Source organism: Solanum pennellii, chromosome 7, assembly GCF_001406875.1.
Source record: "Solanum pennellii chromosome 7, SPENNV200".
Classification (NCBI taxonomy): domain Eukaryota; kingdom Viridiplantae; phylum Streptophyta; class Magnoliopsida; order Solanales; family Solanaceae; genus Solanum; species Solanum pennellii.
The window spans coordinates 18,704,541-18,776,629 of NC_028643.1; the positions used below are offsets into that span (position 1 = coordinate 18,704,541).

The 72,089-nt window shown below is 37.0% G+C and overlaps 2 long non-coding RNA genes and 1 pseudogene across 8 annotated transcripts in view; all 3 read right to left on the reverse strand.

Annotated features, from left to right (window-relative positions):
* Nucleotides 1-30,189: 30,189 nt before the first annotated feature.
* On the reverse strand, nt 30,190-58,662 carry LOC107024675. 6 transcript variants are annotated; one of them, XR_003579305.1, is made up of 14 exons: nt 58,574-58,662; nt 58,228-58,272; nt 57,969-58,148; nt 57,731-57,870; nt 57,427-57,549; nt 51,216-51,441; nt 51,020-51,116; nt 50,708-50,855; nt 49,556-49,642; nt 49,379-49,454; nt 49,078-49,142; nt 46,976-47,035; nt 31,342-31,408; nt 30,190-30,300 (listed from the first exon to the last, which is right to left on the reverse strand). It is a non-coding gene; the product is annotated as an uncharacterized LOC107024675 (long non-coding RNA). The 6 variants fall into 6 exon arrangements; XR_003579303.1 differs by having other exon boundaries at nt 46,976-47,040; XR_003579302.1 differs by lacking the exons at nt 30,190-30,300; nt 31,342-31,408 and adding an exon at nt 42,034-42,084 and having other exon boundaries at nt 46,976-47,040.
* A 4,570-nt stretch (nt 58,663-63,232) lies between these two features.
* LOC107024894 lies at nt 63,233-66,508 on the reverse strand (annotated as a pseudogene).
* Nucleotides 66,509-68,904: 2,396 nt separating this feature from the next.
* Nucleotides 68,905-72,089, reverse strand: part of LOC107024230 — a 3,600-nt gene continuing 415 nt past the window's right edge. The window contains exons 2-9 of one of the 2 annotated variants that reach the window (XR_003579582.1): nt 71,008-71,102; nt 70,830-70,905; nt 70,682-70,743; nt 70,483-70,577; nt 69,992-70,396; nt 69,340-69,620; nt 69,188-69,236; nt 68,905-69,039 (exon numbers count right to left, since the gene is read on the reverse strand). This is a non-coding gene — a long non-coding RNA (uncharacterized LOC107024230). Of the gene's footprint in view, nt 69,040-69,187; nt 69,237-69,339; nt 69,621-69,983; nt 70,397-70,482; nt 70,578-70,681; nt 70,744-70,829; nt 70,906-71,007; nt 71,103-72,089 lie in introns of both variants that reach the window. The other variant, XR_001457323.2, reaches the window with a different exon arrangement.

Here is a 72,089-nt window from a genome sequence, read left to right on the forward strand (position 1 = left end):
TTATCATAATCACCTAAATAAATCATAAACAAAGCAAATTAGAAGATCAAATTCGTATTGGAAAGAAGCCCATATGAAACCATCTGTTTGAGAACCAATTTCGGAAGAACCCTTTGGGGAAAAGAATCCCAAAGGTGAAAGGATCACATACCTTGTTAATTGATGAATAATGATGGAGAAAATTAGTCTTCTTGCTTTCCTATAACCCTCCTTTAATTGGTCTTCTATGGAGTTTCTTTCGGAGAGAGAAAGAAGAGCAATTGGGTTTTGGGAAATATGAGAGTTTGGTTAGTTTAATTCGGTTTAGGTCTTTATATAAGTCATTAAATAACTTAAATAGACCTACCTTAGCCACTTACTAATTTAATAACCAACTAAAATTAATTTATTGGACTAACTTAAAACTTTACAGCAACCAGTGACCCTAACCTACGAGACCCCGACCTACGAGCCGTAGGTCAGTCACGGACCTTGAGACTAATCGTCCTGCAGGTCCATCGTTTTTGTAAGCTATTTGACAAATGACCCCTTCATGAAAATGACTAAGTGACCATCAACGCCTGGTCGATCAGGCCATGCCTCGTAGCCTGCAACCGTCGATGGCTATTGTCTCAAGACAGTTTTTAGCCACAATGCAAGGGTCCTCCTCAAGTACCCTTTGATTGGTCCTTGGGGAGTCTTACCCGGACTTTTCGACCCTAAACCAACTTTAATACGTATTATACACCTTATTACGAAATTCCATTGAATTCTGACTGCTTAAACCTAGTCAATTAGGCTAAGGCACACAAGCACCTCTTGAACTAGTTTCCGTACGTCATGGATGTTTCTTGGCGCTTTGATTCTAAAACTTCCTAAATGACTTATATACATTATATATGACCTTAAAACAGTGTTACAACCCTTATACACTCATGTTAGGCTCTAGATTAGATCTTGGACTTTCGAAGTGTTACAATATCCAACTTAACTAAAGTACATTTTTGTCACGACCTGACTTCCCAAGTTACGATTACACCTACTACAACCCACTAGTAGGTAATTCAATATGTACCCAAAATGACACTTAACATGGCAGTCTACCTTGAACGCGGATGAGACATTGGTTAGAATCTTTATTGTCGATGTAACTTTGTTTTCAATGAGGTTACTAGATTCGTGATTGTCATCTAATTTCTATGGGAGAGTGGATACCACTATAACTTAAATGAGGTTATTTCTGTGATTAGACACGAACAAAGCTTGTTTGGCTAGAAAGTCCAACCAACCCTCATAAACCAATTTGTCATATTCGTGTGGGTGATTGACAGTGGCATTTGTTTAATCTGCACTTATAATTTTCAGCTTTTGTTGCTGATAGATAGTAATATATTAATCTTCAAAAGATTATGATTTTTTTTCTCCAACTGTTGTCTTTTCTGATTTATCATAGAAAATTTTCAAGATGGATCATGCAATGGGGCTCTTGTGCTGGAGTCAACATATGTCCCCAGTACTGTTCCTATCCTTTGGAGCTCAGAGAAGGTATTTTGCAAATAATTTTTGTTCCGCTAATTGGAATACTCTCCAATAAAATGCATCGAATGCTAGATTACTTGTCCATAGTTTTGTAGATATTTTGGTGAATTCAGCTACTAAGTTCATATCTGGTTATAGTGATCTCATGGCTGGTAAACTTTCTTTCAGAGTAGAAAGTTGTTTCCTCTAATTTACATATATTTCAAAATTTTAATTTTGTTATCTTATGATTGGAATTTCATTAAAGGTACACTGATTGGAAGTGCTTTTGACCAATTATATGACGTTAAAGTTCAATCATTCTTCCTTTTCCTCTTCTAGTTCTTATAAAAATCTGATTTCTTTTATATCTAAAAACCATCTATGAACCTTTCAGATATTATTCGGCATCCATCTGATCTCTCAGTCAGACCTGTAATGTCTTGCAGAAAATAAGATAAAGGTTCAGATGCAATTTCTTTAGTTTCATTTGATGCACCTCAACTATTTGATTTTGTCAAAATGTCAAAAGACAAGTTAGAATGGTAGAATCATCAGTATTGTTAGCGGAGGAATACGTTAGAGCAGCAATGCTGATCCAACAAACATCTTGACCAATGGGTCAATTGCATTGTTTCTTCTCAAAATGCTTCGTGACTCCAAGGTTTCTTTTTTGCGTGCTTAACTTTCTTCACTTATTGGCTTGTTGATTCATCACTCTACTTTTTTGAGGTTGAGCTTGCAAATTCTGGAATATTAGGTTCACTAACTGATGGTCTGAGAGACAGGCAAGAGTAAGTGAGACAGTTTTCCATGGCTTGTTTGGGCGAATTACTATATATATCTACTCATAATTAACATTCTCGGGATTATAAACCAATAGAATCTCCATCTAAGGACAGTCGTACCTCATCATGTTGGCAGATATCTTTGTTGCTGTAACTTCTAATTGGTGCAGCTTTTCAAGTTCATTACTCCCTCCACAGTCTTGTCTTGACTTGGCATGGATTTTAAGAAAGTAAAGAAAGACTTCTGAATCTTGTGAACTTACTAAAGATATGTAAAATGTACCAAATATTCTTAAATCTTGTGGTCTTAAACATGCCATGAGGAAAGATGAAATTTAAGAGTTTCCAGAAAAGAGAAGAAATATTGTTTCTGAAACAGACAAAAAAGGAAAGTAGGACAAACAAATTAAACCAAAGGGAGTGTTATATTTGTTAAAATATCTCTACAGAATAAGTTACTAAGCTATATTGCAATTAGGATTTAAGTATTCAATGTTCTATGATCAATCACTTAAAAGCATAGACAGTGTCAGAAACACAATTCATGCACAAATGCAGCTCTTATGAGAAATAATGTGTCACAACCGGAGAGCACCCCCTAGAAGTAACATGGTGTACTTGACCTCTAAGAGGTCTTATACAAGTCCGTAGACATATTTCATTGCATAATCTTAAAAATAACGGAAAATTTAAAACTTTTCATAGCACTGGATATGCTAGAAACATCACTTTATATATAAATATATAAAGTATCATAACTCGTTGCCATCTTAAGACACAACTCAATAGAATAGAATAGGGACACATCCCTTAACAACACAAAATAATATCTAAACTATTACACAATTTTAATAAGAACTTGACATAGGAAATTCTTGAATTATAAGCATCCCTTTTCTTGAACTTGGGAGATCTATCCAAGCCCTTCACTTAGGAGACATCCTCTAGCCATCACCTACACTGTGTAAAAAGATGAAGAATAATGGTATTTGTACAAGAATGCACAAGTATGAGACCATGCAAAAACATGCATTATAGAGGACATTTAGTTAGAAATCATGCATCATGTGTTTTTAGTAAACTTCATGAACATTGGCACAATGACCACAACATAGTTCACATAGATAAAGTAGGCACGGATGCTATTCATAATAACACATAAAGACACTTATCACATTTTGAGGCACATTCATTGCATATAACACATTACTTCTTCTTTCTACCTCAACATCTTTCCTTAAGCAACCCTCAAGTGTATTTAGTACAATGTATCACCTTGAAGTCACCTAAGATAGTCTTTCATAGATATACTATATCAACACAACCACATATATTCCTCAAGTCATGAGCACATCATAGAAATAAGCTTCACATAAGAACCATCACCTAAGACAACCCCCACGTCACACTAGTGCAATGTGTAGGTAACATCTACCAATACTACTTACACAGAGTGTTCCCTAAGAAGTCACCCTAGACTAGACATAACATACTCAACAAGTCATAACACCTCCATTTATCACTAGACATAAGTCCACATACTTCATAGCATCATATAAGGACTCGTCCCTTACTACAACCTTAGTCATAACTTATTTAGTTCATATCATAGATAAACCACCGTCATAACCCCTTCACAAGCTTACTTGTGCAATTTACACATGGAGTCCCATACCCCCACATATACTAAGTAAACTCACTTAGAAGACATAAGTGTAACTCACAAGCATAATCATATTTCATGTCTTGACATAGCAAAGTCACTTTAACATGAATTCATACAAAACATAAGTCTTCATTTCATAAGAATACTAATCTTATCCTTTCTTGAAGTTCACTAGTGCAATTTATGTGTATGGTCCATAGTCCTACCTATACTAAGTAACCTCCTCAAGTAGTTATTATTAGGTCCATATTTTTATCTTAGTTCATTTCTTAACTTTCGGGAGACGTAGGAATAACCGACATAGACCATGTGAGGTGCATGGACTCCAATGTTCTACTCCCACACCGAAAAGAGAGGGTACTTCTTGCCAATGTAGGACCTTCATACATAATAGATATTCTAGTGTATCCACTAAGCTAAAACCTATGGGCACGTAGTTATGGAATATAGAGATTGATACTAGAAACATTGACTTGCTAGCATGGAGGTTTCCATCTCATGAGATAACATCTATGTTGGAAACCTGGACTTGCTAAATGTGAAAGTTTTCTTGTGGGAAGGAGACTTACTAAACGTGAAGCTCCTACTCTCATTTGTCATGTTCAAACGGTGCTAAGATCAAACTCCCCTTTTAAACATACTTAAACCTTTAGTACATTAGTTCATAAAGAAGGCTTTTGGAGCTTGCTCCTTCATATATCATATAGCTCAAAGGTTTCAAAGATGAGAATGTACTTTCATCATAGAACCTACTTCATGTGAGAATTTCCTTTCACGTAAGTCACCAATCATGCAATAATGTGTGTGTTCATACAAATGTGAGATCTACCTTCACATAAGCACCTCTAGCCACACATGTTCATAATTTCATTAATCGTAGTAATATGTAATGATGCATAGTAGAACTATCCTTAGACATCTAGAGTTACACCACTCATATTACATCATAGGACACGAGCATATCCAACATTAGAATAGAAGACTCCTAGCATACTTTGATCACACATTCATCTAGTTAGGTCATGCTATAAGAGTATTCATCATCATTAGCCACATAGACCACACCTAACCCTAACATGATCATCCACATATATACAACTTCATCTACACACCTAGATCATTAAACTAGTGTGGAAGACTATCCATATAATTTTACATAACATCAATTCACTTAGACATGATACTAGAATCAAGGGTTACACCCATCAACTTCATAGACATGAAATGATCATATCAATACACCTTGCATATAATACCTTCAAGGCCATGATCTTAATACATAAAGATGTACCATAAGGTAAACAACACCACCATAAGTGGACCATACCAATCATCACAATTCAATATAAATTCTAAGCTAATTAGAAGAAATAGGCCAACTTACCAGATCTCCAAGATATGATCATCATAGATCAATTCCCAAAAATTCAGTATCAATTAACATAGATAAAATTAGGAATAATCAATACAATATATTCAATACCATAATTGGATCATTATCTAATCAAGATCACAAGACCCATATCAAATGCTAATTTGAAAGATTAAGGAGATCATGGGTTCTTCATGGAATTTGATTGAAAATCATGTTTAAACCATAGATTAATCACATATTCACCATTAGAATGCTTTTGAAATCATATTAACAATGAACCCATGACTAGATTGAAAGATGGGAAGGTTTGATTTGGAAGAGTGAATTCTAATTAGTTTTAAGGCTTATATACTAACTTAAATTACCTATATACACCTAAATTAATCGTTCTTAGTTTAATTATGAAGCGGAGTGAATTTCCCGATTCACCCCTAACAAGGTAGCATGGAGCAGATAGAACTGCAAGTCCAATAGACGAAAGCTAGCGACGGGGTGTTGTCTGATCGACGAGCCATCCTTATGCTCCATCGTTTGTGACTGAGGCTTCATTTTGGGGGGCATAACTCCCACACTAAGTGTGTAGAAATACTCCCAATCGATGAGGCGTCGATCAAGGAACGGGACGTCGATGCTACGATGTCATTTGAACATTTCCAAGCCAGTCCTTGGCCAGCCTTTAAATCCTCCTCAAGGACCCATAGGGTGGTCCTTGGGGAGTCTTTCTCGGACATTTAGAAACTAATTACATCTATTCACAAGTTTGGATCCTTACCTATCGAGTTAGATCCGGAACAACACTTAAAAAATGCAAAGGCACACTAGAACACAGTAGTACGTCTAAAGTCCAACTATAGAACATCTTGGTCGTTCTTGAACGCTCGACCTCCAAACCACTTCAAATTAAATATACAAGCTCTAAAACACTTCATTAACATTTTAATAATATTTTTAGGCACATGTGAGACTCTAGACATCTTAGTTCATTTTGAGGGTGTTGACAATATCCCCCACTTTAGAACACTCATCCTCGAATGACACTTGGGACTTTTTAAAACAATTTCAAGGACTAATGAACCATAGAGCAACTCACAACATTCAACATGTTACCACACAAGAATCAATGCACCAAACTTAGAAGGAACACCAACTTCATACTATTATGCAACTAAAGCAACATAATCAAACATGGATTACTCTTGCATTTTCTTTCCATGCGTACATGCTTCTTCATACTCATTGCCATTTGAAGGAACTGCCTTCTCAAACATAAGGCATTCTCATTATCTCATCATAAAGTTAGACATACGATGTATTTCAGTTGCACACATAGGCATAATCCACACTTCAACTCATGAAAAATTAAGCAATTCAATTAGTTGCACAAAAATCATGAATCATGTAGTTCAACTTCAATCTTATATTCTAGACATAATACCATCAAGGTCATACATAACATTACAATGCTTAACTTTTTTTCAAGGAGGAACTACCTTCTCTTAGTCACAACATACGCACATGACATCATAAAGTTCACATAAAAGCAATGCACAAGAGTCAATTCATTTTGAGGAGGTTTTTTTTACCCCAAATCAAAATATGCTCATACTCTCTTCCTATGAAGTAAAAATGAAAATCACACCACAACAACAGGAAGTTATTTTATACAACTTCAGTTTCTAGCATGACACTAGCATTCATAAACGTACAACATTTAGGGTAGTTGTTACAATTAAAAGGCACACATTGATGACTTTGATAGACATATTATCACTTCTCAAGAGTGAGCCTACAAAATAATTTCTAAGTAATAAAAGTCATACATTTTTAAAGGGCTCATCAATTCTTATTTAAAGAAAACTTAACACCTCATTATTGGGTCAAAACACCCTCATATCAAAAGTGTTATCAAGCATGTTCATGTAGCCATCTCATGAAGTTAAATGCACATTTACCATATCAAGGGGCACACTAAAATGAGAAATATGCAATTTGATCAAAATCCTTTTTTCATGAAATAATTAGGGGTGTGCAAAAATCGAATCAACCGACAAACTGAATAGAAAAAATGTTATTAGGTTATTGGGTTTTTAATGGGTTTATAAAAAAGTTATTTGCTTATTAATTCAGTATCGGTTTTTACTATTAGGTTATTGGGTAAACCGATAATATAATCAGACGATAATAATTTATTATTTCACCCTTTCTAATTATTAAATATTAAAAATTTAATTTATAATTAGAAACTATAACTATAACAAATTATTAGTACCCTACCAACTTCAGACTAGTCCGCTTTACTAGTTTTTAATATTTACTCGAAACCTAAAAGTAAAAGAATTCATAATTATAGCTATTTGATTTTAGTTTTAGTTTTAGTTTTACTCTTGTGGGACTATTTTATTTTAGTTTTAGTTTGCAATTATAGGTTGTAGCAATTGCAAGTTTGTAAATGTCTGTAATTTAATTACCATAAAAAATTTCATACTATGTTTTGGTGGTAGCATGTAATTATAGCCTTCGTACTTTATTTTCTCTTATTGATGCAACTTCTCAATATCTTTCTTGTTTCACTATATCAAAACATTTTGAGAAGTGAGAAGGCATATAATATTTTATGGACATTTTCTTATTGAGTAAACCGAAAAACCATAAAAAATTTCATACTATGTTTTGGTGGTAACATGTAATTAAATTATAGCCTTTGTACTATATATTCTTATTGATGCAACTTCTCAATATCTTTCTTGTTTCACTATATCAAAACATTTTGAGTAGTGAGAAGACATATAATTTTTTATGGACATTTTCTTATTGAGTAAACCAAAAACCGAATCGATAATAATCAAAAATCAATAAACCAAAAATAGATAAGAATATCTTATTGGTTTGTTTTTGGTTTAGCATGTTTATAAACCAAAAATAGATAGATTGAACCGATAATGCGTAAAATCAAACCGAACCGACTAATGCACACCCTTAGCAACAATGACCTTTCATAACATGGAAAACATAGTGCAGATCAAGACATGCATAACATATGGGGAACATGCAACTCATACTCATATGCAAGACTCCCATCATAAATAAGCTACTTAGGAACTTTCTTATTTCAATCTTGAGTAGGAATAGAAGGAAAAGATAGGGATATCTACCACCTTACTACTCACATCATCATCCCCCACTTAGGGTAAATCCCTTTAAGAGAAACTTATCTCCTCCAAGAGAACTTGGACTTATCACTCTTTCCAGTCAAGCAATTCAAGGGACCACAAATGAGTAGCTAGATTACTCCCTTCCATAACCATCACTCAAAGTGATTCTTAACCTAGGGAAGTTCAAGGGAACTCAAAGTAGGATCATTAAGGCCACTCATAACCTGACAATGTAGGCACATTATCCCCCACTTGGGGTAAGCCTAATCAATTATTAATATCCTCATGCCCTTATACATCAGGTCAAGGCAAGTCAAGACCAGAACTACAATGGTCATCACCTTTGGTGGAAACTTCCAACCAACCATGCGTAGATACATCCAAGAACATCCCCAAATTGCCATCCTTAAGATCAATCTTACAATTCAACTAACCACTTAAAAGTAGGTCAACATCAATTCTCTCCTTCTCTTTGAGAATTGAGGGCTACATACTACCCTCTAAGTCACATTAGGGCAAAAACATAATCCCAACTCATAGAATCAAAACCCTTTCTCCCTTTTTCTCCACTCTTAGAATAGGTTCATATAGGGACTCATCAACCAATCATAAGGGTTCTCCCATTTACTAGCATACTCCACAATTTCCTTACTAGGTTCAACACTTATCTTCCATCCTTAGGAGCAAGTCTATACAAAAGACTCCAATCCACATAAGGGCAACTATGAGGCATTACACATATATAAGGGGACCATTCCTCTTTCACTATTTACCACTTTTCTCCAAAACTCTTCAAGCCTATTTCATAACATTTCACTACCATCATACATAACCATAATCAACTTATCATTCAAAAGGGATCTCCATCCCACTATAGCAACCATTAACAATCTATGTTCACATCATACCATACCTTCTCAACATATCACCTGAATTCTCATAAATTATCTATAGCCATAAATGGAATCATATCAATACATACCAATTTTCACCATCACACATACTCATTAAGCCACAAAATCAAAGTAAGCATTAAGACTCACCTTTTCTCCCTCAAGCTTTGAGACATAATCCTTTCCAAGCAATCACATCTAAAAGACCACCGGATAAGGAAATATAAGAGAGAAATCATATAGAGATAATTTCTATGGCATAACACAAGTGTAGTGAAGTAAGTGAAACTCTATCGTCCTATAGCCTCTCACTCATAGATGTGTCGTGACTCACCACCGATTATTGAGACTCAACTAGACGTGGCAGTATGAGACTTTTGACCCTTAACCATTTTCTATAACCTTATGATATGATACCAAGTTTGTCACGACCGGGGAACACATTAGAACTAACACGACAAACTTGACATCTCAGAGGTCATATACAAGCCCTTACACATCTTTCATTGCATAATCATAAAAATAGCAACAAAAAAATTCATAGCATAACATTGCTTCATATATATATATATATAGATAGATATATAGATATAGATATAGATTCTAAGTCTGCTTGCCCTCTGTCACATCCGGGTTTACCCCCTAGACGTAACCGGTGTCGGCGTCCTTTTTAAGGACTAAGACTAGCATCTTTTTCTCATGTCATTACATTCATAGGTTGAAAAATGCGGAAAAATTTACAACTTTCGTTATAACTACTTGGAGGTTTACATTGACCCTACATACACATAATAATATTCATATCGAGTATACATAGACCCTTCGTATAGGAAGGTTACATAGTCTTCTACTTTTATTGAACATATAAATATATAAAATATAGAAATATTCTCAATGATTGTCTCATCTCATACCATCTAAACGATTATCACAATATGGGCATAGCCATTACATCAATCCAACAAGACCACATATAGGTCATACAAAAGTATATTACTCAATTGAAAAGGAAAGAAATGAAAGAGTCATTAAGCTCATAACAAGTCCATAAGCTAGATGATGGCATTGCCCTCGAATGTTGAGGACCTACCCCACTTGGATAAAAGGAAGAATCCAAGCCTTCAACAATGTCGTCTTCCAAACTCTTCAACGACCGAAAACTAAAATGTTAGGGAAAAGGGAAAGAAAATAGGGTTAGTACTACACGTGTTAAAACATGCTAAAAAGGGACTTTTAGTTAAAACATGTCATTTTACCCTTTTAGGAACTTAATGCAAAGTCAGGCAAGTCATGTCAAGCAACCAAACATGCTTGCTATCTCACAAGTAATACTTATCCCAACACAGTTAAAACAATGATTTACTATAACCCTATCATCAAGGAATAATATCACAAGAATGAATAAGAGTCAATCATATCATAATAAGCAAGACAACTACTCATATATACTTATCAAGTCAACAAGTGCAATGACCAAGCAAAGACCCATAACCTTGCCCAACCAAGTATACTCAACAAGAGAACATAATCAATGTCCAACTTTAACAATATAGTCCAACTAGATATATCAAGACGATAATCATAATCATATATAGACATTTACATTGTAGCATCAACATATTATCATCATATACATCATTATCATATGCTCACATAATATCAACTTCCTAAATCTTCAATCGAAGTCAACAAGTGCAAGGAAAAGNTTCCTAAATCTTCAATCGAAGTCAACAAGTGCAAGGAAAAGGTAGAGTCCCATACCCCTACCTAGGCTAAGTTAAACCTCTCAATTCACCTTAGTTAGTTTATACTTCATTACTTTATTTTACTTTAGGGAACACGTGCCTTAAACGACATAGACCACATGATCTAAGTGTGGAATCCGGTGTTGTAAACCCTTACACCGAGGAAGGTAGTCTACCGCCCAAACTAGAAGCAAACACAAACGTAGCTTTCTAGGTGGATCCACTAGCTAGTCTTTCAATGGGTGCAATATAGTTCAACAACTAAGAGATACTATATCCCCTCTTGATACCACTTGATCATTGGGGCCTCCTCTAATGGGAATCCATTGGATGAGTACTCCTCTTTGGAAAATCAATATCTCATATAGAACTATAGGGAAAATCATCCTCTTTGGGAAGTCATCACCTCCCATTGTTAAGTTCACTTGGTGCTAAGATAAGTCCCTTTATTGAAATGTCTTTGAGCCTTTATTTATCAATCATAGTTTAGTTTAGGTCATAAGGTCTACCCCTTGTATAATCAAACATCATTAATAGCTCAATAAGAATTGTATGAGTATATGTCTTTCATCACAATTAATATAAGTGAGGTTAACACATTAGCATTTCATAGCATATCAAGACACAACGATAGTTTCCACCATCCTTATATCACATACACCTTAATCAACCTCAAAACATAGTCAAGATATTTCAATACAACATCATACCACTCTATAATTCTAGTATAAGGCATACTCCAATGTAACATCATAACTTAACATTAATTAATCACAACTCGAAATAAAGATAGAGATTCTAAGACTTACCAATTCTTTCTCATAGTCTATCATCAAGGTCTTACCATCAACGCATAACTCAAACCAATTAGGGGAGTAACATCATCACACAATGATAACCAATAAGATAATAAGGTCAATTGCATCTCTATAACATAATTTAACACTAGCTCACAACTTAAGACAAGATGAATAGGCTAATTTCACATTACAATTCATAACTGAAATCACATCTCAAGAACTAGCATAATAGGTCTATAATTAATCTTAATTTAATCATAATAACAACATAGGATAGTAATCTAATCAATAACCAAGTAAATTAAATGATCACAATACAATATATGTCAAGATCACTACCTAGTGTTAGGGATTGAGTATCATGCTCTTCAATTTAGACCAAACCATCAACAATTACCATAAACATATTAAATTACATGTTTATCTATTCAATGTAACCTAAAGAAATCATTAACAATTCAATTCATAACTTCAATTTCGTAATTGAATGAAACCCATAAGAAAACTCAACTTTTGAAATCTATTTTGAAGGAACACTTTGAGGAAAGTGTTTCAAAGGTGAATAGAACCCATACCTTAACATTTGACAACAATTTGATGGTGAATTCATCCCTCTCCAGACCCAAAAACCTAATCCTTTCTAGCCTTCAACCGTGAGTTCAAGTAGAGAGAGAAATAAGAGAGAAGGAAGAGAGTTTAATTGAGAGTTGTCTTTAGATTAATGAGGGTTGGGAGTATTTATATTGGGTCTTAAATCAACTTAATTAGACTCCCTTAACCCTCAATTAAACCACCTAACCCCCTAACTAATTAAATGAGACCAACTTAAATTAGGCAGAAAACTCGACTCTCATAGACGAAACCCCGATTGACGAGCCGTCTGTGAGTCGACGATCCCTCACCCCTCCATCCTGCACTCCGTCGATGAGTTCAGAGAATGTGCAGGTGAGGGGCTTCGATGCATTGACAAAGTGTGGGATGACGGTGGCATCGACGCCCCGTCGATCCACACATAGACTTAGCCTGCACCTCTGCACTCCGTCGATGAATTCAGAGGTTGTGCGGGTGAAGGGACCTTCTCAACCAGCCTAATTGTGGGATGATGGTTGCATCAATGCTCCGTCGATCCACACACAACCATCTTCTCTCCCGTCGATGCAGACTACCAGGCAGTGTTGCATCAAACTACAAGGGTCCTCCTCAAGGGCCCATGGTTGGTCCTTGGGGAGTCATACCCGGACATTTCAACCATGAAACAACTCAAACACCTATTAGCTACCTTTCCATGAATTTTTTGTACTTTTCCGACTCCTAAAAGTTAGTCAAATAGGTTAAAGCACACTAACACCCCTTTGAACCAACTTCCCAGATGTCATGGACGTTTGTGGACGTTTTGGTTCTTAAACCTCCTAAATGACCTATATCAATTAAAAATGGACTTAGAAACAATACTTAGACCTTATGACACCTATGTTAGGCTTTACGACACGTCTTGGATTTTCAAGGTGTTACATTATCCCCTCCCCCTTAGGAACATTCGTCCCCAAATGACACCAAAACTCTTTTTGAAGGAAGGAATAGACTCAAGACTAGTAGCCCAACAAATCAACAATATCAAATCAACATAAATCATACCATTTCAACAAGGCAAATACCAAAACTCATATTACCACACATAAGGCTCAAAACACTTCATCATGAGGCATTTCCTTCTCACAACACTTGTGAGCTCAACATACATTACATGAGTTAATTAGCACAAAGTTTAACTTAACAACATGCTACATATCATTTAATGAAGACTCACCATATCAAAATGCACAACATGACTCAAAACTAGCAAAAAGAAAAATTTCAAGTTTTTAAAAGAAATACTACCGTAACTTCACTGTAAGTTTTTCAAAAATGCATAATATGCAAAGCTTCACCCAAAAATCAAGATACTTAAACTTCTAGTCATATTTATGTTATTTAAGAGAATGACTAACCTTAATTCTCAAAAAGATGAGGGTAACGAGACTTCATGTCGGCCTCAGCCTCCCATGTTGCACCCTCAACTAGACGATTTTTCCATATCACCTTTACGGAAACCACCTCTTTATTCCTTAACTTCTTGACTTGCCTATCAAGAATTTGAACCAGAACTTCCTCATAAGAGAGGTTATCCTTGACACCAAGACCCTCAATAGGAAGAAGGGACTCAGGACCACGATACACTTTTTCAACATAGAAACATGGAAAATCGGATCAACCAAAGCCAATTCACTAGGAAGTTTCAATTCATAGGCATCCTTACCAACCCTTTGCAAGATTTCATAGGGACCCACATAACGAGGATTCAACTTCCCTTTCTTGCCAAATCTAACCACCCCTTCAATTGGTGAAATTTTCAAATACACCTTATCACCTTCTTGAAACACCAAATCCCTTCTCCAATGATCGGCATAAGACTTTTGCCGACTATAGGGCGTTTGCAACCGATTTCTTATGATATGAACCTTTTACTAAGTCTTATCGATCAACTTGGGACCAAGAAGTGATGGCTCACCCACTTCAAACCATCCAATAGGAGACCTATACCTCCTACCATACAAGGCTTCATAGGGATCCATGGAAATGGATGAGCGAAAACTATTATTATAGACAAACTCCACCAAAGGTAAACGTTTATACCAATTCCCTCTAGAATCAATAATGCATTCCCTAAGCATATCTTTAAGGGTTTGCATCGTACGCTCCGCTTGACCATCTCTTTGGGGATGAAAAGTGGTGCTCAACTTCATCGTAGTACCCAACCCTTTTTGGAACGACCTCCAAAATCTAGATGTGAATTCTGTGCCACGACCCGATTTGATGGATAACGGAATGCCATGGCAGCACAAAATCTCATCTAGGAAGATTCTTGCATAATCCTCCGCCGAATATACAGACTGGCGGTAATAGATTGAGCGGAGCAGACATAGTCAGTCAATCCACAACCACTTATATTGAATCATATGACTTTTGAGTCCGAGGTAAACTTACTACAAAGTCCATATTGATATCTTCCCACTTCCAAGTAGGAATTTGGATCTCTTGTAGTAAGATATTGAATCATATGACTTTTGAGTCCGAGGTAAACTTACTACAAAGTCCATATTGATATCTTCCCACTTCCAAGTAGGAATTTGGATCTCTTGTAGTAAGACACCCGGCTTTAGGTGTTCGGCCTTTACTTGTTGGCGATTCGAACACTTAGAGACAAACTCCGCTATGTCCCTTTTCAGACCTTCCCACCAATATATCTCCCTTAGGTCATGGTACATTTTTGTCGACCCCGGATAAATTGAGTAGTGGAACCCATGTGCTTCTTCTAGGATCTGATCCCCAACCCATCTACATCGGGAGCACATAATCTCCCTTGGTACCTTAACACACCATCCCCCCTAAGGAGAATGATTCATTCAACTTGCCGATAACCGATTATTTTAACTCTATTAAGGCTAGATCAAGGTGTTGTTGTTTGTACTTCACCTCAACCACTAACGTGACTCGGAGTTATGATGAACTATAGCACCCCCATCTGGAGAAATATCCAACCTCACCCCCATCCTAGCCAACCTATGTACTTCCTTTACTAGGTCCTTCTTGGCTTCATCAATATAGGATACACTACCCATAGTCATACAACTTAGGGCATCCACAAATACATTAGCCTTCTCAGGGTGACAAAGGACACTCATATCATAATCTTTCAACAACTCTAGCCACCTTCTTTGTCAGAGATTCAACTCCTTCTGGGTAAACAAGTATTGGAGACTCTTATGATCGGTAAAGACATCAACATGAACTCCGTACAAGTAATGCCTCCAAATTTTCAAAGCAAACAACACAGCCTCTAACTCAAGGTCATGAGTGAGATAGTTTCTCTCATGTACCTTAAATTGCCTAGAGGCATAGGCTATAACCTTCCCGAGTTGCATAAGCACACACCCCAACCCCACTCGGGATGCGTAACAATACACTACAAAACCTTTTGTACCCTCCGTTAAAATCAACACCGGAGCGGAAGTAAGCCTATCTTTCAACAATTGAAAGATTTTCTCACACGCCTTCGACCACTCAAACTTTTTACTATTTTGGGTCAAAGGAGACCCAATAGACGCAAAACCATCTATGAACCTTCGATAATAACCCGCTAGACCCAAGAAACTCCTAATGTTGGTTAGAGTCAATGGTCTAGGCCAATTTTTCACTGCTTCGATTTTCCTTGGGTATACCTCATCTCCCTTACTAGAGATAATGTGCCCAAGAAATATCACCGACCTCAACAAAAACTCCCACTTACTATATTTGGCATACAATTGATGTTCTCTAAGAGTTTGCAATACCACTCTCAAATGACCCATATGATCACCCTTATTCTTTGAATATACCAACATATCGTCACTGATTACCACAAATGAATCTAGGTAATTTTGAAACACTCTTTTCATTAGGTCCATAAACGCCGCTGGAGCATTGGTGAGACCGACAAACATGACCAAGAACTCATAGTTCCCATACCTAGTTCGAAAGGCCGTATTTTGTACATCCTCACCTCTTACCCTAAGTTGGTGATACCCCGATCTCAAGTCAATTTTTGAAAAGTAACTCGCCCCTTGGAGTTGATCAAACAAGTCGTCAAGCTGAGGGAGAGGGTACTTATTCTTAATGCTGACCTTGTTGAGTTGGCGGTAATAAATACACATTCTCAAGAACCCATCTTTCTTCTTCACAAACAAAACCGAAGCACCCCACGGAGAAATACTAGGCCTTATAAAACCCTTATCTAGTAGATCCTTGAGTTGAGCCTTCAACTCCTTCAACTCAGTCGGAGCCATCTGATAAGGAGGAATTGATATGGGATTTGTATCCGGCATCAAATCAATGCCAAAGTCAATTTATCGTTCAGGAGGAATAACGAGAAGGTCATTACGGAACACCTCCGCAAACTCACTCACTACGGGTACTGACTCGATGGGAGGAACTTCGGAGTATAGATCTTGGACTCTTACTATATAATAGAGACAACTTTTTGAGATCATTTTGCATGCTTTTATACAAGAAATAATACGACCTCTATGAATAGAACCCCCTTCCACTCAACAACGGGTTCATTTGGGAAGTTAAACCTCACCACTCTTGTCCTACAATCAATGCATGCGAAACATGCATGCAACCAATGCATACCCAATATAATATCAAAATCAAGCATATCGAGTTCTACTAGATCAAAAAAAGAAATTCTATTGGGCAACATTATTGGACAATTTCTATACACCCTTTTTGCAATAACCGACCTACCCACCGGAGTAGACACTATAAATGGTTCATGCAAAATATCGGGTAAAATATCAAACTTTTTTAGCTACTAAAGGTGTAACAAATGATAAAGTAGCACCGGGATCAAGTAAGGAATATACATCAAGAGAGAAAACTTTCAACACACCGGTTACCAAGTCGGGAGAAGTCTCCTGCTCACCCCTAGAGCGGAGAGTATAGAAGTGGTTCCCAAGTCGGGAGAAGTCTCCTGCTCACCCCTAGAGCGGAGAGTATAGAAGTGGTTCTTCTCCACTTGCTTGAGCTTGAAAAACTACCCTTGTCTTGACTTTTCAAGTTAGGAAAACCTCTCATCTTGTGACCACTCTTTCCACCACTAAAGTTAATCCCTGTTCCTACCAAGCACTCACCAAGATGGCCCTTTCCACACTTGGCACATGTAGGCTTCTCATTTGGTGAATTAGTACCTTTTACCCTCTTGAATTTAGGGTTAGACACCCTATCACCCACAGGTTTTGGAAATTTAGAAAGGACTTGATTAGAAATCCGCTTCTAATCTAGGCTTGTCTTGTATTTCAAGCTTATTTTTTGAAGAACAACCATCATATGAACTTGCTCTCTTAGCATCTCTACTTTTTCGCTTAGCCCTTGCCTCCTCAATCCTTCTTGCATGCACCATAAGACGGGAAATGTTCATGTTGTCATGTAGCATGGCCGATTGGTACTCCTCTTGTAAGTCCTTCAACACCCTCGGCATAAAACGACTCATTTGGTCTCTAGGATTGGAGACCAGAGAAGGAGCACATTTGGACAACTTAATGAATTCCAAAGGGTACTCATGGACACTCCGTCCACCTTGGCGAAGATTTATGAACTCCACCACTTTTTCCTCCTTCATATTCCTAGGGAAGAACCGATCTAGAAAACCAACCTTAAAGATCTCCCAAGTCACTGAACCACCACTCAAAGGCCTATTATCCCTCCATTGTATATACCAAGTTTAAGCCACATTTTTGAGTTGGTATGTGGCCAACTCGGCCTTCTCACTTTAAGACACCCCCATTGCATATAGTATCATATAGATCTCATTGATGAATTCTTGGGGGTATTCATCAACCTTAGAGCTATAGAATGTAGGAGGATTCATTCGAGTGAAGTCCCTTAGACAGGAAGCCATAGTAGTGACTTGTTGATGAGGACGGGGAACAATCTCTCGATTGGCTTGGGCCGTCATAGCTTGGGGTTGAACCGTCGCAGCTTGTGCTTGAGTAGTAATGGCTTGGGCCATTTGAGAAACAATACCCCTCATCTCAACCTCCGTCATTGGTAGAGGGTTAGCCGGGGCTTGGTCAACGTTAGCATTTTCCTTAAGAGGAGGAACTTGGTCACCACAGGGAGGAGCTCCCGCATTAGCAACTTCCTCCTCAAGTCTTCGAGCCGTATTCCTTCTAGTATTCATGATTCCTATAACCACAACAATAGGTTTAGATGTAAAAGCACACATAAGTATACTCTATTGGCATGATATAAGATTTTCGAGAAAGAGAGTGATTCCTAAGCATCATATAGGTTCCTACTCATGAGTGTGGCGCATTTCACAATTATGAATACAAACCTACATAGACGTGGTAGAGAGAGACATAACTCAACTATATTCAACCTCATGCTTTGATACCAAGTTTGTCACATCCGTGTTTATCCGTCTAGAGGTAATCGGCGTCGGCGTCCTTTTTAAGGACTAAGACTAGCCTCTTTTTCTCATGTCATTACATTCATAGGTTGAAAAATGCGGAAAAATTTAAAACATTCGTTATAACTATTTGGAGGTTTACATTGACCTCTACATACACATAATATATATTCATATCGAGTATACATAGACCCTTCGTATAGGAAGGTTACATAGTCTTCTACTTTTATTGAACATATAAATATATAAAATATAGAAATAGTCTCAACGATTGTCTCATCTCATACCATCTAAACAATTATTACAATATGGGCATAGCCCTTACGTCAATCCAACAAGACCACATATAAGTCATAAAAAAGTGTAGTACTCAATTGAAAAGGAAAGAAATGAAAAAGTCATTAAGCTCATAACAAGTCCGTAAGCTAGATGATGGCATTGACCACAAATGTTGAGGACCTACCTCACTTGAATGAAAGGAAGAATCCAAGCCTTCAACAATGCCGCCTTCCAAACTCTTCAACGACGGAACCTAAAATGTTTGGGAAAAAGGGAAGAAAATAGAGTTTACTCCACATGTACTAACTACGAAACCTTATGCACATATACAACCAAAACATGCTAAAAAGGGACTTTTAGTTAAAACATGCCATTTTACCCTTACAGGAACTTAATGCAAAGTCATGCAAGTCATGTCAACCAACCAACATGCTTACTATCTCACAAGTAATACTTATCCCAACATACTTGAAACCATGATTTACTACAACCCTATAATCAAGGAATAATATCACAAGAATGAATAAGAGTCAATCATATCATAATAATCAAGACAACAAATCATTAATCCTTATCAAGTCAACAAGTGTAATGACCAAGCAAAGCCCCATAACCTTGCCCAACCAAGCAAACTCAACAAGGAAAGATAACCAATGTCTAACTTTAACAATATAGTCCAACATATATCAAGAGGATAATCATCATCATATATATAAATTTACATTGTAGCATCAATATATTATCATCATATACATCATTATCATATGCTTACATAATATCGACTTCCTAAATCTTCCATCAAACTCAACTAGTGCAAGGCATAGGTAGAGTCCCATACGCCTACCTGGGTTAAGTTAATCCTCTCAAGAAACCTTAGTTAGTTTATACTTCGTTACTATATTTTACTTTAGGGAACACTTACCTTAAACTGACATAGACCACATGAGCTCTGTATGGAATCCGGTGTTGTAAACCCTTACACCGATGAAAGGTGGTGTACCGGCCAAAGTAGAACCAAACACAAACATAGCTTTCTAGGTGGATCCACTAGCTAGTCTTCCTATGGGGGCAACATAGTTTAAGAACTAAGAGATAGTATATTCCCTTTTGATACCACTTGGTAGTTGAATCCTCCTAACATGGGAATCCATTGGATTAGTATTCCTCTTTGGGAAGTCAACATATCATATTGAACTATAGGGAAAATCTTCCTCTTTGGGAAGTCATCACCTTCCATTGTCAAGTTCACTCGGTGCTAAGCTAAGTCCCTTCATTGAAATGTCCTAAAGACTTTAATTATCGATCATAGCTTAGTTTAGGTCATAGGGTCTATCCCTTGTATATTCATCATCATCAATAGCTCAATAAGAATTGTATGAGTATAAGTTCTTTCATCACAATTCATATAAGTGATGTCAACATATTAGAATTTCATATATATTAGAAAACTCTCAATTGCAAAACAGTAAACAAAAGTGAGAAATGTAGAAAATTTCTCTCAATTCTCTTAGGCGATTTCAAGGTATTATTAAAGGTTTTCATGCAAAGTGATCTTTGTAGATTCAATTTTACATAAGGTATTGGTTTTATCTCCTGTAATTATTTATTCTAGAGGCAATTCAAACATTTTGCAAACAACAATATCGAAACTAGGGTTGTTCCCAATGAATCGCATGTTCATCTCCATAGTTCTCCCGATTTTCGATTCTTGCATTTTTATGATGTGAATTTCGAGCTTGTTGTTGGTATGTGGTGTTAACTGATTATGATGCGTATGTTTCCATGATTTTATTGTCGAACGAAACCTACAATGTTATATCCGCATACTTAGGGTGTTATCTACATGAACATTAAAGTGTTGTAATGCCTACTTGTGTTCGAGAAGATGAAATTGTTATAAGTGTTCATTAATTGTCTCATATGCTAATATAAGGTTAAAAGATGGATTGTTTATCCTGATAGTTTATTATAATGTATTTATGAAGTGATTGGCATGGATAGTGACATCGTTATTACAAGTATCTATGAAATTGTAATTTATGCTAAAAAATTGAATATCAAAACTATGTCCAACATATTATTTCCAAAACATGTAAAATCATACCAATCTCTACATCAATGAACTCATAACATTGGGTATCCAGTCTATGGGTCAAGTCCCAACATACTCTATCCACACAAACTTGTGAACGCAGTAGCATTGAATAAGTAGTTATAACTTTCATAGAGAATTGTACAAAACTACCAAGTTAAGGTGAGTAAAGAAGTAACTGAAAGCTAAAGTTATGAAATTGACCTAATATAGAGTGTTAAAGAAGTGATACAAGTCTCAATTAAACTTAATCTATTACGTCAAAACTACTACAAAATGGTGCTAGAGTCCGTGAGACAAGTCTCACTCGCAACATGATTATAATGTATGTCCTAAGTTCATGTTCATCAAGCAAATAAGGGATGACCAGTCATCCATAGAGTTAAGTAAATCTCATAACTAGAAGCAAGCTTCCTTAGTGTTTAAGTCAAACTCTAAGAGATAAGAAAGTAAAGTAAATCTGAGCTTTGCACCAAAAGACTAGCAATGAGCTTGTGCTAGAACATGTAAGTCTCATGAGACGAGGCTACCACCAAGGTGGAGAAGTAGTCACCGTACGTCTCCTAGTCTTCGAACTATGTTTGCCAGCATTAGGGGTTCCAGCCTAACAAGGCTAGCTGTAGGTTTCACTTTGGCCGGTGATTCTACCTTTTTTTCAGTGTAGGGGAGAGAGTGGATTTCATGTTTAGCTCAAATGATCTATGTCGATTATAGTTCAGGGAAGTATCTGGGTTCACTTCAGCGTGAACCTCTTTTTACGGGTGGGGGAAGACACTGACTTGGTTGCACTTTAGATGGTGAACCCCCCTTTTCGGTGTGGGGTAGTCACAAAACTTGGTTCACCTTAACGGTGAATCACCTATTTTTGGTGTGGGGGAGACATTAGATTTCATGTTAGCTCGCATGATCTACTTCCGATAATGCTAAAAAGAAATTAAGAAAGAATGAAAGTAGCATGTTCTCAGTGAACAACAAATCAAAGAAGTAGAAATGAAAGTTCAAAGTGAATTAACAAAGTAAGAGCTCAAGAATATCAATCACCAGTTTTGATAAGAATGAAGTTTTAACAAGTTATGGGTATAGACAATATAGATTGGCTTATAATGACTTCTTATATTATGCCAATAAAGAGGAGCAAAACGTAATGGCTAATCAATGCCCCAATATCCTTATACTACTATGCAAACAACCACATAATGGGCATAGCTAATAAAGATTGGCTTATAAAGACTTATGCCAATTTAACAAGAATAGAAGATATAACTTGTAAGTAAGGTAGCCAAATCATTTTTTGAGTCTTTTGGATTACTTATGCGACTCATTGTAGGTACGGGACAATAATGAATCATTGCACTTGTAAGTAAGACATAAGAAAGGAGATCATTGAACTACAGAACATAAAGAAGAAAAGACTGAAAATAATCTAAGTGTCACAAAGGAGCTCTCGGCTTAGAGGGAGAAAAAATATAAATTTCCGTTTAAGTTGTTCTAAAATTATGATCATGATTCCAAGGTCTTATGTTCATATAGAATATGAGTTGTATGACTTAATTGCATGAGAACATGTCATATTCATACCATAAATCAGAAGTAATGATTTAACAAAGTAAAGCGACTTAACTTTCCAGAAATGGCATGTCACTTTAGGAAGAGCTTTCCTTGTTCATGCATAGTCCTTATGTGTTATATGCATACACCCATACTTAGTACAAGTGTGTACTAACCCCATATATTATTACTATTTTTATAGGCGCAGCAACTAGAGAAGATTGAAGACTCGATGAACCAGTTTGGATTAGCGATCTCCAGACTTTCTTAGGTCCTCTTGAGTTTGAGGATGCTAAATTTATTATTCTAGCTTATTACATTAGATATAGCTAGTGGATGTTGTCCCTAGCGTTTCATTTCAAACATTTGTTCAAGCGTTTGTAATAAGGCTGATTGGATAGCTATTATTATTATTACGATCATTTATTTCAATTGTTTAATCAATTGATATCACTCTATATGTAATTACATGAAGTCTATGTACACTTAATTAAGTATTGAAAAGTTTTAACTTTTCTGCAAATTTGACTATTTGATTGTGATAAAAGCTAAGAAGAGGCTTGTCTGCGACCTCTAAGAGGTTAACGACGCTGGTCGCATCCGAATTCCAGAATCCAGGTGTGACAAACTTGGTATCAGATCATGAGGTTAAATTACCTAGGAACTAAGCCTCAAAACAACCACGTTGCGTAGTTTCTAACTTATGGTTGTGAAGTGCACCAAAACCATGACTTAGAGACTAAGTGATGTTTGGAATCTTCCCTTCTTTTACTCTTTATCGTTCCATGTAAATCTTTGACATCTTGTCATTCTAGCATCGAACTCCCTTTTTGTGTGTGCGTGTAGAGAATGAACACATGAAGAAACGCAGGCAGGAGTGTTGGAGAAGCAGCTGCTGGGGAAACCATGCTTGACTTTAATATAATTTTGTGTATGGATTGGCTCCATAGGTGTGATGATACTATAGACTGTCGAAAAAGGGTAGTAAGATTTCAGTTTCTAATGAGTTAGAGCATGAATGGGAAGGGCGTAGTTCAAATCCAACAGGACAAATAGTTTCCGATCTTAAAGGCAATAAGATCTAAGGGTATTTAAACCACTTAGTTAGAGTCGATAACTTAGAACATGAAGTTCCTTCCATAGACTCTGTGTCCATATTGAATAAGTTTCAAGATGTATCATGGTCTCAAGGAGATTCATTGATGGCAAGGTATGAAGCGATATATTTCTATTTTGTGGCGGAGTGCCCAAATTGCCAACAGTTTAAGGCCGAACATCTTAAGCTTGGAGGTCTTACCCAGTCGATTGAGATCCCATTACCCTCACTTGTTCAGTTCTTGAGGTTAGATATACTCTTCCTAAGTCTTGTTTTGTTTATGAAACTTTAAATTTTAGTGCATTAGTCGGTTTTAGTGTTTTAAGTCCATAACTATGTGTTTTATACTTGCACTATATGAGTTAATATGAGTTCATGCTTGAATTCATGTTGTTGTTTTTTTATAGCGTTGACATGATTTTTGTGTTGCATGAGTTATGATGTGCATTGAGTTTAAGTAAGATTGAGAAGGAAATTCCTCAATATAATATATAAAGCTTCAGATAAGCTTTGCATGATGTACATCATCCAAAGTAAGTTGTTGATCAGATATTCACAAAGAGTAAAGTTTCAAGTATGCGATGTGTTTTTCAAAAATACCCTATTTGTTTAAAAATGATGGTAGTGTCATTCGAGGACGAATGTTCCTAAGGGGGGGATAATGTAACATTCCAGAAAATGTACTTGTCTAGTGAAGAGCCTATTATGTTTTAAGAATAGGTATTGTGGGTACATAGGAATCCCAATGCCCAACATTGAGTAATATTGGACATAATAGAAAATATTGGCTTTATGGAGTTAGTCAATTTCCATATATTAAGATATACTTTGAACTTAAACTGTTCCAAATCCAAGCTTATTCGGGAATTGTACCTACAATGAAGACCCTAAGATAAATTTTTTGACTATATATTACGCATATTAGGTACGAGGCATCCAAGTGTCAAGCCTAGGTACCATAGCACATTATCATTTAAAATGATCATGTAGAGTAAGTTGTCCCCAATGATATAGTGAGATTCCTTGGGACAACAAGAAATGAGCATCAATCCATGTGCAACCCATGTGCAAGCACTTGTGCAAGAATTCGATTGGGGTGGTTAGGGGCAGGCGCACATGTGGGGGTCAAGAAATGTGGGGCTGAGATTCCTAACAAACTCTAGGCTCTAACTAACTTACCTAACTAGCTAAATAACCAAGGACTAACCGAAATAAACTAACTAGTGCACCCGACAACCTAAGACCTAACTGGGTGACACTAACCTAGTAACTAACTCAAGAAACATCCTAGTACCTAACTTAGGATTGTCCAAAAGGTTTAGTTATGGCCCTAATGAGTTAGGGGTACTTTAGTAATTATCCTAGGTCACTTAATTAATTAAATTAACAACTTAATTAATTAATTTAAATGGGCGAACCGAAATCCTTACACTAGACAAGTAACTAACTAAGAAACATCCTAGTACCTAATCTAGGATGGTCCAAAGGGTTGGTTATGGTACTAAAAACTTAGGGGTTCTTTAGTAGTTACCCTAGGTCACTTAATCAATTAAAATAACAACTTAATTAATTAATTCAAATGGTCAAATCGAAATCCTTACACTAGACAAGTAACTAACTAAGAAACATCCTATTACCTAACCTAGGATTTTCCAAAGGGTTGGTTATGGCCCTAACAACTTAGGGGTACTTTAGTAATTACCATAGGTTACCTATTTATTTAAATTAGAAACTTAATTAATTAATTTAATTCGTCAAAACCGAAACCACTAAGCAATTTCCAGATTTGATTAAGTCAAGTGTTCTTCTAATTCTAGTCAATTTAGGGGGGTTGCTTTAGTAAATTATCTAATTGATTTATTAATTAAGTTAATTAGTCTAAGTTAAATTACTAAATATGCAGTTTCTAAAACCTAGACTCACGTTCAAACACTAGAAAACTCTCGACTGCAAAACACTAAACAAATTTGAGGAAAACAGAAAATATATCTCGAGTCTCATAGGCGATTTCAAGGTATTCTTCAAGGTTTTCATGCAAGGTGATCTTTGTAGATTCAATTCTACATAAGGTATTGGTTTTATCTCCTGGAATTCTTTCTCCAAGAGGACTTTCAAACGTTTTTGCAATCAAGAATATCAAAACTAGCATTGTTCCCAATGAATTGCATGTTCATCTCCCTAGTTCTCCTGATTTCCGATTCTTGAAAGTTGTATGATGTGAATTTCAAGCATGTTGTTGGTATGTGGTGTTAACAGATTATTATGTGTATGTTTCCATGATTTTATTGTCGAACGAAACCTACAATTTATATCCGCATACTTAGGGTTTTATCTACATGAACGTTGAAGTGTTGTAATGTCTACTTGTGTTCGAGAAGATGAAATTGTTATAAGTGTTCATTGAATTTTCTCATATGATAATATAAGTTTAGAAAAAGTTGTCTTGTTTATCATGATATTTTATTATAATGTATTTATGAAGTGATTGGCATGGATAGAGACATTGCTAAGAGACATTGTTATTACAAGTATCTATGAAATTGTAATTTATGTCAACAAATTGGCTAGCAAAACTATGTCCAACCTATTATTTCCAAAACGTGTAAAGGCATACCAATCACTACATTAATGAACTCATAACATAGGGTATGCCAATCTATGGGACAAGTCCCAACACACCCTATCCACACGAACTTGTGAACGCAATAGCATTGTATAAGTAGTTATTATAACTTCCATAGAGAATTGTACAAAACAACCAATGAATGTTGAACAAGTTAAGGTGAGTAATGAAGTAACTAAAAGCTTAAGTTATGAAATTGACCTAATATAGAGTGTTAAAAGAAGTGAGACAAGTGGCAATTACACTTTATATATTACGTCAAAAATACTAACATAAAAAGTGTGCCAAAGTCCATGAGATAAGTCTCACTTGCACCTTGATGATAATGTAAGACCTAAGTTAATGTTCATCAAGCAAAGAAAGGGATGACCAGTCATCCGTAGAGTTAAGTAAATTTCATAACTAGAAGCAAGCTTCCTTAATGTTTGGTCATACTCTAAGAGATAAGAAAGTAATGTAAATCTGAGTTTAGCACAGATACACTAGCAATGAGCTTGTGCTAGAACATGTAAGTCTCTGTATGTCTCCTAGTCTTCGAACTATGTTTCCCAGCATAGGGGTACTAGCCTAAGAAGGCTAGCAGTAGGTTTCACTGCCGGTGATTCCACCTCTTTTCGGCGTGGGGGAGACACTGGATTTCATGTTTATCTCACATGATCAATGTCGGTTATAGCTTAGGAAAGTATCTAATTCACTTTAGCCGTGAACCCCTCTTTTCGGTGTGGGAAGACACTAACTGGGTTGCACTTTAGCTAGTGAACCCCCCTTTTTTCAGTGTGGGGTAGACAAATAATTTGGTTCACCTTAACCGGTGAATCACCTCATTTAGGTGTAAGAGAGACACTGGATTAAATGTTAGCTCACATGATCTACTTCCATCAATGCTAAAGAATTCTTTAATGAAACTAATAAAGAATGAAAATAGCATGTTCACAGTGAACAACAAATCAAAGGAGTAGAAACGTAAGTTCAAAGTGAACTAAGAAGTAAGAGCTCAAGACTATCAATTACCAATTTCGATAAGAATGATGTTTTAACAAGTTATAGGTATAGCCAATAAAGATTGACTTATAATGACTTCTTATATTATACCAATAAAGGGGAGCAAAAATTAATGGCTAATCAATGCTCCAATATCCTTATACTATGCAAACAACCACATAATGGGCATAGGTAATAAAGATTGGCTTATAAAGACTTATGCCAATTTAACAAGAATAGAAGATATAACTTGTAAGTAAGGTAGCCAAATCATTTCTTGAGTCTTTTGGATTACTTACTCGACTCATTGTAGGTATGGGACTATAATGAATCATTGCACTTTTAAGTTTGACATAAGATTAAAAGAGATCATCGAACTACACAACAGAAAGAAGAAAAGACTGAAAAATAATCTAAAGTGACGGAAAGGAGTTCTCGGCTTAGAGGGAGCAAAAATATAAATTTCCGTTTAAGTTGTTCTAAAATTATGATCATGATTCCAAGGTCATATGTTCATATAGAAAATGAGTTGTATGGATTGATTGCATGAGAACATGTCATATTCATATAATAAATAAGAAGTAATGATTTAAGAAAGTAAAGAGACTTAACTTTCAAGAAATGGCATGTTGCTTTAGGAAGAGCTTTCCTTGATGTGTTATGTGCATATGCCCATACTTATTACATGTGTGTACTAACCCCATATACTATTACTATTTTTATAGGCGCAGCTTCTAGAGAAGATTGAAGACTCGGAGAAGAGGTTTGGATTAGCGATCTCTAGACTTTGGTAGGTCCTCTTGAGTTCGAGGATGCTACATTTATTATTCTATCTATACATTAGATATAGCTAGTGGTTGTTGTCCCTAGCGTTTTATTTCAAACATTTGTTCAAGCATTTGTAATAATGTCGATTCGCAAGCTATTATTATTATTACGATCATTTATTTCAATTGTTTAATCTATTGATATATGGTTGTTTAGTTTGAGCTTATTAGAATATCACTCTATATAGTAGTTACATGAAGTCTATGTACACTTCATTAAGTATTAAAAAGTTTTAAATTTTTCGGAAATTTAACTATATGATTGTGATGAAAGCTAAGAAAAGGTTTGTCTGAGACCTCTGAGAGGTTAACGACACCGGTCGCATCCGAATTCCAGAATCCGGGAGTGATATAAGTCCAATTGCATCTCTATAAGATAATTCAACACTAGCTCACAACTTAAGACAAGATACATTGGCTAATTTCACATTACAATTCATAGCCTAAATCACATCTCTAAAACTAGCATAATAGTCCTATAGTTCATCTTAATTTTAATCATAATAACACCATAGGATATTAATCTAATCACTAACAAAGTCAATTGAATGATCACAATGCAATATAGGTCAAGATCACTACCTAGGGTTAGGGATTGAGGATCATGTTCTTCAATTTAGACCAAAACATCAACAATTACCATAAAAAAAGTTAAATTACATGTTTCTCTATTCAATGTAACCTAAAGAAATCATTAACAACTGAATTCATAACTTCAATTTCGTAATTGAATGAAACCCATAAGAAAACTCACCTTTTGAAATCTATTTTGAAGGAACCCTTTGAGAAAAGAGTCTCAAAGGTGAATAGAATCCATACCTTAACGTTTGACAACAATTTGATGGTGAATTCGTCCCTTTTCAGCCCCCAAACCCTAATCCTTGCTAGCCTTCACATGGTGAGTTCAAGTAGAGAGATCAATAAGAGAGAGAGAGAGTTTATTTGATATTTGTCTTTAGATTGATGAGGGCTGGGAGTATATATATTGGGTCTTAAATCCACTTAATTAGACTCCCTTAACCCCTAAATAAACTACCTAACCCCCTAACTAATTAAATGAGACCAACTTAAATTAGGCAAAAAACTCGACCCTCACAGACAAAACCCTGATCGACGGGCCATCTGTGAGTCGAAGGTCCCTCACCCTTTGTCCTAGACTCCGTCAATGAGTTCAGAGATTGTGCAAGAAAGGGGCTTCCATGCATTGGCTAAGTGTGGGACGACGGTGGCATCGACGCCCCGTCGATACACACACGAACTATAGTCTATACCTCTACACTAAATAGATGAGTTCAGAGGTTGTGCGGGTGAATGGACCTTCTCAACCAACCTAAGTTTGGGATGACGGTGGCATCGACGCCATGTCAATCCACACAAGAGCCTTCTTATGTACTGTCGATGCACACTGCCAGGCAGTGTTGCATCAAACTACAAGGGTCCACCTCAAGGGCCCTTGGTTGGTCCTTGGGGGGTCATACCCAGACGTTTCAACCATGAAACAACTCAAAAACCTATTATCTACCTTTCCACCAATTTTTTGTTCTTTTTTGACTCATAAAAGTTAGTAAAATAGGCTAAAATACACGAACAACCCTTTGAACCAACTTCCCGGACGTCATGGATGTTCTTGGATGTTTTGGTTCTTAAACCTCCTAAATGACCTATATTCATTAAAAATTGACTTAGAAATAGTACTTAGACCTTATGACACCTATTAGGCTTTACGACAAGTCTTGGATTTTCAAGGTGTTACACCATCTGAAGACAAAACTCAATAGAATAGAATAGAGACACGACCCTTAACAACATAAACTAATATCTAAACTATTACATCATTTGAATAAGAAATTGACATAGGATATCCTTAAATCATAAGATTCCCTTTTCTTGAAATTGGGAGATCTATCCAAACCATTCACTTAGGAGACATCCTCTAGCCATCAACATCTACACTTTGTATAAAAAGATGAAGAAGAATGGTATTAGTTGAAGCATGCACTAAGTATGACAACCATGCAAAAACATGCATTTAAAGAGGACATTTAGTTAGAAACTATGCATCATGCCTTTTTAGTAAACTTCATGAACATTGGCATAATAACCACAACATAGTTCACATACATAATGTAGACATGGATGCTATTTATAACAACACATAAAAACTACTTATCACATTTTGAGGCACATTCATTACATATAACATATTACTTCTTCTTTTTACCTCAACATCATTCCTTAAGCAACCCTGAAGTGTACTTAGTACAATGTATCACCTTAAATTCACCTAAGGTAGTCTTTCATAGATATACTATATCAACACAACCACTTATATTCACAAAATCATGAGTGTAACACCTTTATTCTGCGTGTAATAGTTCTATTTATATGACAGTTATAAATTTCCTTGTGGTATAGTTATGGACTCAGTTTCATGTGCAACTAGTGACAATAGAATAGGTTTAAAGTGAACTTCAGGCATATTTTAATGTGACCTCATTAAATTGAAACCAATGGAAGTATTTAAACTTGAGATCATCAGGTGGCATTTGAGTTTAAAGTTTACACGACATTGTACATTAGTATAAGTTAATTTAAAGGTATTAAGTATAGAAATGGAATAAAATTATCACGCCCCGAGCTACCCCTGAGACGCAGACACGAGACCTAAGACCACAAGTGATCCCAAGCTAAACCTACTGGTATGATCATGAGAATACTAAAGAATATAAACTGATGCGGAAGCTAAATCATACTGAAAATGAAAATATGGGGAATACTCATATACAGATGAAATATTTGAAACCAGATGAGTTTAATACAAGAAAATATTAACTCAATGCTAAGCTGAAACTAACTATGTCTAAAACTAACCTCTAAACTGACTAGAAATGCTAGGAGAGTTCCAGCTAAGTTTAGAAAAAGTAAAACTAAAGGCTAAAATACTAAAATGAAACTCATGACCGTTGTCATCGCAGAATGAGGACTCACCACTGATTCTGCTAAAATAGAGATCGGAAGTCGATCTAAGCGTGATCGGGATGCTGTGAACCTTAACCTACATCACGAGAAGATGTAGCGGACGTATGTGTTAGTACTTGAAAGGTACTGAGCATACACTATAGAGTAAAGCTGAACCAAAACATAACAGAACAAGAACAAAAGCAAGTAAAATTTTTCTAAACATGATATACTGAATGAGGAGATAAATGAATGCCATGACCAATTTATAACATGTTGAAACTAAATAGTGAATATACTGACAAATGGTCAATGCAATAGAGTCTGACATAACAGAACAAGAACAAAAGCAAGTAAAATTTTTCTAAACATGATATACTGAATGAGGAGATAAATGAATGCCATGACCAATTTATAACATGTTGAAACTAAATAGTGAATATACTGACAAATGGTCAATGCAATAGAGTCTGACATAACAGAACAAGAACAAAAGCAAGTAAAATTTTTCTAAACATGATATACTGAATGAGGAGATAACGGAATGCCATGACCAATTTATAACATGTTGAAACTAAATAGTGAATATACTGACAAATGGTCAATGCAATAGAGTCTGACTTAACTGTGGAAGCTACTAATAACCGATAATAAAACCACATGAGCTTAATGTGGAGTCTGATGTATACGCCCTATTGAGAGGACTCAATATACCCTGCCAGAGGTATAAAGGCATGCTAGCGTGATCACTACACTGATGTCCACAGAGGGGACCTACAACCTACTTGGCTAGTAGATCTGGGACTATTTAGGTACGCTGAACCCTCGTCCAACTCTGTATTATGCTAATCCCAATGAATTAAGGGATTAAGACATTACGACTGAATTTATGTAAATACTGGATAGCTCAAAGCTGAACATGAAAACTGAGAGTGCAATAACTAATCTGATAATTATGCATTAATAACTGAGGCATGTATATTTGAAGTAACTTAAATATCTAATTTAGCATGTGTAATTCAAGAAATAAAGAAATACATAGTTAGGGTTCTGAAATTCATGAGATAAACTGAATAATAACTTTACAATATGATTTGGAATATATATCTAACTAGTTCTTGATGATCTGTTGTAACTCTACAAACCCTAGTTATTTATGATGAGAGAATCAAGAACTAACTGAAAACTAGGTACCTAATGGGTAAAAGGAACCTACAAATGAAATCCCACATACCTGGTTATGAAATCCATGGAAAAATGTTTAGATCTCGGGGCTGGAACTACTAAAACCTTGTTGCGTTCTTGACCTTTTTCTCCTTTCTTGCTTCTAATTTTCTAAGTTTTGATTTATAATTTTGACTTAGGTAAGTTCTTGTTATGTTTCAACGCTTAAACTGTCTAAAATATGATGATTTAGGGTCAAAATGATGTATCTTAAGGGTTAAACGAAGTAGAAAAAGATCAAAAGACCCCTGAGTTAATTGTTGTCGGACCAAATGATGACCTGGACTGACAGGCCGTTGTTCAGTCGACGTTCTGTCGTTTGGGTCCGTAGGTTGGGTCTGCTCGACAGGCCTTTACTAAAACGGGCATAACTTTTTATTCAAAGGTTGAATTTTAGAAAACTCGGTGGCTATTGAAAGATAATTCAATTATCTATATTTTGAAGGGTCATAGGACATCTTATGTCATACCTAAAGACCGTAGATGGAACAACGGTCCGTTCTAGTCATCCATCATTCGTGTCAGAGACTGGGTAGTAAGAGTGTCAATCCACGAACACCATCGATGGAGCGCAGTCTGATCTACGGACCGTCGACCCGTCTGTAGGTTAAGACATTCAATTTTGCTGAGCTGAATTTTGGGAGGGCTACAGTGACAATCTACGGGCCTACAGTACGGGCCGTAGATCAGACTATGGTCCATCTATGGTAACCATTGATTGGACTTTCAAGTTTTTTTTTCTGAAAAATCTGATTTTTGGTCTGTTTTGAGTACGGGGTGTTACATTATCTCCCCTTGAGAACATTTATCCTTGAATGAACACTAAACTAGCTTTTTAATAGAGGGAGAGAGCTAGAATCCCAACTACTAAAACTGAGGACTAAATTTCTGATTGAATTGAGTTCCAAGAACATGCAAATACGTTGAAAATGCAAGTACAAACTGAGAGAACATGATTCTAAGACTGAATTCACGCATGAATGACTGAAAAACTGAAGAGGAACTATAACATCAAGCTGGAGTGGAATCGGAAGGAAAGAGGAGGATATTTGTCTTTCATGGTTGCATCTGCTTCCCAAGTAGCTCCCTCTATGGACTAACTCCTCCACAAAACCTTGACTGAAACTACTTCTTTGTTTCTCAACCTTCTAACCTGACGGTCAAGAAATTGAACTAGTACATCCTCATAAGAAAGCCTATCTTTCACAACCACACTCTCTAATGGCACTACAGAGGCTGGATCACCCAAACACTTTTTGAAGTGTGAGATGTGGAAGAGTGGATGCACTGCTGCTAGTTCTGCTGGCAACTCTAACTCATATTCCACCTTGCCAGCCCTTTTCAAGATCTTGTAAGAGCCCACATATCTAGGACTGAGCTTTCCTTTCTTGCCGAACCTCATCACCCCTTTCATAGGTGATACTTTTAGGAAAACCGAATCATCAACTTGGAACTCTAGTTCCTTTCTCCTTACATCTGCATAAGATTTTTGACGACTCTGGCTGTCTTAAGTCTATTCTAATGAGTTGTACTTTCTCCATAGCATAAAGAACTTAATGTTACCCTATTAAAGCCTATTCACCTACTTCAAACAAACCAACATGAGATCTACATTTCCGCCTATACAGTACCTCATAAGGGGCCATCTAAATGTTGGAATTGTAGCTATTGTTCTAGGCAAACTCGATAAGAGGAAGGTGATCATCCTAACTACCTTTGAAATCGATATCACAAGCTCTCAAAATATCCTCTAGGATCTGAATGGTACGCTTTGCCTGTCCATCCGTCTGCGGATTAAATGTTATGCCAATGTTAACCTAAGTACCAAGACCCTTCTGAAATGACTTCCAGAAATGAGAGGTAAACTGAGGTTCTTTATCTGAGATGATAGACAAAGGAACCCATGGAACCTCACAATTTCATTAATGTAAAACTCGACATAGTCTTATGCCGAATATGTAGTCTTGACCGCCAAAAGTCGAGAAGACTTAGTCATCCTATCAATTATCACCGAAATGGAGTCATGTTGTCGGCGAGTACATGGTAACCCTCTGATGAAATCCATATTGATCACTTCATACTTCCAAGTAGGAATGTCGATCTCTTGAGTCATACCCCCTGGTGTTGATGTTCTACCTTGACTTGCTGGAAATTGGGGCACTTACTCAAAAAATCTGTTATATCCCTCTTTATGCCATTCCACCAATAGACTTCTCGAAAATCGCGGTACGTCTTAGTGGAACCTGGATGAATAGAATACTGGACTTATGGACTTCTTTAAGAATACGCTGTCTCAACTCGCTATCAGGAACACACAATCTACCCTGTTAGCTAAGTACACCATTGCCCCATTAAGAGAAAACCTCCACTCTCTTATTATGGACTGCACCCTTAAGTTCAAGCAAGATTGGATCACTATCTTGCATTTCCTTAACCTCCACTACCAAAGAAGATTCTACCCCATTCTGAACTATTACCACTGTCTGATATACTCATAAGGCGAACTCCCAACCGAGCAAGCCTGTGAACATCCTTCACTAGCTCCTTCCTTTCTTCCTCAACATGGGCTACACTACCCATAGATAATCTACTCAGAGCATCTGCTACTACATTCGCCTTACCAGGATGGTAATGCACCCTCATATGATAATCCTTAAGGAACTCAAGCCATCTCCTCTGGCGAAGTTCAACTCTTTCTGGTTAACACATACTGAAGGCTCTTGTGGTTAGTGAACACATCTACATGAACACCATACAAGTAGTGTCTCTAGATCTTGAGTGGAAACACCACTGCTACAAGCTCAAGGTCTTGAGTTGGATAGCTCTTCTCATGCACCTTAAGCTGTCTAGAAGCATAAGCTATAACCTTACATTGCCGCATCAACACGCAACGTAGGCCAACTCTGGATGGATAATAACATATCACATAACCATTTAAACCCTCTGGTAGAGTCACGATAGGAGTTGTAGTCAATCTAGTTTTCAATTCTGCTAAGCTTTTCTCACATTCATCTGACCATTGAAACATGACCATCTTCTGAGTCAACCTAGTCAATGGTGAGGCCATGGATGAAAATCCTTCCACGAACCTTCTATAATAACCTGGTATAACCAAGAAACTCTTGATATATGTTGTAGAGGTAGGTCTGGGCCATTGTTTCACTGCTTTTATCTTTTGCGAATCCACTCGGATCCCCTTGCTAGGTACAATATGACCAAGAAAAGCAATGGATTGCAATCGAAACTCACATTTGCTAAACTTAGTGAATAACTGGCGCTCTTTGAGAGTCTGCTGGACAACTCTCAAATGACTTGCATATTGTTCCTCATTCCTAGAGTAAATGAGGATATCATTAATAAAGACGATAACGAACTAGTCCAAGTACTGTTTGAACACTATGTTCATCAAATCCATGAAAGTTTCAAGAGCATTGGTTAGTCCAAATGACATAACTATGAATTCATAATGACCATACCGAGTTCTAAAGGCTGTTTTCGGAATGTCACTATCTCTAACTTTAAGCTGATGATAACCGATCTGAGGTCTATCTTTAAGAAGTGACTAGCACCCTAAATTGGTCAAACAAGTCATCAATCATGTGCATGGGATACTTATTCTTGATTGTGACCTTGTTGAACTGCCTATAGTCAATGCACATTCCGAGAGAATCATCTTTTTTCTTTACGAACAACACCGGTGCACCCCATGGTGAAATACTAGGTCTAATGAAGCCCTTATCTAGAAGTTCTTTCAACTGCGCTTTCAATTCCTTAAGCTTTGTTGGAGCCATTCTGTAAGGAGAAATAGAAATAGGTTGGGTATCAGGAAGGAGATCAATTCCAAAGTTGATTTCCCTTTCGTGAGGAACTCCGGGAAGATCTTCTGGAAACTCACTGACTACTGGAACTGACCCTAGAGTTGGGGTTTCAGAGCTAGAATCCTTAACCCAAACTAGATGATAGAAATAACCCTTAGAGATCATATTTCTGGCCTTAAGATAAGAAATGAATCGACCCATAGGCGCTAAGCTACTACCCTTCTAATCTAAGATTGGTTCGTGCGGAAACTGAAAATGTACAATCCTAATTTTACAATCGACTGAGGCATAACAGGAACACTAGATGATGAAGGGGTTGGGGCTGAAAATCTCTGCTGACTATGAGAGCGATATCTACCACATGATTTCTGCTGAGAATAGTCATAGTTCCTAGTCCTAGCCTTCTTATTATCCTTAGCCTGTTCCCTAAGCTTATCACCCTCAACCTGCTGAGCATGAGTCATAAGATATGTTCATACCCGGTAACATAGCTTCTGCACTCTGTTTTCACCAAATCTGACACTCCATAAAAGAACTCATTCATCTAAGCCTTGGAGTTAGCAACCATGTGAGCAGCATACCTAGAGAGTTGGTTAAACGTAAGCCTATACTCTTGCACTTTCATGTTACCATGCCTTAAGTTCATGAATTCCTGGGCTTTTGCTTCTCTCAACTCTATTGAGAAAAACCTGTCCAGAAAGGTCTCACTAAAGAAATCCCAAGTGATAGGAGTTGCATCAGTACCCCTATTATCCTTCCACTATGTGTACCAGATATGAGCAACATCTTTCAACTGATATGATGCCCACTCAACCCGATCACTCCCAGTTACTTGCATCACGTCAAATATCTTATTGATCTCATCCAAGCATTTTGAGGATCCTCACTGGTCTGTGATATTAAGAACTCAGGAGAATTCATTCTAACAAAGTCACGGACCTTGGTTGCTGTTGATCCACCATTTCCATTCTCATGAGCTTAAACCCGTTGATTGTTTTGGTTAGCGACACTTTGAGCCAATCTTGAATTAAGCATTTGAGACTTCCTGATCTAGGACTGGAGGAGCTACGTTTGCATTCCAGGCATTCTCATTCCTAGAGTTAGCTCTATGAAGAGGCATGATCTAAAACGTAGAATGTCAAATTAGAATGAAATGAGATCATACCTTACGCACGATAAGAGTAAAAACAAAGTGAATTTTTCCTAAAAACACTTCATAGCCTCCCTCTCATTAGATGTGGTGCGCATCACATCCGTGAAAAGGACTCTACTTAGTGCGGCTTTTAATACATCCTAGGACACTTAAACCTAGTGTTGTGATACCAAGTTTGTCACGCCCCAAGCAACACCCGAGACGCGGACACGGGGACCTTAGACCACAAGTGATACCAAGTTAACCCTACTGGCATGATCATGAGCATACTTAAGAATATAAACTGATGTGGAAGCAAAATCATACTTATTCAAATGAAAAGATGGGGAATACCCATATACTATATCTAAAATAAATGAAAACACATGAGTTTAATATAAGAAAATATTAATTCAACGCTAAGCTGAAACTAATTATGTCTGAAAAATAGCCTCTAAACTTACTAGAAATGCTGGGACAGGCCCCAGCTAAGTCAAGAAAAATTGAAACAAAAGACTAAAATACTAAAATTAAAGTCACGACTATTGTCCTTGGAGAGTAAGGACTCACCACTGATTTTACTAAACTGGAGATATGAAATCGATCTAATCGTGATCTGGATGCTGTGAACTTGAACCTACATCACGAGAAGATGTAGCACACATATCCGAAAGTATTTGAAAGGTACTGAGCATGCATGATAGAGTAAATTTGAAAGAAATTATAACTGAACAAGAACAAAGGCAAGTAAAAATTTTCTGAACATGATATACTGAATCTTGAGTAAATGAATGCAATGACCAATCTATAATATGCTGAAACTGAATACTGAATATACTGAGAAATGGTCAATGCAATAGATACTGACTGAACTGTGGGAGCTACTAATAACCGATAATAAAACTACATGAGCTTAACGTGGAGTCGGATGTATACGCCCCATCAAGAGGACACAATATACCCATGCCAGAGGTATAAAGATATGCTGCATTATAACTAAACTGATGCCCACAGAGGGGACTTACAACCTACTTGGATAGTAGTCTGGACTATTTAGGTACGATGAACTCTAGACCAACTCGGTATTATTCTACTCCCAATGAATTAAGTGATTAAGACATTATGACTGAAATTTTGTAAATACTGGATAACTCAAAACAAAGCATGAAAACTCAGAGTGCAATAATTAATCTGATAATTACGCATTAATAACTGAGGCATGTATATCTAAAGTAATTGAAATATCTAACCTAGCATATGTAATTCAAGAACTAAAGAAATACATACCTACGGTTCTAAAATTCATGCAATAAATTGAATAATAACTTTACAATTTTTTTTTGGAACATATATCTAACTAATTCTTGAGGATCTGCTGTAATTCTACAAACCCTAGGTCTATTCATAACGAGAGAATCAAGAACGGACTGAAAACTAGGGGCCTAATAGGTGAAATAAACCCACAAGTGAAATCCTACATACTTGGTCATTAAATCCACGGAGAAATATTTAGATTTCGGGGCTGGAACTGCTGAAACCTTGATGCGTCCTTGAACTAGGGTTCTTTGACCTTTTTTTCCTTTCTTACTTCTAATTTTCTAAGTTTTGATTTATGATTTTGAATTAGTTAAGTTTTGTTATGTTTCTAGGCTTAAACTAACTAAAATATAATGATTTAGAGTTAAAATGATGTATCTTATGGGTTAAAAACAGTAAAAAAATTCAAAAGACCTCTGAGTTAATTGTTGTCGGACCAAACGACGACCTGTACAGAAGGGCCATCGTTCAGTCCATGGTCTGTCGTTTTGGTCCATAGGTTGGGTCTGCTCGACAGACGTTTACCAAAACGGGCATAACTTTTTACTCGGAGGTTGGATTTTAACAAACTCTATGGCTATGGAAATATAATTCAAATATCTATCTTTTGATAGATCATAGGACATCTAACTCATTTTGTGCTAAGAGTTATGATCATTTGAAGTTGCCCCAACAATATTTTCCCCCTTACGGACTGCTAACTCTCACCTACGGTTATACATACGGACTGTAGATCGAATGACGGTCCGTGCTGGTCATCCGTTATTCGTGTCAGAGGCTGGGTAGTAAGAGTCTCAATCCACACATAAAATCGACGGACTACAGATCATCGGTCCGTCCGTGGGTCGAGACTTAGTCGATTTTGCTGAGCTAAATTTTTGGAGGGATGCAGTGACAATCTACGGACCTGCAGTACGGGCCGTAGATCAGACTATGGTCTATCGATGGTAACCGTCGATTAGACCTGCAATTATTTTCTGAAAAATAGATTTTTGGTATGTTTTGAGTACGGGGTGTTACAAAAAATATTGAGATGTTTCCTTGAATACACTTAAGATAATTGGTAATGCAGCTACTTAGAATTAGTGGACTACATTTTGAGTGAAAAAAGGCAAGAAGTTAAGGATACACCTGCTTGCTTAAAATAAAAGACCATATTATTTCCCAATTTATTAAAGGGAAAACGTCCAAAATGGAGCCTCTAAAGCATCAAGCTTGTCATATCTCCTTTCATATCACTTATTCTCCAGAAAATTACTCCTATGGAAAGCCATGGAAGCTCCAAGAGTTCTGGTCTATAGATTTACCATTGAAATCTCAAGCAAACCTATTGTTTCAAAAGTACAAGCTGGTAGAACATCTCCCATATTAATGAATGCAAGTGAATAATCTAATTTAACATCAAGGTAAGTGAGAGAGGACAACCTAAACCTTGAAGAATCCAAGTCTTTCAAAGTGAGGTTTCTGTCTAGCAAGGTAATTTGTGGAAATTTTTATCCCTCTCTTGTTCTAGCATTATTTGTAAAAGTTTGTATGTGTTAATGAACTGAGGAGTGTTACCTCTATATGGTGTGAGCTTGGTGAATGTTCAGGAAGAAGGTGCTTGTAGGGACAGACATGGAGTGAAGTCCCCTTAAATTTTTTATTGTGAACTTGTTTTGAGAATCTAAATGTTAGTTAGAACTTACGGGATGTTGATTGGATGGCATGAGTTCATATTTCTATATCAACATTGTGTGGCTTATGGACTGTCTTGTGTATCCTAAAATAAGGGGGTGGATCGATATGTGCAGACAAGTCATCCGAACTGGTTAGAGGATTGAACATTGAAAAATGTAGATACATGACGCTTAATTGAGTAGTGTTGCATGAGCTTACTTCCTGCTAGCCCTTTGTATAGTGTTTTCCAAACATGTGAACCCCAAGGAGTTACGGAAGACCTTATGAGAAGGTTTTATAGTATAAGAATAAAATTAGAGGAGAATAGGTGGGAAGAACACCCTTGATGATATCAATTATAGATTTAATGCCAAATACTATTTTGTATTGATCAAGTAGCCCAAATTTGTTGATTAATTACTAATGCTAGTTTTATTATTTACTCCATTGTAGATAAATAATTTGAGAGGAAGACGGTTACCTCATTGTAATATCCAAAGTTGTGCAGCAACGTATGTAAGGATATTTGATTTCCTATTTCTTTGGCATGAATCCAAAACTTGCATTAGAAAAAGTAAGAATTCTATCTGCCCTTGGTAGTGACTGATCCATAGTTACAGTTCGTACTCCTTAGAGCAATAAAGTGAGCACTCTAATATGAGTTTGTTACTAAATGTGCATGTTTACTCTACCAAGTGTTAGCATGCGAGAGTAACTTTCCCATGGGTCTTTTGGACCTTTTCAACTTCGTTTGAACCCTAAGTTACATTGTTTTGACCCTAAATCATCATAATTTAGTCAATTTAAACCTAGAAACATAACTAAAACATATCTAAGTCAAATCATTAAATCAAAACATAGAAAATTAGAAGCAAGAGAGGAGAAAAAGCTCAAGAACCCTAGTTTAAGAACGCAACAAGCTCCAGCAATTCCAGACCCGAAAACTAAGTATTTTTCCGTGGATTTCATCACCAAGTATGTGGGATTTCACTAGTGGGTTCCTTTCACCCATTGGGCCCCTTGTTTTTAGTCAGATTATTTATTCTCATATCATGGTTAGATCTAGGGTTATTAGAACTTCAACAGAACTTCATGAATTTATAAAATATATGTTCCAAGTTGGATTATCATGTTATTATTCAGAGTATCGCATGAATTTCAGATCATGTTAAAATATACAAACTTCACTAGCTTTGTATTTCTCTAGTTCTTAAATTACAGATGCTAGATCAGATATTTCAGACACTTCAGATATACATGCCTCAGTTATAAATGCAAATTACTAATTTAATTGTTGCATTCTCAATTTGCATGTTCAGTTTCGAGCTATCCAGTATTTATAAAAACTCAGTCATAATCGGTAAAATTTACAGAATTCATTGGGAGTAGCATAATACCGAGTTGGACTAAGGTTTAGCGTACCCAATAGTCCCAGAACTACTAGCCAAGTAGGTTGTAAGTCCCCTCTGTGGGCAATTAGTTTGGTGATCATGCCAGCATGCCATAATACCTTTGGCAGGGTATATTGGGTCCTCTCGATGGGGCGTATACATCGGACTCCACATTTAGCTCATGTGGTTTTATTATCGGTTATTAGTAGCTCCCAAAGATCAGTCAGACTCTCTGCATTGACCATTTATCAGTATATTCAGTATTCAGTTTCAGTATGTTATAAATTGATCATTGCATTAAGTTAGCTAAGAATTCAGTTTATCATGTCAGTTTATGTTTTATTTCAGCTTTATTATATCCTACATGCTCAGTACCTTTCAAATACTAATGCATACTGCGCTGCATCTTCTCGTGATATAGGTACAAGTTCTCAAGCATCCAGATCATGTACAGATCGATTTTTCGATCTCCAGTTCAGCAGATTCAGTGGCGAGTCCTCATTCTCCGAGGACAACAGTCATGAGTGTCATTTCAGTATTTAGTCTTTTAGTTTCAGTTTTTGCTAGATTTAGTTGGGGCTTGTCCCAATATTTCTAGTCCAGTTTAAAGGCTAATTTCAAACATAGTTAGATTCAGCTTAGTATTGAGTTAATATTTCCTTTATATTAAACTCATAGTTTTCAAATATCTCAGTTATAGAATATGGGTGTCCCCCATCTGTTCAGATTTAATTATGATTTTGCTTCCGCATCAACTTATTATCTTTAGTATTGAGCATGATCATGCCAGCAGGGTTAGCTTGGGATCACTTGTGGTCCTAGGTTCCGTGTCCGGGTCTCGAGAATAGCTCGGGGCGTCATAGATTTATTTAAAGTCATTGTAATATTATTTTTAAAAAAATTAATATAAATATATACTATTTAATTTTATCGACTTCCGGTTATCTGTATTATAATATTTTTTAGTTTTTTATTTTACACAAAACTATCCACCGGAAGGCGATCTAAATAATATTAAATCAAAATATATCTAAATTTTGTTTTGTATATTTAATTGAGAAAAATAAAATATGGTTATTTATTTGTTCTATTTAATACGGACATCAAGAGGTTTATTTTCATTGTTATTCATTTTTTCGCGAAAAATCCGACCTTTTGAGGTCGAAATTTTTCCTGCTTTATTTTGCATAAAAATCGACTAGTTGTAGTCAATTTTCTAAAGTTTTTGTAAGTTTTTATTCTTTTTAACAATATTGACCTCCGGAGGTCAGAAATTACTGACCTCTATTTGAGGTCAATAATTTAGATTGGTATTCATTGTTTTTTTAGTAGTGTACTAAGGAAAAGATAGCATTTTTTACATAAAAAAATTCTTGATTTTGTAGGAGTTAGGGGTTACAAGAGTTTTTTTTAGGTTTAGTGTTTTCAGGGTTTAGCATTTCGTAGGGTTTAGGGTTTCTTCGTATTTCATAAGGCTTGGGGTTTAGTGTTTTATAGGTTTTAGGGTTTAAGGTTTATGATTTAGGGTTTCCTAGGGTTTTCAAATTTCTTAGGTTTAGGTTTTTAAAAAAAATTTAAGGTTATTTTAGGGTCACTCACAATCCTAGGTTTTCGTGTTACGTCAAGGGGGTAACCTCGAAGCGTGACAAAACTATGCCTAAATAAAAGCCTCTAACTGACTAGAAATGTTGGGACGTACCCCTATCTAACTATAGAAAAACTAAAACTAAAATGGAAGACTGAATATATAAACCTTTCAATCGTCCTCGAAGAACAAGGACTCACCACTGATATTGCTCATTACAGATCGAGAACCTATCTCCACGTGATCTGAATAATGAGGACCTGAACCTACATCACGATAAGATGTAGCGTAGAATATTCTTAGTTATTTTTAGGGTTTAGGTTTTCATAGGATTTAGGTTTTTATTAAAATGATTTTTAGGGTATTTAGTACGGTGGTCGGGCTTAGTATTTTCTATGTTTTTTAGGTTTAAGGCTTTTAGAGGTTCTAGAAAGTTTTTTGCAGAGTTTTGAAAGGTTTATAGAGTTTAGGGTATAGGGTATTAGGGTTTCTAACATATAATGTTGCTTTGGGTTTAGGATTTAGGATCTTAGGTTATATAGGGTATTAGGGTTTGTTAGAGCGTAGGGTTTTTATAAGGGTTTAAGGTTTATAGTTTCTTAGGATATACGGTTTACTCTTTCTTCCAGTTTCTTAACGTATGTTAAGGTTTATGACAAAGAGTTTAAGGTTTAAAGATTTTTTTTTTGAGTTTTTTTTATGGTTCATAAAGACTTATGATTTTCTTAAGGGTTTTCAGGTTTAGGGTTTTAAAGATTTTTAGGTGTTTGAAGAGTTTTTGCTAGTGCTTCTTTATGTTTAGGGTTAATGCCAAAGGTTTATGGTTTAGGCTCTAAGGTATATGGTTTAAGGTTCTAGGTTTTAAGTTAAGAGTTTTTTAGGGTTTATGCTTTTTTATGTTTATAATTTTTATGAGTAGAGTTTTTTTAATGTTTTAGGGGTTAGGGTTTTACATAGTTTTAGGGGTTTTAAAGGATTTAGGGTTAAATGTTTCATATGGTTTGGGGATTAGGGTTTAGCTCAATGGCTTAGAGCTAAGGATTTAGAATTTCTTAGGGTATAGTATTTAGCATTTAGGATTTCTTAGTGTTTGGTTTATTTAACGGTTTTTAGGGTATAGGGTTCTGTCTTAAGATTTTCTAGGATTTTTTGGTTCAGGATTTTAAAAGGTTTTTATTTTTTTTCTAATTAAGAAGACTTTCTAAGAGCTTAGGGTTTTTACAGGTTTTCAGGTTTTCAAAAGTTTAGGATTAAGGTTTTTAAAATGTTTTTAGGTTTTGTTTTGGTCATTTCTAAGTTTTAGGGTTTCTTAGGGTTTAGGATTTCTTTGGGTATAGAGTTCAACATCTGGGGTTTAAGGTCTAGGTTTTCTATTTAAAAGTTTTTATCTTTGAAGGTTTAGGGCTTAAGCTTTTGTAAAAAAATTTAGGTTGAGAGTTTTTTTACGTTTAGGGTTTACGGTTTTCAAGATTTTTATGATTTTTTATGACTTTGGGGTTCATGGGGTTCGGTTTCTTTGGGTTTATAGGAGCTTAAGTTTTTGTAAGATTTTTCTAGGTTAAGAGGTTTTTTTTATTTAGGTTTTTTAAAGATTTTTTAGGATCATTACTGTTTTTACGAGTTAGGAGTTCTTAGGGCTTAAGGATTAGGATTTTATATTAATGATTTTTGTTAGGGTTTGTTTTAAGGGTTCTTTGTTTGGGTTTTGAAGGTTTTTATCGGGTTTTTGTGTTTGATTTTTCTTAGGATATGGGGTTTCTTAGGGTTTAAAGTTGGAAGTTTATCCTGAAGGTTTGACATTTAAGGTCTCCTAAGTTTTTTTTAGGGTCTTTTAGGTTGTAGGATTAAGGGATTAGGTTTGATATGTTTAAGATTATTTAGAGGTTCTTAAGGTTTAGAGATTTTAAAGTTTTCTTTTGTTGTTCTTAGGTTTTAGAGTATCATAGAGTTTACAATTTTAAAAATATTATTTTTAGGATAAATTATGGTGTAGGGCTTAATATTTATTAGGTTATATAAGGTTAAGGTTTTAGGGTTTGTAAAAGGTTTTTTTCTAGACTTTTTGAAGGTTTCATAGGGTTAGGGTATTAGAGTTTTTTAGGTATAAGGTTTCTTATGGTATATATTTTAGGATCTTAGGTTTTAGGGTATTAGGGTTTATAAGGGTTTAAGGTTAAGAGATTTTTTTAGGATTTACGATTTAGTGTTTCTTCTTGTTTCTTAGCGTATGTCAGGTTTCTTGGTTGCTTCAGGGTTTAGAAAGATTTTAGGGGTTTAATGATTTTTTTAAAGGTTTCTTTATGTTTAGAGTTAAGGACAAAGGTTTAATGTTTAGTAGGTATATCGAGTTTTAGGTAAGAGTTTTTTTGAGGATTTATGGTCTTTTTTAGGTTTATCATTTTTATGATTAAGGTTTTTAAATGTTTTAAGGGTCTCTTAGGTCTTTTTGAGATTTTGGATTTCTTATGATTTAGGGTTACGTAGGATTTAATGTTTAGGATGTTGGTTGTAAAGAGATCTATTGTATGTTTTGTGGTATTATAGTTTTAGGGGTATTAAAGGTAGGCTTAGGGTATTAAAGAGATTTATTGTGTGTTTTGTGGTATTAAAGGGTTTTAGGGTTGCATTATGGTTAAGAGTTGAGGATTTAGAGTTTCTTAAGATATAAGATTTTCTGTTTTGGATTTCTTAGAGTTAGGGCATGCTTAAGATTTTCAAAGTTTTTTTTAGGTTTAGAGGAATTTTTTGATATAGGTTTTAGAGGGTTTTTAGGATTTTTATAGTTTTTTACAATTTAAGGTTTAGGGTTTTTAAAGGGGTTTTACACGGTTTAGGGTTTTACACTTGGCTTTTTAAATGTTGATAGTTTTTTTTTAATTCTTAAGAGTTAGAAACCCTAAGGTTTATGGTGAAGGGTTTTAGGGTTTGTTAGGTATAGATTTTAGCATTTAGGATTCTTAGAATCTAGGTTTTACGTTTTGGTTTTTTATTTAAGTGTTTTAAAGATTTAAAGTTTAGGGCTTAAGTTTGTTTTAGAATGTTTTTTCAAGATTTTACAATTTTTTTACGTTTAGGGGTTCTTAGGGAAGGTTTCTTTGGGTTTAGGGCTTACGATTTTAGATTTAGGATTTTTTAGGGGTTAGGGGTTTTAAATGTGTTTTTAGGGTTTAGGATTTTTTTGGGTAAAGTTTCTTGGTATTTCATAAGGCTTGGGGTTTATCGTTTTTTCCCGAAGGAATAGGGTTTAAAGTGTTTCTTAGGTTTTAGCCTTTATCATTTAAGGATTTTAGAGGTTTTTGATTTCTTAGGTTTTGGCTTTTAAAAGTTTTTAAAATTAAATTGAGGTCACTTGTAATCCTAGATCCCTTGTTACATCAATGAGGTAACCTCGGAGCGCGACAAAAACTATTTCCAAATAAAAAGTCTCTAACTACTAGAGATGCTGGGACATGCCCCCAGCTAACTCTATCAAAACTAAAACTAAAATGGAAAACTGAATATAAAATATGTCAATCGTCCTCGAAGAATGAGGACTTACCACTGATATTGTTGAATACAAATGGGGAGCTGATCTCCAAGAGATTTGAATGTTGAGGACCTGACCTACATCAGGAAAAGAAGTAGCGTAGAGTGTGTGTTAGTACTTGAAAGGTACTGAGCATGCATGATAGGATAAAGTTGAACAAATATGTATAACTCAACACAAAGCATATTGAACAATGATAAAATGCGAACATGATGTATAAAGGTTTAAGAATTTGGTCAAGGGTTTTTAGGTTAGGATTCAAAGCTTCAGTTTTCCTAAGATTTTTTTAGGTTAAGAGCTTTTTTTTATTCTAGGATTTTAAAATATTTTTTAAGATCATTATTATTTTTACGGTTTAGAGGTTTTTAGGGCTTAGGGTTTTAGATTAAGGAATTTTTAGTTTTAGGATTTTTTAAAGGTTGTAAGGGTTTTTTAGTGTTAAGTTTTTCCTAGGATTTAGGGTTTCAAAAGGCTTAGGGTTGAGAGTTAGCATTTAAAATTTCCTAGGCTTATTTTGGGTCTTTTATGGTGTAGGGTTTAGGGTTTTCTAGGGTTTCGGGTTTTAGGTTTAATATTTTTTAAGGATTTTTTAGGTTAAGAGTTTATGAAGTTCTTTTTTGTTGTTTTTAGGGTTGTATTTAGGGTTTGCTTAGGATAAGGTTTTGGTTTTAAAGAGTAATAGATCAGGGTTAAGAGTTTGGGTTTCTTAGGTTATAATGTTTTTTTATGGTTTTTAAGGGTTTAGGTTTTGTTAGTGATTTTTAGGGTTTAGTGTTGTTTAAAATTATCTTTTGGATAAATTATGGTGTAGGGCTTAGTATTTTTAAGTTTTTTTTAGGATTTAGGGTTTAGGATCTTAGGTTTTAGGGTATTAGCATTTACGATTTAGTGTTTCTTGAGTTTCTTAGCTTATGTTAGGGTTTCTTGGTTAAAGGTTCATGGCTTAGAACTTTAGGTTTATAGATTTTTTTTTACCTTTTTCAGGGTTTATGATTTTTATAATTGTGTTTTAAATATTTTTGGGGTTGCTTAGATCTTTTTAAGATTTTAGATTTCTAAAGATTTACGGTACTTAGGATTTAGGGCATAGGATTTTATGTTTAGGGTTTTCTTTAAGGGCTTAGGATTTTAAATGGATTTATTGTGTTTTTTGGGGTATTATATTTCTATTGATTTAATAGGGTTTTAGGATCTAGATTTTTTTAGTGTTTCATAAGGTGTGGCGTTTAGGATTTAACCTTATAGTTTTTAGTAAAGGATCTATAGTTTCTTAAGGTATAGGATTTAACATTTAAGATTTCTCAGGGTTTGGTTTTTTAAGGGTTTTTAGGGTTGAAGATTTCTAAGGTTTTTCAACGTTTAGAGGAATCTTTACGTTTAGGGTAGGATTTTTATGGTTTTTTTATGATGAAAGGGTTCTTAGAGATTTGAATTTTTATAGGGTTTTTAAACATTTACAGTTTGAGGTTTTTATTTTATTTTTTAAGGTTTTTTATTCTTGAGCTTTAGGGTTTCCTTTGTTTAGCCTTCAGGATTAGGGTGAAGGGTTTAAGGTTTCTTAGGATTTAGAATTTTAGGTCTAGGTTTTTTTATTAAGGGTTTCTTAAGGTTCATGGTTTAGGACTTATGTTTTTGTAGAATTTTTCTGGTTTAAAGTTTTTTTAGGTTCAGGTTTTCGAAGGTTTTCACAAATTTTTACGATTAAAGGGTTCTTAGGGTTTAAGGTTTAGGATTTTATTAGATTTAGGATTTTTTTTAGGGGGTAGGGTTTTAAGAGTTTTTTAGATTTGGTGTTTTTAAAGGCTTTTTTAGGGTTTTTAACTTCTTAGGGTTTAGGGTTTTTCCGTAAGGTGTAGGGTTTCATAGGGGTTTAGATTTCTTAGGTAAGGTTTTAAAGATTTTTTAAGGTGTTGATCTATCTATTATGCTTTTATGATTTGCCAACTCTCAAGGTAACCTCGGGGCGTGACAAAAACTATGTCTCAATAAAATCCTCGAACTGACTAGAGATGTTGGGACACATGCCCCCAACTAACTCTAAAAAAACTGAAACTTAAATGGAAGATTGACTATAAAACATACATGTCAATCGTTCTCAAAGAATGAGGACTCACCACAGTATTGCTTAATACGGATCGAGAATCGATCTCCACGTGATCTGAATGTTGAGCACCTGGACCTACATCACGAGAAGATGTAGCGTAGAGTATGTGTCAGTATTTGAGAGGTACTGTACAATGCATATTGTACAATTGATATAATCTTGAACATCAATAGTTCTAAAGTTTTTGGAAGTCACTACAACGACAATCACAATTCTACAACAACTAGCTGGTGAATTAGCTGCATTGAGAAGCTACAAGGAAGGAATTATAAAATAATGGATCAAGAATGTGTAAGGCACAAATTAATTACCTTGCTCAAATATGCTAGCATTTAAATCAACACCAATTATTGTTGAAGCACCAACAATTCTTGCTCCTTCTGCAGCCTTACCAAATGAGATAATATCATTAGGAAGATTAACAGATATATGGATAAAAAAACAGAACAAGAAAGTTATTTGCCATTTGAAGAATACTAATAGCTTACCTATGACCCCAGTCAAAAATTTAGCCACACTTGAACCTTTTGTTGGTTTAGCAACATTTAAAGTTGCTCCAAGGCTTTCAAAAATATCTGCAAATGGATGAAAACGTCCTATAATAAGCTTGTGCAAACCATCTCAATAGATATAACAAAAAAAACTCAACAGCAAAGTAAAATCTTATTAAAATCTATTAAAGAAGAATTGAAGCAAGCAAGCACAACAAAGCTTCTGATGGTTTCATTCCTTGAATAGGAAGGAAGCAAGTCACCTTCAAAGAACAAGATTATCAGTAGTGACTTATTTTTTTGGGAACTGATAAGGTAAAGTGACTTTTCAATGAGGAATGAGTAATTCTTACGGAATAATCACAATAGGCCTTTAATTGTAGTGTGGCTCCAAAAGCGATCAAAATGCTACACGATTGCCATTCCCATATACTTGGGAAGTCATTGGTTGAAAAGGGACATCAAATGGAGAAGGCAAGCTAGAAGATTTGACCATTCCACAATATTGATATATTTTTAGATCTTAAAAAAAACTAGATTCATTAATTATTAGCAAGTGAAAGATCGATCTCTTGGCACCAATACTCTAATACTGTTGGAAGATTTGTAATGGAGCATGGTTGAGACCAATGTGGAAATACGAATGCGAGATCCACAATCTTTGGAAACGGAAGACCGCATGCCTTATTGAACAAATACACAAAAAGAAGTATATTTAAAATTCTCCTAATTTTTTCTTAGAAGTTCCTATATTCTCTTAGTTGAAAACATAATACACCTAACCTTAGGAACTGCATCAGTAGCAACCAACTTTTCAACAACAATGATTACCAATTTGCTTAGGTGAAGGGTAGTTTTGGCCCTTCTCTGTTAACAGTTAAACTTAACCATAGAGATTTAATGGAAATCTAACGAGAAAATATAGATCAAGACTACATGGCATCTCAATTCTAATTCAAGTTTCTTCAATAAATAAATGTGCTATAATAAGAAGCATGATACCAAAAATTAATTGTCTAGATGCAGGCTTTTCTACGGTTTAAATATAATTCTATTAGAGCCATACAATATTCCTCCATACAACAGTAACATTTGAGCTACAACTGCCACGCATTGAAAGAAAACAATGAATAGAAGAGCAAAAACCACCTGAAATATGTTGTTAGCATTAGCAAAGTTTCCAGAACTTTTGAAGAATGGATTCATCTGGAGTGTACCCAAAAAGCTCTGTGGATGCAAGCGTTGCTTTCCTGAAACAACCAACATTGTTCTATTGTTCTGAAAAAACAACACAAAGCTAGACCAAGAAAAACAACAAACTCAATTAACCAAAAGAGAATAAAAGGCACTGACAGGAGACATGTTAGAAGAATAAAATCTAATAATCTAAACAAGTAAATTATAGCAGTTGTGTATTGGGAAGACTACGAAAAAGAATTACTCAAACTACAATGTACCCACCTCGTCATCAATACTTCTGAAGTTTTTGAGAATCTCTGCAAGATCTTTATGCAAGCTTTCAATGGGTATTTTCCTTGACAATTGAAGTTCATACAACCTGTTCAAGTCAACAAGCAGTGAGTATTCATCATCACCATCACCATCACCATCCTTTAACGACGACAATTTGACCAAGCTGCATCAATAAAACAATCACCTTTAATTTGTTAACGGCACATACATCAACTTCTATTATAGAAGATTTAAGTTTGATAATGAGCTCATCTTCAATCCCCTTTGATTTGTTAGGGACCGAGTCCTGTAATTCCCCACGACTCTCAGTAGCACAGAAGTTCAATTCTTTTATACAAGATTCTACGAGCTTCCTTCTCACCATTTTGAAAAAATGCCTCTTTCACCAGAAAGACAGAAGATTTAAAATCCTGGAAAAGCAAAAGAAAGCAGCTTTTAGTTACCAGTTCAAAATAAATTATTTCATATGGGTCGAAAGTGAATATGATATCACATTCATTTTTATTGAAGTCATATATTAAATCAAAAAAAAATGGTGTTGTTTCACTTGATTTACGCTAAAACCAAAGTAAAGTAACCTTATTATGAAAAAAATTACTACAACTTGGAGAAGATTTAACATGGTCTCTCATTGGTGTTCTTGACTTCCTTTAAAATTCAATTTGGTAATTTTATTTATCCAGAGGTGAAAACCAACTCTTCAAGCATAGGGTAACTATCATATCATAAAACCAACTCTTCAAGCATAGGGTAACTACCATATCATATATTTATATAAAAGAGAACCCTAGGTCAGCCTACGTGGCGCCACCACAATCAAGAATTCCTTTTTAAATTATTTATTTCAAAAACTAGCCTTCCTTTTTCATGAAAAGATAGGGACTTTGATGAAAAATTATCTTTAATGAAGAGTTATGACTTTTATGAAAAGTTGTGACTTTATGAAGAGTTGCGACTATTATCAAAAGTTGTGAGTTTTATGAAAAGTTGCGACTTTAATGAAGAGTTGCGACTTTATGAAAAGTTGCGACTTTTATGAAAGATTGTGAAGTTTCCTATGGGTTGTAACTTTTCCAAATAGTTATAATCTTTCTGATAAGGCACAATAAAGTTTTGTTCACAATACCCTAAGTTGTCTATAAATAGTTGAATTTTCTCTCATTTTTAAACAAAAAAAAATCTGATCTTCTTCTTCTACTTTCGAAAAATTTAATATTCGTGTTGACTGACTTAATAACACCACAAATTTTGTATCATAGGTTGGTGAATAACATTGTTCCATCTTGAGAGGATATAATGCTTTAAACCTCTGGTATTGAAGGGGAACAATTTTCTTAAAGGAAAGTTGTGCATTCAGTATCAATTTTTTTCTTTCTATTGCATTCTGTTTCTACATATCTTGGTATTTTTTTTTACACTCATTAATTTATTCTTACGATATTAATTGTTGTTTTTGAGTACATGTTTTAAACTCCTGCAAAGTTATTGTCTCCGGTTATATTGAACATATAACACATATATTACATATATTCATTGTGCAGAATATAATTTATTATACTCAGTTCCAAGAATTCATGTATTGATATTTTATATTAAATTCAATAACTTAAAAGTACCATATATAATATTATATATTATCTATTTTTAAATAGATTAAAATTTCTCACTTATCAATTGAAGAAATTCATTATGCAAGTTCAAAAGTTTTAATTGTTTTCATGTTCAAGCGTAATTTCTTTTTTGAATATGTTAACAATCTTTTGAATTTTCTCCTAAGACGTATATCAAAAATGTGTAATCTATGCAACTTAAATGTTTCTTTTTTATTGTGAAATGCCTTTGTATATATATTCATATTTACTTCTTTATATTTCTTTTAATGTTGATTACAGAATCAATGATTTATTATTTCGACAATATTTCATTCATTAGAGGTTCTTGAGTTATGTGATAATGAAAAATAATCAAATTCATGTTGAAATATTCCTAATATTTTCTAAGAACCTATTTTTACATTATAATTAATGTATGAATAATTAGAAAAAAAATATTTGCAAGTTTAATGTAATTAGTATTTATAAACGCGCAGACTTCGGGCAAATTACCTAGTTCTTCCTATAGTTTGAAATAATTATATATTTTTTATTAAATAATAATTTCATATTAGATACACCTAAACACATATATTTTTGTTACCAAATACACTAAAATAGGGAAAGAGGTGAAAGATGAAAAAAAGCACGTGAGATCCTCAAATACATGCAAATCACACTAGATACATGTAGATACATGGAGAGAGGCGTGCAAACTGATTTCGACAAATACCACCATTATAAAATAAAAGGAAAAAGTAAAGAGGCGTGCAAGCTGATTTCGGCAAACACCACCATTATAAAATAAAAGGAAAAAGAAAGAGAAGAGAAAGAGTGTAGACTCATTATCTGACTATTAATTTTGGGGATTCAAGATTGTGCAAGTTATAAAAATGGCCTTCCAATTTTGTTATTTCATCTTTTTCTTTGTTTTTCCAATTTGGCTTTCCTTGGTTCAGTGATTATATGTTTAGGATCACGTCTTCTCGTCCTGAGTTTTAAAATGGTTCCTCTGATTGAGATATGGTAAGAACTATGTTGCTAAATAACAACTTACACAAGTTTTGTACAAGAACTATCCTTCCAGTTGATGCATGCTATATATATATGACCAAATTTGAGTTTTTATCCTTGTCATGCAGTTTTGGAAATAATATATAAGCACATGAACATCAATGGGATACTTACTGCACCATAATGAATATACATTCCCAAGTTCAACAACTTACAAGTAATAGTTATTTGTTGATATAACAAAAACAATTGACCTTGCAATTTTTTAAAGTACATGCACATAACATTCCTCTTTCAGTGACATTGATATTGGAAAAACAAGTTTCATATTAACATCTATGTATATTGTTGGCTAGAACATTGTTTTAATTTACAAAACCATTTCTTAAAGTACATGGCCACCACACACGCTGGTGGCCTCACAAGAACACATAGTGAAACAGCACTATTTTGATAAGCTACGACTACCATCAGTCAACAAAAAAAACCTGTTACTTATCTTCACGGAGAGCCTAGAGTGATTTGCGAGGAAGTGGAGATGATACAGAACGAGAATGCATTATGCGATAATCAGACAATTCTCATATGGATGGCCGAACATTCACGACCTACGTAGATTGATCCCAAAACAATACGAGTTAAAGGTGAATGCAATATAGGCCTCTTGAGCAACAACACGTTGATCAGGACATCTAATTTGTAGGACTACATGAGCCTACTCTCAAAGCCAGCTTTTTATATTGCACATCGAAAATTGGACATATTTATACCCCATGAGGACTTTGAAGTGGGAGCCATTATTTGATCCGAAGGAGGAAATCACATGCATCTCTTTTCCATCCTTGCCACCAAATTTTTTTGGGAAGGAGTCAATATTTTCGTTATTAGCAGGCAGCGGTTGGAAAGCCTCTCCAGGTGGATCTTGCTATAAAAGAATTAAACTAGGCCAAGTTGCTCAAGGGTTAAAGTTGAAGTAGATCTACGAAATTTCCCCAAAAGGATTTATGTGGGCATTAGAAAACAAACAGGAGAGATTATGGAGAAGGATACAACAAGGTCATGACGATCAGCAGTGCTATGTCATCCACCCGAAACTCTATCCTAATAAGGAGGAAAAAACTACAGGAAAGGAGGAGATGAATCAACCAAAAGAGGCCACAGAGAATAACAAGGAAGATGGAGAATTCACTAAGCAGAAGACAAAGAAAAATTGAAGGGAATGGCTATATGAAAGAAGAAAACCAGAAAAAGTGTGGTGTAAGAAACCTGAGGGACAAACAAATGACGACCTAACGGCAAATCAGTTGCGGCCTTGGCAGAACAAGAACCTGATCAGAAAGAGGAGGAGGTAGAGAGTGCCCAAAACAACAAGAAGATTAATACTACAGAAGGGAAAGGGAAGACGGAAGAAACTACAAAAGGCTGGGTGAATGACACTTTCTTTTAACAAAAATAACACAATGGGAGAGGATAAGAGTTGTTATCAGATTGGAGAAGCCTGCACATCATGTTTGATGAAATTGACGAGTCCTAACTCGAAAGAGGGACGTAGGAACAGTGTTTTCGACGGCGAGAGGCGACAAAAGGCGACAAGGGCCTGCCTCGCCACGCGGCGAGGCGAACGGCGAGGCGCTCGCCTTTTTGAATCGAGGCGCCAATTAATACCAAAAATTAAAAATATTTAATTGCACATATAAATATTCAAAATTTCAATAGAAATTACATATATAAGCAAATACTATAACAATTACTATAGAAGAATTAATTTTTTTCAAAAAAATAATGGACAACACAGTGAAAGCAGTAAGAAGTCAGCAGCATTTTACAGTAAACAATAAAAACAGAGGGAAAAAGCAGAGCACTGAAGAAAACAGAGGGAAAAAAAAGAGTAGTTAAGGCAGCGAGCAGTGAAGAGTGAAGACAGCAAGCACTTCAGAACTTTCAGAATTCAGAATTTAAGATTCACTTCACAAGAAATTGAACAGAAGAAAAGAAGAAAATCAGAGAAGAAGAGGACTGAAGAGAAGAAACGAAGAAATGAAGAGAAGAAGAAAGAAAAGGGGCCATACTTTCGCGCGAGTCCACTGAAGGAGAAGAAGAGATCGCAGGGTTAAGCAGAAGAAACGCGAGTCGTGACTGACTGGAAATATGAAAAAATCCTAATTTTGACTAATATTATTAAGTCAAGACCTTTTAAAATATTTTAAAATAAAAGGCGGCGCCATTCAGGTCGCCATTATGTCGCCTCACGTCGCCTCACATCGCCTAATTGATCTCGCCACGCCTCACTGAGGAATGGCTTTACATGGTGGCCTCACCTCGCCATAGCGCCTTTGGCGAATGGCGAGCGCCATTAAGAACACTGCGTAGGAAAGAGGTGGATGATGAGTAAAATTCAAACAAAAATAATGAGGCAGTGTTTGAGAGAGGAGAGAACTGCCAGCCAGAGGGTAGAATTAATGAAGTGACTCCAAAAAAGAAATGGGAAGAGCGGGACAGTATTCCTGATGGTCAAGAATTTATAGAAGATCAAGTAAAAAAGAGAAAAGACACAGAAGAGGATGAAGATCAAGAAACAGAGACTTATCACCCCGGAAAATGTATAACATGAAGAGTGGAAATAAAACAATCCCTCTTCAAGTTAGAACAAGGCGTAGTAAAGATAAGTTATAGTGATCAATGATTGGAAGTACTATCTTTTGGAATATTAGGTCTGTTTACACACAAAAAGTTTTTGAGAGGCTAATAGACCTAAATATAACACATCAATACTCATTTATAGCTCTTATGGAACCTTTTCAACTACCACATATGATAGGAAAATACCAAAATAATTGGCTTCAAGAATGCTTTTTGTAAATGTACATCAAAGATTTAGTTGTTTTTGGAGGAGGGATGGACTGCACAACTAGTGAAAGACTCCATACAACAAGCGAAAATGAGTGTAAAATGTAATGATGTGGAGCTTTTAATCATTGTAATATATGAAAGATGTAATGATGATGACATACTTAAATTATGGGAATCCATATGGAGGAGATAGCAGGACAATGTCGAAAACATTGGTTGTAGGAGGGGATTTTAATGTACTTAATGAAGAGGAGAAACAAGGCTGACTACCTTTCTTACAGCAAGAAGCATTGGACTTTACACAATGCATCAAAAATTGTGGTCTAGTGGAAATAAAATACTCAGGAAATAATTTTACATGGTGGAAGAAAGAATAGAGGAGCATTGTATTTTCAAGAGACTCGTTAGAATGTTGTAAAATTAGGAGTTCATGAACCTATTTCCGTCATCTGAGGTACACCACTTAACCAGAAGATCATGCGCCCTTGCACTTAATTTGTAATACAGAGGAAGAACCAGTGGTGAAGCCTTTTATATTCCTAAATTTTTGGACAAAACACCACCAATTTAAGTGACTGATTGAGGACAATTGGAAAGTAAACTTTGTGGGGAACCCTTTTCTAGTATTGATATATTTCTCTTATAGAGTATTTTCCCCCACAATATCAATAAACTATTGCACCCTCCCCCACCCCAAAAAAATAACTTGATTTCCTAGAAGTTGCTTTTAAGCAGTAAAGATATCAAAAAAAGTATGTCTGTGATAAAATAAATCATAGATAAAACCCGTAGCTGTTAAACACAGGCAATCTCATGTTTTTACTAGAGATCTTGAAAAGAGAAATCAGAAAAACATAGACAACTCCACCGATAGATTTTAATTAACCAGCACCCTACAAGAACATGATAAGAGCAAGTGAGCTTAGGGACAGAGCATACCTTCATCTTTTCATGAGTTTCATTAACAATTTCATCATCCTTGTTCTTCCTCCAATGGTGACCATCTTTACGGAAATCTCGTAGTACTTTCCAAATTCCGATCAAATAGAAACATGGAACCACCTGAAACCAAAAAGCTATATTAGTTAAAAATTCTTTTTTTAAAAAGAAAATAAAGGGAAGTCACTTGGGCATCTATAACGATGAACCTCTGGAGTTGGAGTGGGAGGCCGTTGATGTAAGATGTCCTACAACTACCAAGAATTTGGAGAAAACATTGATTGATAGGGAGAGCAAAAACCACCTGGAATATTTAGTTGGCGATAACAAAGCTTCCAGAACTTTTGAAGAATGGATTCATCTGGAGTAGCAGAGCTACAGTGGATGCAAAGGTTGCTTTTCTGAACAGCCACCACTGTTACCATTGTTCTGAAATTATACAACCTAGACCAAGAAAAACAGCAAACTCAACAAATCAAAAAAGAAAATACAATGCACTAACATGATATAAACATAGAAGTTTGGAATAATGGTTACCATACATGCAAGTTGACTTGCACGAAGACCTTCCAGAGATTTCGTAGTCAGGAAGATCACAAGTTGTTCAAACAAGGCACTGCGCTTGGAGATAAAGGAATACATAGATTGTTCCAGGACTGATCCAGAGTTTATGATAGAGTGTAGGTACGCAGATACATGTTCAAAAGCAGAAATCCAATAACCTAAACAGTAAGCCAAAGAAGTTGAGTATAGACAAAAATACAGGAAAAAAAAGAATTTTTCAAATTACAGTATACCCACCTTGTCATCAATACTTTGGAAGATCTCGAAAGTCTCTGCAAAATCCTTTTTCTGATAACCGAGAAATCCTTTTGTGACTTGCCCTTTGGACCAATCATAGCCTTCTAAACTTGGTACCTCTCCCCCTTTACCCACCCTTCCCCACGACCCACCCTTTCCCCTTCCACCCCCCTTCCCTGTTACCCCTTATCCCTACCCCTTCCCTAGCAACCCTTCCTTGCCCCTTTCCCCAAGCACCCCCCCTCTTCCATACCCACTACCCCTCTCCTCCACCCCCTTTCTTACCCTCTTCTCCAACTCCCAACCTCTTCCTTACCCCCCTTCCCCCACCCACCCTTCCGTACACCCTTTTTTTGATAACCGAGAAATCCGTTTGTGACTTGCCCTTTGGACCAATCATAGCCTTCTAAACTTGGTACCTCTCCCCCTTTACCCACCCTTCCCCACGACCCACCCTTTCCCCTTCCACCCCCCTTCCCTGTTACCCCTTATCCCTACCCCTTCCCTAGCAACCCTTCCTTGCCCCTTTCCCCAAGCACCCCCCCTCTTCCATACCCACTACCCCTCTCCTCCACCCCCTTTCTTACCCTCTTCTCCAACTCCCAACCTCTTCCTTACCCCCCTTCCCCCACCCACCCTTCCGTACACCCTTTTTTTGATAACCGAGAAATCCGTTTGTGACTTGCCCTTTGGACCAATCATAGCCTTCTAAACTTGGTACCTCCCCCCCTTTACCCACCCTTCCCCACGACCCACCCTTTCCCCTTCCACCCCCCTTCCCTGTTACCCCTTATCCCTACCCCTTCCCTAGCAACCCTTCCTTGCCCCTTTCCCCAAGCACCCCCCCTCTTCCATACCCACTACCCCTCTCCTCCACCCCCTTTCTTACCCTCTTCTCCAACTCCCAACCTCTTCCTTACCCCCCTTCCCCCACCCACCCTTCCGTACACCCTTTTTTTGATAACCGAGAAATCCGTTTGTGACTTGCCCTTTGGACCAATCATAGCCTTCTAAACTTGGTACCTCCCCCCCTTTACCCACCCTTCCCCACGACCCACCCTTTCCCCTTCCACCCCCCTTCCCTGTTACCCCTTATCCCTACCCCTTCCCTAGCAACCCTTCCTTGCCCCTTTCCCCAAGCACCCCCCCTCTTCCATACCCACTACCCCTCTCCTCCACCCCCTTTCTTACCCTCTTCTCCAACTCCCAACCTCTTCCTTACCCCCCTTCCCCCACCCACCCTTCCGTACACCCTTTTTTTGATAACCGAGAAATCCGTTTGTGACTTGCCCTTTGGACCAATCATAGCCTTCTAAACTTGGTACCTCCCCCCCTTTACCCACCCTTCCCCACGACCCACCCTTTCCCCTTCCACCCCCCTTCCCTGTTACCCCTTATCCCTACCCCTTCCCTAGCAACCCTTCCTTGCCCCTTTCCCCAAGCACCCCCCCTCTTCCATACCCACTACCCCTCTCCTCCACCCCCTTTCTTACCCTCTTCTCCAACTCCCAACCTCTTCCTTACCCCCCTTCCCCCACCCACCCTTCCGTACACCCTTTTTTTGATAACCGAGAAATCCGTTTGTGACTTGCCCTTTGGACCAATCATAGCCTTCTAAACTTGGTACCTCCCCCCCTTTACCCACCCTTCCCCACGACCCACCCTTTCCCCTTCCACCCCCCTTCCCTGTTACCCCTTATCCCTACCCCTTCCCTAGCAACCCTTCCTTGCCCCTTTCCCCAAGCACCCCCCCTCTTCCATACCCACTACCCCTCTCCTCCACCCCCTTTCTTACCCTCTTCTCCAACTCCCAACCTCTTCCTTACCCCCCTTCCCCCACCCACCCTTCCGTACACCCTTTTTTTGATAACCGAGAAATCCGTTTGTGACTTGCCCTTTGGACCAATCATAGCCTTCTAAACTTGGTACCTCCCCCCCTTTACCCACCCTTCCCCACGACCCACCCTTTCCCCTTCCACCCCCCTTCCCTGTTACCCCTTATCCCTACCCCTTCCCTAGCAACCCTTCCTTGCCCCTTTCCCCAAGCACCCCCCCTCTTCCATACCCACTACCCCTCTCCTCCACCCCCTTTCTTACCCTCTTCTCCAACTCCCAACCTCTTCCTTACCCCCCTTCCCCCACCCACCCTTCCGTACACCCTTTTTTTGATAACCGAGAAATCCGTTTGTGACTTGCCCTTTGGACCAATCATAGCCTTCTAAACTTGGTACCTCCCCCCCTTTACCCACCCTTCCCCACGACCCACCCTTTCCCCTTCCACCCCCCTTCCCTGTTACCCCTTATCCCTACCCCTTCCCTAGCAACCCTTCCTTGCCCCTTTCCCCAAGCACCCCCCCTCTTCCATACCCACTACCCCTCTCCTCCACCCCCTTTCTTACCCTCTTCTCCAACTCCCAACCTCTTCCTTACCCCCCTTCCCCCACCCACCCTTCCGTACACCCTTTTTTTGATAACCGAGAAATCCGTTTGTGACTTGCCCTTTGGACCAATCATAGCCTTCTAAACTTGGTACCTCCCCCCCTTTACCCACCCTTCCCCACGACCCACCCTTTCCCCTTCCACCCCCCTTCCCTGTTACCCCTTATCCCTACCCCTTCCCTAGCAACCCTTCCTTGCCCCTTTCCCCAAGCACCCCCCCTCTTCCATACCCACTACCCCTCTCCTCCACCCCCTTTCTTACCCTCTTCTCCAACTCCCAACCTCTTCCTTACCCCCCTTCCCCCACCCACCCTTCCGTACACCCTTTTTTTGATAACCGAGAAATCCGTTTGTGACTTGCCCTTTGGACCAATCATAGCCTTCTAAACTTGGTACCTCCCCCCCTTTACCCACCCTTCCCCACGACCCACCCTTTCCCCTTCCACCCCCCTTCCCTGTTACCCCTTATCCCTACCCCTTCCCTAGCAACCCTTCCTTGCCCCTTTCCCCAAGCACCCCCCCTCTTCCATACCCACTACCCCTCTCCTCCACCCCCTTTCTTACCCTCTTCTCCAACTCCCAACCTCTTCCTTACCCCCCTTCCCCCACCCACCCTTCCGTACACCCTTTTTTTGATAACCGAGAAATCCGTTTGTGACTTGCCCTTTGGACCAATCATAGCCTTCTAAACTTGGTACCTCCCCCCCTTTACCCACCCTTCCCCACGACCCACCCTTTCCCCTTCCACCCCCCTTCCCTGTTACCCCTTATCCCTACCCCTTCCCTAGCAACCCTTCCTTGCCCCTTTCCCCAAGCACCCCCCCTCTTCCATACCCACTACCCCTCTCCTCCACCCCCTTTCTTACCCTCTTCTCCAACTCCCAACCTCTTCCTTACCCCCCTTCCCCCACCCACCCTTCCGTACACCCTTTTTTTGATAACCGAGAAATCCGTTTGTGACTTGCCCTTTGGACCAATCATAGCCTTCTAAACTTGGTACCTCCCCCCCTTTACCCACCCTTCCCCACGACCCACCCTTTCCCCTTCCACCCCCCTTCCCTGTTACCCCTTATCCCTACCCCTTCCCTAGCAACCCTTCCTTGCCCCTTTCCCCAAGCACCCCCCCTCTTCCATACCCACTACCCCTCTCCTCCACCCCCTTTCTTACCCTCTTCTCCAACTCCCAACCTCTTCCTTACCCCCCTTCCCCCACCCACCCTTCCGTACACCCTTTTTTTGATAACCGAGAAATCCGTTTGTGACTTGCCCTTTGGACCAATCATAGCCTTCTAAACTTGGTACCTCCCCCCCTTTACCCACCCTTCCCCACGACCCACCCTTTCCCCTTCCACCCCCCTTCCCTGTTACCCCTTATCCCTACCCCTTCCCTAGCAACCCTTCCTTGCCCCTTTCCCCAAGCACCCCCCCTCTTCCATACCCACTACCCCTCTCCTCCACCCCCTTTCTTACCCTCTTCTCCAACTCCCAACCTCTTCCTTACCCCCCTTCCCCCACCCACCCTTCCGTACACCCTTTTTTTGATAACCGAGAAATCCGTTTGTGACTTGCCCTTTGGACCAATCATAGCCTTCTAAACTTGGTACCTCCCCCCCTTTACCCACCCTTCCCCACGACCCACCCTTTCCCCTTCCACCCCCCTTCCCTGTTACCCCTTATCCCTACCCCTTCCCTAGCAACCCTTCCTTGCCCCTTTCCCCAAGCACCCCCCCTCTTCCATACCCACTACCCCTCTCCTCCACCCCCTTTCTTACCCTCTTCTCCAACTCCCAACCTCTTCCTTACCCCCCTTCCCCCACCCACCCTTCCGTACACCCTTTTTTTGATAACCGAGAAATCCGTTTGTGACTTGCCCTTTGGACCAATCATAGCCTTCTAAACTTGGTACCTCCCCCCCTTTACCCACCCTTCCCCACGACCCACCCTTTCCCCTTCCACCCCCCTTCCCTGTTACCCCTTATCCCTACCCCTTCCCTAGCAACCCTTCCTTGCCCCTTTCCCCAAGCACCCCCCCTCTTCCATACCCACTACCCCTCTCCTCCACCCCCTTTCTTACCCTCTTCTCCAACTCCCAACCTCTTCCTTACCCCCCTTCCCCCACCCACCCTTCCGTACACCCTTTTTTTGATAACCGAGAAATCCGTTTGTGACTTGCCCTTTGGACCAATCATAGCCTTCTAAACTTGGTACCTCCCCCCCTTTACCCACCCTTCCCCACGACCCACCCTTTCCCCTTCCACCCCCCTTCCCTGTTACCCCTTATCCCTACCCCTTCCCTAGCAACCCTTCCTTGCCCCTTTCCCCAAGCACCCCCCCTCTTCCATACCCACTACCCCTCTCCTCCACCCCCTTTCTTACCCTCTTCTCCAACTCCCAACCTCTTCCTTACCCCCCTTCCCCCACCCACCCTTCCGTACACCCTTTTTTTGATAACCGAGAAATCCGTTTGTGACTTGCCCTTTGGACCANGTACCCCCTTCCCCCTCCCACCCTACCCTTACCCCTTCCCACAAAAACCCTTCCCCCCTTCCCCACCCTAATCAATTCCCTCCTACCTAACCTTTCCCTCCACCCTTCACCCTTTAACCAGAAGGACGGGATATTTAAAATCCTTGAAAGCAAAAGAAAATAGCTTTTAGTTACTATTTCAATAATTATTCCATATTGGCAATTCCTTATAGAGTTAATAATCGTAATAAGTTCCACAAATCCAACATAATTTCTCATTGACAAAGAACACTTGAGAAGGGACCTTACCAAATTACCTCAAACATCATGTTCAATAGTCCAGCCATTGCAGCTTTCGGATCCTTCTCATAGTGTTCCACCTAATTCATGGTCTTTTCTCAAACAAAAGCGACTAGCTAGAAGCTCCTTTTCTAGGACAGTAAGTTTAGTCCTCCATGATGATGATGCAACGAAGGCCTTCTCCCTTCACATTAATTCAAAAAGCCTTGTCGATTTCATACTATGGGAAGTGTATGAGTGATGAATTTCTCCAATTTAAGTTCCTTATTCATGTATTTCTCAACAACAGAAGGAATATCCGAACGAGGTGTCCTGTTTCCAAAGAAGGTTACTTTGATAGTACTTTCATTAAAAAGTTCAAAAGTGTGTCTTGAACACAGCTTCCTTATGGGTACATACCAATAAAAACAGCCACTACCACACCTGAAAATTAATAACGACAATTTTCGTTAAGATTATTATATAAATAATAATATACAATCAAGGAAATTTGATGATAGAAAACATACATCATGGACAATTCAAATGTTGAAATCATAGCATCAATATGGCCAGTACACTTCACACTCAGATCGAATTTGCAATCAGCCATCTCAGCAATTACCTAATCAAATAATCAAAATTCAAGAATAGATGATCAACTATGACTCACACCTGTCTTTTTCTTCTTTCGCAAAATGATCCATTAGGAGAAGCAGATATTCGTACCTCTTGACCTGGTTTACTTTAATCCTTCGGGTTCACAAACTTTTTCACGCAAAATTTCTTGGCTGTAAAATAAAAGTAAAATGGATGAATTAGTTGCTTTGCTATATAAGATAATGGATCGAGAATGTGTAAGGCACAAGTTAATTACCTTACTGAAATCAGCTAGCATTTAAATCGACACAAATTATCCTTGAAGCACTAGCAATTTTTGCTCCGTCTACAGCCTGACCAAAAGAGGTTAGATCATTATTAGTAAGATTAACATATATATGGATTAAAAAACAAAACAGAACAAGAAGGTTATTTGCAATGTGAAGAATACTCACAATAAGGCCTACAGCTCCTAGTCAAAAAATAGCCACACTTGAATCTTTTGTGGGTTTAGCAACATTCAAAGGTGCTCCAAGACTTTCAAAAACATCTGCAAATAAAGGAATGAACATCCTATCATCAGCATGTGTAAATCATCTCAATAGATATACACAAAAAGGATTCAACAGTGAAAATCTAATTAGAATCGACTAAAGAGGAATTCAAGCAAGAAAGCACAACAAAACAAAACTAAACTGACTAGTATAGCTTCTGATGGATGGTTCATTCCATGAATAGGAAGTGAGTCACCTATAATGAACATGATTATTTGAGGTGACTTCTTTTTGGGACTGCGAAGGCACAACTAAAGTGACTTTTAAAAGAGGATTGAGTATTTCTTATGGAATAATCAGATAAGGCCTTTTGTGGCTATGCATGTTGCTCCCTAAGCGATCAAAATGCTACATGAATGCCCTTCCCATATACCTTGGAAGTCACTGGTAGAAAAGAGACATCAAATGGAGAAGGCAAGCCAGCTTATTTAACCATTCCACCATATTGATGTATTTTTAGATCTTGAAAAAACTAGATTCATGAACGATTAGCAAGTTAAGGACCGATTTGTTTGCACCAATACTCTAATACTGTTGCAAGACTGGTACTAGAGCATGGTTGAGACCAATGTGAAAATGCAAATGCCAGATCCACAATATTTGCAAATGGAAGACCCCAGGCCTAATTGAACAAATACACAAAAGAAACATATTGAAAATGCTCCTAATACAAACACTTCCTTCGTAGAGCCCTTGTAGCAACATCCTTACATAAGCAATTCTTCTTATCCTAATTTTTTCTTAGTTGAAGTTCCTATATTCTCTTAGTTGAAAACAGAATACACCTAACATTCGGAACTGCCTCAGCATCTAATAAGTTAAGCTACAAAATTACATTATAAAGAGAGATTAAAAATGGAACAATCCTCAATTTCAAAATAAAAATCCACTAGGGCTGAAACAGAAGTCTTTAGGATATCTGCTGGTCTTCTTCCACACAAATCCCAATAAAAATAAATGTTCCCAAATGTAAAGTGTAGCATTTTTCTTCCTTTCTATTTTAATCTTATCTTAGGAAAATTAAGAAACGAACTAGAGATGAATGTTTCAAACAACTGTAAATAACTTACTCTTTATCAAAAAAATGAATATTTCAGATAACTCCATCCTTGACTTACTGTTAAAATTGAGGAAAGAAATCAAGAAAAAAGACTCTTATCAAACAAACAAAACATCCAGGCTATCTCATATTTTTTACTACAGATCTTTAAAATAGCAATCAGTAAAACATAGACAACTCAACCAATAGATACTTATTTACCAGAAAGGGTAAAATTTTGTCTTTGAAAATGACAAGACATGATAAGAGCAAGTGAGCTTAAGGACAATAGAGCATACCTTCACCTTTTGGTGAGTGTCTTTAACAGTTCTTAAACAGTTTCAACATCCTTCTTCTTACTCCATTTGTGACCATTTTATGTGAAGTTCTTTGTGCTAGGTCTGCCCGAGATCGATCTCTTCCGAGGGGGAAGGTCAACTTAGCTGACTGGGCAATGAATTTGCAAGAGAAGAGATAGATGGAACATATCATAGATCCCGACCTTCTGGGCAATGTAAGACTAGATTCCTTCAGTAAGTTTGGAGAAACGCAGTGAAAGACTTAGCTGAATCTGGTGCACACCCCATCTATGGGTGAGGTGCTAAGGAATTTGGAGAATGCACTTCATCTCCAAGAGCCCGTCATTCAAGAAAACAGTACCATCCCTATTGGCGAGCTACCACTGCAAACATGCAGATGCGTGTGAAGAAGAAGAAATCCAATAACCTAAAGTACTAGCCAAAGATGTCGAGTATTTATTGGCAAAACTACAGAAAAATGAATTTTTCAAACTACAGTATACCCACCCAGTCATCAAAACTTCTGGAGTTCTTGAAAGTCTCTGCAAGATTCTTTTTTTTATAACCGAGAAATCCGCCTGTGACCCGCTCTTTGGACCAATCATAGCCTTATAAACTCAGTGGATAATAGGCCCGCCCTCTACCCCTCTCCACTTAAACTCCGGGCTTCACTTTGCATGGTGTGGGGCTCAAACCTGCGACACCACCTTCTTTCACTCGAGCTAAGCCTTGGAGGCAGTCTGTGCAAGATTATTATGCAAGCTTTCGATGGAAATTTGCCTCGATAATTGAAGATCATCCAACATTTTCAAGTTTACAAGCAGTGAATATTCCAACATCACCATCCTGCAACAAGAAAGATTGCACATTTAACAAAAATGCATCAGTACAACACATAGTCCCCTTCAATTTATTACGGTGCTACATCAACTTCTTTTATTGCAGATTTAAGTTTGAGAGGCTGAGCTAGGAGAGGCTGGAGCAGACAAATGTTTTAATGACATTAACAGGCTAAACTAAGATACACATAACTTTACATTAAAAGTGATGCAATAGCTCTGAAAATCACTGAACATTATTAAAATTATTTAACAGATTCTGTCATAAAATAAAATAAAAATACTTCATATGCTCTCTATATGAGTTAAAAAAAAACAAAAGGAGATTCAATGCAGGCTATCATGCAATAAATCAGTTTGAGTCTTGCTCTACCTCCTCATATTAAATGTTCTAAATTGAGTTCTCATGGGGATGGCCTAGTGATTGTGGCAAGGAACTTTGAGGTGCTTTTGAACAGAGTGCATCACTCACAATGAGGTCCAACTACTACTGCTATTGCTGATGTTAATGCTCTATTTGTTTTCTAAAGTGAAAGAAAGGAAAAGGACTAGAAGAGGCCTGTTAGTTTTGGTAATGGAGAAATAAAGAAAGAGGCTCAGATTATGTCATGGGGCTTTCAGTTCTTTTTGCCAAGCCATAGCTACAAATATTCAGAAATTCAGATCGCCCCGACAAGATACCAGCTAGAAAACTCTAATGTCTTCCAACCAAACTTGAGCCATTGGAAGACTAGGCTCACTAAAAGTCTAAGGGAGATACTACTCTAACCAAAATTACATACTATTTTCATGTTGAAATGTAATGTCCACTTTACTCAGATGACAAATCATTTGCAGCATATCCTCATTGAAGACTGTGACAGACTGAAACTTGTAGATCGAATTTAGGATTAAAAGGGTATGTGCTTGTATTGGTGGGAAAATTTTTGACATCCCTGCATCATGTGTTCCTCGTTTTTTAAAGTACGTTATTTCCCTGAGGTTTTATCACCTAGAACGTTTACATCTAAAGCACAAATAGCATTTTAAAACATAAGTGGAAGTAGTAGAGTAGTTCTCGTAAATTAGAACACACTAATTGATTAATCACAAGAATTGTGACAAAAATAGATCCTTTTATTAAATGAATTAAAGAAGTGTTACCCGTATGACAGCCATCCACCAAGCTATGTCCTTTCACTGCCTAGTTCAAGCTTATCCCATCAGATCCATTGAGGGCAACCACTCTTCAGGTCCATAGGATCTTGTCAATTCCATATGCATNCATCATATTAAATGTTCTAAATTGAGTTCTCATGGGGATGGCCTAGTGATTGTGGCAAGGAACTTTGAGGTGCTTTTGAACAGAGTGCATCACTCACAATGAGGTCCAACTACTACTGCTATTGCTGATGTTAATGCTCTATTTGTTTTCTAAAGTGAAAGAAAAGAAAAGGACTAGAAGAGGCCTGTTAGTTTTGGTAATGGAGAAATAAAGCAAGAGGCTCAGATTATGTCATGGGGCTTTCAGTTCTTTTTACCAAGCCATAGCTACAAATATTCAGAAATTCAGATCGCCCCGACAAGATACAAGCTAGAAAACTCTAATGTCTTCCAACCAAACTTGAGCCATTGGAAGACTAGGCTCACTAAAAGTCTAAGGGAGATACTACTCTAACCAAAATTACATACTATTTTCATGTTGAAATGTAATGTCCACTCTACTCGGATGACAAATCATTTGCAGCATATCCTCATTGAAGACTGTGACAGACTGAAACTTGTAGATCGAACTTAGGATTAAAAGGGTATGTGCTTGTATTGGTGGGAAAATTTTTGACATCCCTGCATCATGTGTTCCTCGTTTTTTAAAGTACGTTATTTCCCTGAGGTTTTATCACCTAGAACGTTTACATCTAAGCACAAATAGCATTTTAAAACATAAGTGGAAGTAGTAGAGTAGTTCTCGTAAGTTAGAACACACTAATTGATTAATCACAAGAATTGTGACAAAAATAGATCCTTTTATTAAATAAATTAAAGAAGTGTTACCCGTATGACAGCCATCCACCAAGCTATGTCCTTTCACTGCCTAGTTCAAGCTTATCCATCAGATCCATTGAGGGCAACCACTCTTCAGGTCCATAGGATCTTCTCAATTCCATATGCATGAAAATAAGGGCATCCATCATCAGTTTACCAAGTCCGGAAGCTGCTTCCGTTGCATATATCTGATGAGTACCCCAAAGCTTCTAGCTCTGTGGATGATACAAGGGTTGCTTTCCTGATTAGCCAATGTTCTGAAAAAAGAGCACAACCTAGACCAAGAAAAGAAATACTCGATTAACGAAAAGAGAACATAGAAGGATCTATCAGGAGATGAGTGAACCAAGCTGCAACTCCCCACGACTCTCAGAAGCACAGAAGTTCAATGCTTTACACAAGATTCTAGAGATTCCTTCTCACCATTCTAAATAAATGCCTCTTTAACCAGAAGGACGGAAGATTTAAAATCCTGGAAAGCAAAAGAGAATAGCTTTTAGTTACTAGTTCAAAAATTATTTCATATTGGCAATTCCTTATACAGTTCATAATCGTAATAAGTTCCACTAATGCACCTGAAGGAAGACTAGGCAGACATCTGAGGGAGCATTTGATGAAAGTCTCCATCTTAAATACTACAGTTCTCCATATTGCACTGATGCCCATTTCTGGAACAATGATACATTGATAATGAGCTCATCTATAATCCTTTTGAATATGTTGAGGGTGAAGTCTTGTAACTCCCACCAAATCTCTGTAGCCCAGAAATTCAAAACTTTTATACAAGATCTCAGAGCTTCCCTTTCACCATGATTAAAAGATGCCTCGTTCATCAGAAAGACAAACATTTAAAAATCTGGAAAAGCAAAAGAAAACAGCTTTGAGTTACCAGTTAAAAAAATACTACACATTAGCAATCCCATATATAGTTCATGATCGTAATAGGTTTCACAAACGCACCTAATCTTGTATTTTAAGAGAATAGAGGTTTAGGTTCATATAAACAATGAGTTTAAGAAGATAGGGAATTTTTGCTTTATTAGACATAAATTTGTGCATAAGCAGTGGATATTTCCTCATCATAGCAATGGTTATATAACACAGACCTTTCAAACACGTCCTGGCGAGCATTCAAAGAATTCAGTATCCCGGAGTAGTATGGCGGAACAACACCAACATAATTTCTCATTGACAAAGAACACTTAAGAAGGGACCTTACCAAATTACCTCAAACATCATGTTCAATAGTCCAGCCATTGCAGCTTTCGGATCCTTCTCATAGTGTTCCACCCAATTCATGGTCTTTTCTCAAACAAAAGCGACTAGCTAGAAGCTCCTTTTCTAGGACAGTAAGTTTAGTCCTCCATGGTGATGATGCAACGAAGGCCCTCTCCCTTCATATTAATTCAAAAAGCCTTGTCAATTTCATAGTATGGGAAGTGTATGAGTGATGAATTTCTCCAATTCAAGTTCCTTATTCATGTATTTCTCAACAATAGAAGGAATATCCGAACTTTGTGTCTTGTTTCCAAAGAAAGTTACTTTGATAGTACTTTCATTAAAAAGTTCAAAAGTGTCTTGAACACAGCTTCCTTATGGGGTACATACCAATAAGAACAGCCACTACCACACCTGAAAATTAATAACGACAATGTTCGTTGAGATTATTATATAAATAATAATATACAATCAAGGAAATTTGATGATAGAAAACATACATCATGGACAATTCAAATGCTGAAATCATAGCATCAATATGGCCAGTACACTTCACACTCAGATCGAATTTGCAATAAGTCATCTCAGCAATTACCTAATCAAATAATCAAAATTCAAGAATAGATGATCAACTATGACTCACACCTGTCTTTTTCTGCTTTTGCAAAATGATCCATTAGGAGAAGCAGATATTCGTACCTCTTGACCTGGTTTACTTTAATCCTTCGGGTTCACAAACTTTTTCACGCAAAATTTCTTAGCTGTAAAATAAAAATAAAATGGATGAATTAGTTGCTTTGCTATATAAAATAATGGATCGAGAATGTGTAAGGCACAAGTTAATTACCTTACTGAAATCAGCTAGCATTTAAATCGACACAAATTATCCTTGAAGTACTAGCAATTTTTGCTCCGTCTGCAGCCTGACCAAAAGAGATTAGATCATTATTAGTAAGATTAACATATATATGGATTAAAAAATAAAACAGAACAAGAAGGTTATTTGCAATGTGAAGAATACTCACAATAAGGCCTACAGCTCCTAGTCAAAAAATAGCCACACTTGAATCTTTTGTGGGTTTAGCAACATCCAAAGGTGCTCCAAGACTTTCAAAAACATCTGCAAATAAAGGAATGAACATCCTATCATCAGCATGTGTAAATCATCTCAATAGATATACACAAAAAGGATTCAACAGTGAAAATCTAATTAGAATCGAGTAAAGAGGAATTCAAGCAAGCAAGCACAGCAAAACAAAACTAAACTGACTAGTATAGTTTCTGATGGATGGTTCATTCCATGAATAGGAAGTGAGTCACCTTCAATGAACATGATTATTTGAAGTGACTTCTTTTTTGGACTGCGAATGCACTACTAAAGTGACTTTTAAAAGAGGATTGAGTATTTCTTATGGAATAATCAGATAAGGCCTTTTGTGGCTATGCATGTTGCTCCCTAAGCGATCAAAATGCTACATGAATGCCCTTCCCATATACGTTGGAAGTCACTGGTAGAAAAGAGACATCAAATGGAGAAGGCAAGCCAGCTTATTTGACCTTTCCACCATATTAATGTATTTTTAGATCTTGAAAAAACTAGATTCATGAACGATTAGCAAGTTAAGGACCGATTCGTTTGCACCAATAATCTAATACTGTTTCAAGACTGGTACTAGAGCATGGTTGAGACCAATGTGAAAATGCAAATGCCAGTCCACAATATTTGCAAATGGAAGACCCCAGGCCTAATTGAACAAATACACAAAAGAAACCTATTGAAAATGCTCCTAATACAAACACTTCCTTCGTAGAGCCCTTGTAGCAACATCCTTACTTAGGCAATTTTTCTTATCCTAATTTTTTCTTAGTTGAAGTTCCTATATTCTCTTAGTTGAAAACAGAATACACCTAACATTGGGAACTGCCTCACCATCTAATAAGTTAAGCTACAAAAATACATTATAAAGAGATATTAAATGGAACAATCCTCAATTTTAAAATAAAAATTCACTAGGGCTGAAACAGAAGAAAGACTTTAGGATATCTGCTGGTCTTCTTCCACACAAATCCCAATAAAAATAAATGTTCCCAAATGTAAAGTGTAGCA